Source organism: Rana temporaria, chromosome 2 (genome assembly GCF_905171775.1).
Source record: "Rana temporaria chromosome 2, aRanTem1.1, whole genome shotgun sequence".
NCBI classification, from domain to species: domain Eukaryota; kingdom Metazoa; phylum Chordata; class Amphibia; order Anura; family Ranidae; genus Rana; species Rana temporaria.
The window spans coordinates 4762780-4834868 of NC_053490.1; the positions used below are offsets into that span (position 1 = coordinate 4762780).

The 72089-nt window shown below is 49.4% G+C and overlaps 1 protein-coding gene and 1 pseudogene across 1 annotated transcript; both read right to left on the reverse strand.

Annotated features, from left to right (window-relative positions):
• Positions 1–5382: 5382 nt before the first annotated feature.
• LOC120928779 lies at positions 5383–33982 on the reverse strand (annotated as a pseudogene).
• A 4675-nt stretch (positions 33983–38657) lies between these two features.
• On the reverse strand, positions 38658–52125 carry LOC120928456 (NACHT, LRR and PYD domains-containing protein 1a-like). The gene is made up of 3 exons (XM_040339555.1): positions 52067–52125; positions 45606–45878; positions 38658–38923 (listed from the first exon to the last, which is right to left on the reverse strand). The coding sequence occupies exons 1-3, from the start codon at positions 52086–52088 to the stop codon at positions 38877–38879; spliced, it is 342 nt and encodes a 113-aa protein (XP_040195489.1). The 5' UTR covers positions 52089–52125; the 3' UTR covers positions 38658–38876.
• Positions 52126–72089: the final 19964 nt, after the last annotated feature.

Sequence of the window (72089 nt, forward strand, 5' to 3'; positions counted from 1 at the left end):
CTCCACGTTGGAACGCGGAAGTGCGTTCCAACGTGCGGCGCTCAGCTCAGCCACTGCCCGGGCTATTTAAACTCCCGGGAATGGCGGCAGGGTGTTCGGATATTCCTGTTGGACCCTGCCGCCACCTGGGAACCCAGAACGAGCTACAGAGTCCCTGTAGCACCTCTCTTCACAGCGCACCTGTTCAGAGACCCAAGACATCACTACCTTCTGCTGGAGATTCACCACCATTGCTCACTACAGGCTAGATACCACCACCACCTGTGCGGACTTTCCTGGTACAAACCACCTCCTAAACCGCAAGTATATCTAAACCACATTACTGCTGTATAAGGTACCATCAACACCTGTGCGGACTTTCCTGGTACAGACCACCTCCTAAACCGCAAGTATATGTAATACCAGCTTGTTGCTAATAGTGATTGCTAGTATATGCCTGAACTATATCCTAGACTCTATACTTATTACTATATACTAGCACCACATACAGCAGAGTACTTCATACTATTCATATGTGTGTGGTGAGATACTACAATACCAGTAATTTCTACTACCTTTATTTGATGCAAATACCTAAATTAGATTTACGCTTATAGTATCTGGGTTGTGTCTATCTATTAAGCTTAAGAGGAATTAAGCTACTACTTTTATGTGTTACCTTCATTAGAGGATATGATGATAATACCCCAAACTCTTATTGTTCTGTGAGAGTGAAGTGGTGGTTGATTTCTGAAAAGCCTCTACACCTGCGGTCTAAACATTAAGTAGAGTCTTATCATTTTCAGGATCATAACACAAATATTGCGCTGTGCCCGCGATTCACAGAGCAGTTGCTCCGTAAATTGCGCGGGCAATATGCTAAACAGCCGGGCGCAAGGCTGCCTAATGTAAATGATCCCGCCGGGGGCGGGAATCATTTAAATTAGGCGCGCTCCCGCGCCGAGCGAACAGCGCATGCTCCGTCGGGAAACTTTCCCGAAGTGCATTGCGGCAAATGACGTCGCAAGGACGTCATTTGCTTCTAAGTGAACGTGAATGGCGTCCAGCGCCATTCACGGTTCACTTACGTAAACGACGTGAAATTTAAATTTCACGGGCGGGAGGCGCAGCTATACTTTAGCATTGGCTGCGCCTGCTATTAGCAGGAGCAGCCTTATGCTAAAGGCGCCGTACGGAAACTCCGTACCTTGCGTACGCAGGGCCCGCGCAACTTTTGTGAATCGGTGGTAGTATGCAATTTGCATACTACACGCCGATCACAAAGGCCGCGCCCCCTAGCGGCCAACGCAAGAATGCAGCCTGGGATGTGAAGGCATAAGGAGGCTTATGTTTGTCATATCCTAGGCTGCAGTCGGTGTAACGAGGTTCCTGAATCAGGAGCACTCGTTACACCGGAGCAAGTAAGCCCTTGCGCCGCGCAACCTATGGTTGCGCGGGCGCAAGTGCTTCTTGAATCTGGGCCAATGTGTGAATCCTGTCCTTCCTTCTTTTCCTCCTTTTTCTGTCTGGTTAGCAGGTATCAGGCCAGCATTCGGGCTTGAATGCTTTAGGACGCTGGGGACAGTGTCATTTCAAGTGGGGGGAGTATGTAGCGCCCCCTTACTTTCAGTATGGGCACTATGCTAAAGTTAGTGGGGAATGGGAGAGTTATTTTGCTCCCATTCACAGATTGCTAAATTTGGACTTCTGTCGCTCCAGAAATGTCCACTGGGTCAGTCTGTGCTCCAGGGATGCGGTACCATCCCTGGCCAGCAGTTGGCACCAGAGGGGTTCTGGCAGAGCAAGTTTTCCCCAGCAGCCAATCAGAGGAGTTTTCCCTCGCGGGGCATGCTGGGGGAGAGTATATCTGTGACAGGTGTCATGTGCTCAAAAATCTTCACGGGGTCCCGGTTCCAGGTGCGGCATCCACCTTCAGGGTGCGCGCATCCATGGACCCCGCCGGCGCGGCCCACCTGGCCAAATTTGCAGGCTACACAGAACCTCATCCAGAGGTGAAGAGGGGCTCCAGTGACTTGCTGGGTCCCCAGTTCTATTGAGAGAATCCCAGGCTGGGTGCCGTTCGATTGGGGGGTCGGCTTGAGGAGAACCCGGAGGCAGGTTGTCCAACAGGGCTTGAACGAACCAATCGGGGATCTGGTGACTGGAATGCTGACAGGTACGCTTTGCTGTCATCCGGTGACCTGTGCTAAAACTTACTGGGAGGATTCGCTCAGATCATCCATTTAGCTCGCTTAAAGTAATAGGCCTGTGGCAGAGGCGCTAGAGCCAGGTCTGTGAGAGAGGCCTGTTCCTCCCAGCAAATCTAAAGTGACACTTCGGCTGCCAGACTAAAGAGAGGGGTCTGTCCGGGGGCACTTCACCCACTCTGGCTAGAGTGGCAACGAATCGCAAATTGACATTACTGAGAGCAGGACTGCTCGGTTCATATCCAGGCCTGATATCGCAAAGTTCTCCCTTTCTCTCCATCAACCCTGTCTTCCTATTTGATGTTGGCGTTGGCCAGGAAATAAAGCATTGGAAAACCTTTATTCACTGGGGTAGATTCAAAGAGCAATTGCGCCTGCGTAACCATAGTTACGTAGCGCAATTGCTTACTTGCGCCGGCGTTACGAATGCTCCTGATTCAGGAACCTCGTTACGCAGACGGCAGCCTAAGATATGACTGGCATAAGGCTCTTATGCCAGTCATATCGTAGGCTGCATTCTTACGATGGCCGCTAGGTGGCGTTCCCGTTGTGGTCAGCGTATAGTATGCAAATTGCATACTAACGCCGATTCACAACCCTACGCGAGCCCTGCGTACGCAGTGTACGTCGTTTGCGTACGTCGGGTTTCGCGTAAGGCTGCTCCTGCTAATAGCAGGGGCAGCCAATGTTACGTATACCCGTCGTTCCCGCGTCGCGAAGTTTAAATTTTACGTCGTTTGCGTAAGTGAATCGTGAATGGCGCTGGACGCCGTTCACATTCACTTTGAAGCAAATGACGTCCTTGCGACGTCATTTGCCGCAATGCACGTCGGGAAAGTTTCACGACGGAGCATGCGCACTACGTTCGGCGCGGGAACGCGCCTAATTTAAATGATCCACGCCCCCTACGGGATCATTTAAATTACGCGCCCTTACGCCGGGCAGTTTTCCGGAGCGCACACGCAATTTGCGGAGCTACTGCTCCGTGAATCGCGCGTAGCGCCGGAAATTTACGGAGGCGCAGCGGCAAAACGGTGCGCTGCGCCTCCGTAAAAAAAGGGCAAAGCTACCTGAATCTACACCACTGTCTGGACCTTCGCTCACTGCTCTGTTCTCCAACTGCACCCCTAGACCACATCAAGGTAACTTAATATGCCGATCCCAACAACAAATCAGCGGTTCTTTCGGGGGTAGCGCTACAATTATTTTCTAGATACACCCAATAACCCCCGTCATGTCCGCCCTCTTCCTCTACAGTCAATGGCCCGGATTCAGGTAGATTTGCCCCTTTCTTGCGGAGGCGCAGGGCAACGTTTTTGCCCTGCGCCCCCGCAAATTTACTGCGCTACCCGCGATTCACGGAGCAGTAGCTCCGTAAATTGCGTGTGCGCTGTGTAAACTTGCCCTGCGTAAGGGCGCCTAATGTAAATGATCCCGTAGGGGGCGGGAATCATTTAAATTAGGCGCGCTCCCGCGCCGAGCGTAGAGCGCATGCTCCGTCGGGAAACTTTCCCGACGTGCATTGCGGCAAATGACGTCGCAAGGACTTCATTTGCTTCAAAGTGAACGTGAATGGCGTCCAGCGCCATTCACGAATCACTTACGTAAAATTTGAACGTCGCGACGCGGGAACGATGGGTATACTTTAGCATTGGCTGCCCCTGCTATTAGAAGGGGCAGCCTTACGCTAAACACGCCGTACGGAAACGACGTAAATTGCGTACGCAGGGCTCGCGCAACATTGTGAATCGGTGTTAGTATGCAATTTGCATACTATACGCTGAGCACAATGGGAGCGCCCCCTAGCGGCCATCGCAAGAATGCAGCCTAAGATATGCGGGCATAAGAGCCTTATGCCACGCAGATTTTAGGCTGCAGTCGGCGTTACGATGTTCCTGAATCAGGAGCACTCGTAACGCCGGGGCAAGTAAGCAATTTCGCTGTGTAACCTATGGTTACACAGGCGCAATTGCTTCTTGAATCTGGGCCATTGTGACGTCTTTTATCTCCAGCAGATGACGGCACACACATATATAGTGTGGAAATCTAGAATAACCCCTTAATGGTCAGAACATTTCTGCTTATAACTTTCAGATACGATTGTGTCCCAGCCGGCGCTGCGTGTTCATCCACTTCTATGGGCGGCGTGCGCACAGCTCCGAGGTGGACGCACACATATCTACCAGAGGCTCTGCATAGAGGACGGCACTAATCTGCCATCTGAATGAGCCCTAAAAGGTAAAATATGACAGAAAATCTCTTCTAACCCCTCCGAATCCCCCACACCGTCCTCAATTCCTCCAATATGATTCCAGCTGTAGCCCTCAGGTGTGGTTGGGTAGAGACTCGTGACCCTGATAATAGGGGCGGGTAAGGGGGAGGAGCAGGGAGTGAAATATGAAGCACCATGCCGAATGATGGGCATGGCCAAATTTGCTATTTAACCACTTCAGGTCCCGCCCATAGTCAAATGACGTCCACAGATGGGATCTCCCGGCCGGGAAGCCCAGGACGTCATATGACGTTCACCCAGGATGGGAGATCACACACACATCGGTCTCCTCCCCTTGTGAGTCCCCGCCCCCGTTAGAATCACTCCCTAGGGAACATATTAAAACCCTGTGATCGCCCCCTAATGTTAACCCCTTCCCTGCCAGTCACATTTACACAGTAATCAGTGCAGTTGTATAACACTAATTGCTGTATAAATGTGAATGGTCCCAAAAGTGTCCGATGTGTCCGCCGTAATGTCGCAGTCACGATAAAAATCGCAGATCGCCGCCATTACTAGTAAAAAAAATATATTAATAAAAATGCAATAAAACTATCCACTATTTTGTAAACGCTATAAATTTTGCGCAAACCAATCAATAAACGCTTATTGTGATTTTTTTTTTACCAAAAATATGTAGACGAATACGTATCGGCCTAAACTGAGGAAAAAATTAGCTTTTTTTTAAAAAAAAATGGATATTTATTATTTATTTTGTAAGCAAAAAGCACAAAATATTGTTTTTTTTTTCAAAATTGACGCTCTATTTTTGTTTATAGCGCAAAAAATAAAAACTGCAGAGGTGATCAAATACCACCAAAAGAAAGCTCTATTTGTGGAAAAAAAAGGACGCCAATTTTGTTCGGGAGCCATTTTGCACGACCGCGCAATTGTCAGGTAAAGCGAGGCAGTGCCGAATCGCAAAAAAGTGCTCTTGCCTTTGGCCAGCCAAATGGTCCAGGGCTGAAGTGGTTAAGGGAAAGGGTGGTCAGATAGGGCCCTGACCCTGTCAGGTAGGGGGCTCAGTGGTGTAGGCTGTACGGGGCTCCATGATTTCTAATGCTGGCCCTGGGTTCAGTCTTCATTTCAGGTTTTTGATACAACGGTAATTACATGAAGCCAGGAGGGGGTGCTTTGAGTGTACGTAGATCGATGAAGATCCAAATCCAAATAATGTCGGGAGAGCTGCAGCACCCAAACAAGGCATGACGCCACCTGAAAAAGGAAAAACGGAATTAGGTCTTTTATCAAAGAGCTCTTACAGGCTTTCATCAATGTGGCGTCCCCCCTGCTCCTCCTCCTGCTTTTTTGTTCCCCCCAGGTGAGCGCTGCGGGGAGAGAGAGACAGAGGAGCAGAGGGGGGCGGTAGACCGCTGTCACTGAAGCCGGCCCACTGAGCCATCGGCCCACCGGGAAGCTCCCTGTAGTCCCAATGGCCAGTCCATCCCTGCATATGGATTTACAATGGTCCAAACTAGACCAATGCAATTATGAAAAAATGTGCCATACCTAAACTTTAGCTTTTAAAGCCTAACTCCAGGAAATCTAAAATTGGGCTCAACCCTACTGAAAGGGATTATTATTATTAAAAAAATGCTTATAAACGCAGTCTTACCCATGGGCCCCGATGTGTATGACTATAATGAGCAGGGAGATTCTGATCTTCTTAATCTAGATCCCTTACTGGTTGGCATGCAGTGACCTATAAGCCCCCATAACACTTCTGGAAGAGCAAGGTCTTCAAACTCTTCCTGAAGCTTAGCAAGTTGGTGGTGTTTTTCTAGGACCAACGGTAAATCGTTTCATACCTTACCCCCCTGCACCGAGAAGGCACGTCCTCCTCATCTAGGTTTCCTCACCCTAGGGACAACGACATTTGTTTGTCCTGCTGAACGTAGTGCTCCACTAGGAGCATATCGTGTGAATCTGGAGGTACTCTGGTCCACCTCCATGGACTATCCTATGCATAAAACAGCCAATCCTAAACAGAACCCGCTCGCGGACAGGCAACAAATGCAAGGTATTCAAAATTGGGGTGATATGTTCTCTCCTACCAGCACCCGTACGTAAGTAACCTTGCTGCAGTGTTCTGAATTAGTTGGAGTCTATGCATGATCTTTTTAGGTAGGCCAAGGTACAAAGCATTACAATAGTCCAACCGACTGGTAATTGTTGCATGGATCAGAGCGATCTTATCCGAGTCATCATCCAGATAGCAGAAAAGGGCCCACAGGAGCTTTAGGTGGAGGTGGCGGCATGAACTCACTACTCCACTCACCTGAGGGTGCAGAGTCAATCTGGAATCCAAGATGACCTCCAAGTCCCTCACCTGGTTGGCTACCTCAGGCGGAGCACCGAACGAGGAAGGCCATGCGGGAATAGAAGTGTCTTCCTCCATGTCACTGAAGATGATAATATTAGTTTTTGTGCCATTTAACTTAGGAAAGTTGGCACAGATTGATCTCTTCTAAACCGGCTGCTAGTAGGGTTGTGCCCTCACTGCAAGGGTTAATTGGTCATCTATGTTTAGGGGACATAGAAAAGAAGATATACCTGCCCGATCCAGTAACTCTAAACTGGTAACCTGTAAAAAAAATGTAAAGCGTTGCCAATGGAGATTTTTAAGTACCAAAGTTTGGCGCCATTCCATGAGTGTGCGCAATTTTAAGGCGTGACAACTTAGGTATCTATTTACTCGGCGTAACATCATCTTTCACATTATACAAAAAAAATGGGCTAACTTTACCGTTTTGTTATTTTTTAATTCATGAAACAGTTTTTTCCCCAAAAAAAGCGTTTGAAAAAGGATTGCTCAAATACCGCGAGAGATAAAAAGTTGCAATGACCGTCATTTTATTCCCTAAGGTATCTACTAAAAAAAACATATATAATGTTTGGGGATCCTGAGTAATTTTCTAGAAAAAAACTATGGGCCAGATTCACCAAAGAGATACTACAGCGTATCTCCTGATACGCCGTCGTATCTCTGTGTTACGGCCGTCCTAACTATGCGGCTGATTCATAGAATCAGTTACGCATAGCTAGCCCTAAGATCCGACAGGTGTAATTGACTTACACTGTCGGATCTTAAGGATGCAATTCTAGGCTGGCCGCTAGGTGGCGAGGCCATTGCGGCCGGCGTAGAATAAGCAAATGAATACTTACGGCGATCCACGAACGTCTTAACGGCCCGTCAATCTAACTGTACGTCGTTTCCGTCGAGTTACGTCGCGTAAAATTAGGGCTGAGCCCTAGTTGTCCTAAGCCATGTTAAGTATGGCCGTCGTTCCCACGTCGAAATTTAAAAATCAAAGTCGTTTGCGTAAGACGTCCATGAATGGCGCTGGACGCCATTTACGTTAACGTCTAAGCAAATGACGTCGGTGCAACGTCATTTAGCGCAATGCACGTCGGGTAATTTACCCGACGGAGCATGCGCAGTACGCTCGGCGCGGGAACGCGCCTAATTTAAATGGTGCCCGCCCCATTTGAGTTGGGCGGGCTTGCGCCGAGCGCTTTTACGATACACTGCCGCAAGTTTACAGGTAAGTGTTCTGAGAATCAGGCACTTACGCTGTAAACCTGCGGCGGTGTAACGTAAATCACATGCGTTACGCTGCCCTGGAGCAACGTAATTATATGTTAGTCTGGCCCTATGTTTTTTACATGAAAGAGAGAAGTGCCAGAATAGGCGGTATGGAAGTGGTTAAGCCAATGTGCAGTAAGGCACCTTAACGTGCCCTTATGGCCTTCATAGGTGCGCCATTACACCAAACACAGCTTCTGATAGGCCAGAAGCATAGAGCCCGAGCAGTAAGGGACACAGTTCAAATCTAGACATGGTTAGGGATGAGCTTGGGTTCAATTGGAACTTGGAAGTTAGCTGTCGTTGTTGGCCATTTGATCGTTGTTGGCCATTTGGTCGTTGTTGGCCATTTGGTCGTTGTTGGCCATTTGGTCGTCGTTGGCCATTAGGTCGTCGTTGGCCATTTATAAGATTCCAAATCCCACATCTACACATATACAAAGGGGGTGGGGATGACATCATTCACCTAATATGGCCACATCCACATTGACCTCCTAAGGCCATGTGTCCATGTTGGGTCCATGATGTCACAGTCATTGCCATCCCTTTGGGTACCTCATCTCAACAGGCCCAATTTCGGAGCTCATTGTCTCAGCAACAACACCTAACTTCCGAGTTCAGATGAACTTGGGTGAGGACCAAGCTCATTGTGAGCCATCATTTAAAAAAAAAAAATCTGAGATAGAGGTTTACACATAACCCAACTTTCTGAGAAAGGACGAGATGCTATTTTACCCCAGCAGGAAAATAATTCCTCCTGGCACCTGCTAGCCATTTCCTATTACAGTTGAACCTCGGATTACGAGTATAATCCGTTCCAGGAGAATGCTCGTTGTGACGGTATTGGTATGATATCCCCGTCAAACAGTCCCTTCTTCCCATAACGAAAATCACCCAATATTCCACAAGTAGGAGTCCATGGAATCGCCCCAATAAGCCACACATGAGTCCAGGCTTACTGCTAGAACAAGACACTTTAATGACACAACTCTCAGCTTATATGTGGTTACAACCTGTTAGGAACAATGAAATCTCCGCCCCCCCCTCACACAGTGGGGTTTCCCATACAGATTATAGGAGACACGTCGGAGCCGACCATGCAGACACATTTCTTTAGATAATGACATCAGTGGAGGTAATTACTACACTGAAGCAATCAGAATAATTAACATACCACTTATCTAATCATTTAGCCTGATGATACAATACACATCTTTTAAGGGTAAACACAGATCTTCTTCACACAACACAATAGATCAATTAACCTTTAGAATAGTGAGGGGACATTAGCACTTCAATAACCGGTTAGCAGAGAAATGAATCACACATGAAATCCCTTTCTACCTCTAACACACACACATGGCTAGCAGGGAGAATTAAACTGAGACATATAGGCAAATGCATCACAATGGCCCTCCTTTTTCTCCCTGCTCCGGCAAACCCGGTTGGACCTTCCCTGGTCCAGTAGGGTTGACGGGTTCAGAGCTTTTAGTCCGAGGTTAACTCCGTTTGGTGTGACTGACCTCCCTTGGCAACTGCTTCAGACTCAGGTATGTCACTGGGTCGTCACATCACACGCCGGTCAGTCCCCATGTCTTTGTGTGATCTGCAGAGTCACCAGAAGTCAGTGTGAAGACGGCGAATGGGTCTGTGCGCCGCCGTCTAGGTGTCCCGCTATGGGAGGGGCAGGTTATGGCTCTGAAGTGACAATCACAGGAGATTCATAAAAAGAAAAAGTTTTATATTCGTTGAAATGCTGTAGCACTGGTGCTCAGAGTCCGGGGGGGGGGGGGGGATCAGTGCCCCATAGGGTCAGCCACCCTCTGCTCCCTCCGCAGCCGCCGGTTCTCCTCTTTGAGCTTCTCCAGCTCCATCTCCAGTTCATGGAGCCTGGGGGGGTCAGCCTGCTGTGACCTCAGGTGGTTGTTCTCCTCCTCCATGCGGCTAATGCACTCCTCCAGCTCTATGTACTCACGGATCAGATCCTGCTTGCTCATGTCCTGCAGGCTCTCCACGTGGTCCTTCATCATCAGGAACTGGGTGGTGGTGTAAGGGGCCACCTGTGGGCCCTTGGCGAACATCTCGGCCCGCATCTGGGACGCCCGCTGCGACTCCCTCTCCTCCAGTCGCTTCTTCTCCTCCCAGGTCAGCTTGTTATACGGCTTCCAGGACCTCTACTTCTTGGGGGGTAGCCGGCGGTGCCTCTTTCTGCCCAGCTCCCTCCAGGGCCCCTCCGGCTCATGGCTGTCACCCATGACCAGCTGACAATGGTGTTCCCTGTTGTCCGTAATAACCGATTGTACCGTGAGGACTTCGTAAAGGGTGTCCAATGGTTCAACCGGACCCAGCTCCTGGAGATCCCAAGCCGAGTCTACACAATGAGCTTCTGCTGGTGGGCGGTACCCAGGTTGAGACCAATTTGACCTGGTGTTGTCGTTCATGGGGCAATTCTGCTTGAAGTGACCCAGCTGTTTGCACCGGAAGCAGCGTTGTTCGTTGTCCTCCTGGCGTGGATAGCAAGGGCTAGATGTCATCTGTCTGTTAGGAGGTTGGAATCTAGCGACTGGTGGGTGTGAGGGCGCCGTTGGTTGTGGAGGTTGTACCTGTGGTGTGACCTGGTTCGTCTTGCGAGTATCCGCATATTCATCCGCAAACTTCGCGGCCTCTGGTAGAGTCATGGGCCTGCGATCTCTCACCCAATCTTTGACATCCGTCTGGATGTGATTGTAAAATTGCTCCAGGAGCATTAGTTGCAAAATGTCCTCTGCGGTGGTGGCCTGGCTGCTGTTAACCCAGTTAGAGGCCGACAGGGATAACTGGCATGCCCATTCCGCGTAAGAGTCTTCCGTGGTTTTGCGTGAGTCCCTGAACTTCTGTCGGTGGGACTCTGGGGTTACTGCATAACGAGCCAGGAGCACTTCTTTAACCTGGGCGTAGCTATGGATATCCTGATCTGGCACGGTCCGGAAAGCATCAGAAGCTTTGCCTGACAGTTTGCCTGACAATATTGCAACCCACTCTCTTCTAGCTATTCGGTGCAGGTTACATTGTCGCTCAAAATCTGCCAGGTAGTTATCAATTTCACAGTCCTTTTCATCAAAAGCTTTAAAAGCGCTAAACGGAATCTTCCTAGCGTCTGCTGTGCTGTACTCACTGTTTGGAGAATGTGCGGCTGCTTGTTGGACTGCTGCCAGTTTTAACTGTAGTTTTGCGTCTCTTATTTGTTTATCCTTCTGTAGTTCTGCATCTCTTATTTCTTTAGCCTTCTGTAGCTCTGCGTTTACTAACAGGTCCATCACTTTCAGCACCACATCCGCCGTTGGGTTCGGACCGAACCATGCTAGCTTCTCTCTCATTAGCTTGTGGGCTGGCGATTCCTCTTCCTGAATCACTGGTGTCTCCATCTCTTGTACTGCTGGCGTTGCTGCAACCAAGTTCTCCTGGTCTAGCTCCATTAATTCTGCTATGATGACCCGCTTGGTTTTGTTGCTAGCAATCCTTCCACGAACTTCCAGTAGTTCTTCCAGTGTCTGCTTGGAATCCGGGTGTAAAGGAGAGTAGAAGGGAAAATCCCGCTGCTGCCAACCAATTGTGACGGTATTGGTATGATATCCCCGTCAAACAGTCCCTTCTTCCCATAACGAAAATCACCCAATATTCCACAAGTAGGAGTCTATGGAATCGCCCCAATAAGCCACACATGAGTCCAGGCTTACTGCTAGAACAAGACACTTTAATGACACAACTCTCAGCTTATATGTGGTTACAACCTGTTAGGAACAATGAAATCTCCGCCCCCCCCCCTCACACAGTGGGGGTTCCCATACAGATTATAGGAGACACCTCGGAGCCGACCATGCAGACACATTTCTTTAGATAATGACATCAGTGGAGGTAATTACTACACTGAAGCAATCAGAATAATTAACATACCACTTATCTAATCATTTAGCCTGATGATACAATACACATCTTTTAAGGGTAAACACAGATCTTCTTCACACAACACAATAGATCAATTAACCTTTAGAATAGTGAGGGGACATTAGCACTTCAATAACCGGTTAGCAGAGAAATGAATCACACATGAAATCCCTTTCTACCTCTAACACACACACATGGCTAGCAGGGAGAATTAAACTGAGACATATAGGCAAATGCATCACACTCGTAATCCAAAGTACTCGCATTTTAAAGCGAGTTTTCCCATTGAAGTCAATGGAAACAAAAATAATTAGTTCTGCATTAACTTCAATGGGATGCAATACCGAATGCGGCCAGATGTGGGGGTGGGGCGCCAGAGAGCGCCAAAAATGGCTGAAAAGGCCTGAGGACACTTTGGCTTGTTTCCTGCGCCCCCCATACATCAGGCCAAATGAGGTACTGCAGGCCAATGTTCGGCTTTTCTCGGCTCCTGCGCCCCTGTACCTCGGGCCAAATGAGGTACTGCAGGTCAATGTTCGGCTTTTCTCGGCTCCTGCGCCCCTGTACCTCAGGCCAAATGAGGTATTGCAGGCCAATGTTTGGCTTTTCTCGGCTCCTTCACCCCTGTACCTCAGGCCAAATGAGGTACTGCAGGCCAATGTTTGGCTTTTCTCAGCTCCTGCGCCCCTGTACCTCAGGCCAAATGAGGTACTGCAGGCCAATGTTTGGCTTTTCTCGGCTCCTGCACCCCTGTACCTCAGGCCAAATGAGGTACTGCAGGCCAATGTTTGGCTTTTCTCAGCTCCTGCGCCCCTGTACCTCAGGCCAAATGAGGTACTGCAGGCCAATGTTCGGCTTTTCTCGGCTCCTGCGCCCCTGTACCTCAGGCCAAATGAGGTACTGCAGGCCAACGTTCGGCTTTTCTCAGCTCCTGCACCCCTGTACCTCAGGCCAAATGAGGTTCTGCTGGCCAACGTTCGGCTTTTCTCAGCTCCTGCACCCCTGTACCTCAGGCCAAATGAGGTACTGCAGGCCAATGTTTGGCTTTTCTCGGCTCCTGCACCCCTGTACCTCAGGCCAAATGAGGTACTGCAGGCCAATGTTTGGCTTTTCTCGGCTCCTGCACCCCTGTACCTCAGGCCAAATGAGGTACTGCAGGCCAATGTTCGGCTTTTCTCGGCTCCTGCGCCCCTGTACCTCAGGCCAAATGAGGTACTGCAGGCCAATGTTCGGCTTTTCTCGGCTCCTGCGCCCCTGTACCTCAGGCCAAATGAGGTACTGCAGGCCAATTTAGCTTGAATTCTGCTCGTCTTGTGAGTCAACACTCGCAAACCGAGTCAGAATTTAAAAAGAAAAAGCTTGCAAGTCAAAACGCTCTCAAACCAAGTTACTCTTAAACTGAGGTTCCATTGTACTTCAAAAGAGCAATCAACAGGCAATTATCAGTTCTTGGCAATTTAAACATCATCAATAAATTCAAAGTTAAATGTTGTGTTACCTCTTCTATAGGTGGGGCCCATTTGTCTCTGCCAGGATATTTTGCACCCAAAAAAAAGTATTTGATGAAACAGCCTAAAATAAAGAAAGGACACCAATCAGGTTTAGGTCACAATTGTTATTAGGTGGAGAGGAATTAGAACCCCTGTCAGGTTTTTTATTGCTGTCTGTGCCCCCATTAAAGATAATTACCCTCTCTATTTGTCCTTTATCACGTGAAAGTAAAAGAAAATCCCACATTTGTAGTTGACACTAGAACAGTATTTGTCAGGAAGCTGCTGTGACACGTCTGGCACACAGACATGGGCAGGGTATTGCCCATGGCATGTTATCCAGGTGCGAAGGAATGCACGCAAATGCGTGAGCACAGCCACAGTGTCCATTGGCCCCAGATGGCCTTTTTTTTAAAGGAGGCTCAGATTCATGCTCAGTGCTGACTGATCTTCAGCTGTTCCCTCATGCCCTGCTTGTATCCTGCATGATAGCCATTGCTGACCTGGCTTGTTATTTACCTGACCTTGGATCCTGTTTATGCTTCTGCTCATCGGTTCCCGACCATGTTCCTGTCTGGTGCTTTGGTACCTCATCGCTTGCTCGTTGCTGACCCTGGCTACCCTTCTAACTACGCTTCTGTTTCCGGTTTGGCGTCACATTATTCCCGGGGGGGGGTTGCTCTGGCTGCCCCTCGTTCCAGCTCCAGTTGCCCCGGTGTGCTCCTGCCTCAAGCTTGCTGGGAGCTGTGACAAGCCACGCATCCAGAACCTGCGATTCCAGCGGGGTGCCCCTTTAACCTTCACTGGTATACGCTGCATCACCTCTGTTCCAGATCTGATGTTCTACCTCAGGGTTTGACAAATTTGCTTGGAATCTAGGAGCCAGCTAAAAAAGTTAGGAGCCAGAAAACGCGCCCCGTCCCGACGAGCTCGCGCGCAGAAGCGAACGCATATGTGAGCAGCGCCCGCATATGTAAACGGTGTTCAAACCACACATGTGAGGTATCGCCGCGATTGGTAGAGCGAGAGCAATAATTCTAGCCCTAGACTTCCTCTGTAACTCAAAACATGCAACCTGTAGATTTTTTTAAACATCGCCTATGGAGATTTTATAGGGTAAAAGTTTGTCGGCATTCCACGAGCGGGCGCAATTTTGAAGCGTGACATGTTTGGTATGAATTTACTTGGTGTAACATTATCTTTCATAATATTAAAAAAAATGGGGATAACTTTACTGTTGTCTTATTTTTTAATTAAAAAAAGTGTAATTTTTTCCCAAAAAAGTGCGATTGTAAGACCGCTGCGCAAATACGGTGTGAGAAAGTATTGCAACGATCACCATTTTATTCTCTAGGGTGTTGGGATAAAAAATATATATAATGTTTGGGGGTTCTAATTAGAGGGAAGAAGATGGCAGTGAAAATAGTGAAAAATGACATTAGAATTGCTGTTTAACTTGTAATGCTTAACTTGTAATACCAACGGCCACCACCAGATGGCACCAGCCCACCTTCCAAGCCAAGTCGCCAGGACACTATTTCTAGTCGGCATGGCGACCTGGCGACCCCTGTATGAAATTATGTGATCCCCTGGCACTGATCGACATCTTATCTATCGGAACTGGAAGGAACGACCTTACAAAAAAGAAAAAACAACAACAACCAACATTATGTCCTCACCTGGGCGATTGATCGTGTAATATGGAATCGTTGAGAAAGGCGTAATGTGGATGTCGGAGGATTTGGCACAACCTCTCGGCTTCTGACACGGCCATTGTGGAGCTCACATGAAAGATCACATAGAGTTGAAGACGAGGCTTGAACGTCGTGATGAGATGGAGATCGTGACAGTTGAAGATGTTCAGATCACAAAGCAAACTAAAAACAAAAGATGGTAGAAGAGTCACCAAGAGAAATGGATCATCACGCCCAAGGTCTCCTACGCAGAAGTATTCAAGTTTTATTTCAGAGTAGAGACTAGGGTTGTCCCGATACCACTTTTTTAGGACCGAGTACGAGTACCGATACTTTTTTTTATGTACTCGCCGATACCGAATACCGATACTTTTTTTTAAATGTGTCCCCAAATGCAGCCATGTCCCCCCCACATATGCAGCCATGTCCCCCCACATATGCAGCCATGTCCCCCCCACATATGCAGCCATGTCCCCCCACATATGCAGCCATGTCCCCCACATATGCAGCCATGTCCCCCACATATGCAGCCATGTCCCCCCACATATGCAGCCATGTCCCCCACATATGCAGCCATGTCCCCCCACATATGCAGCCATGTCCCCCCACATATGCAGCCATGTCCCCCACATATGCAGCCATGTCCCCCCACATATGCAGCCATGTCCCCCCCCATATGCAGCCATGTCCCCCCCACATATGCAGCCATGTCCCCCCACATATGCAGCCATGTCCCCCCACATATGCAGCTATGTCCCCCCCATATGCAGCCATGTCCCCCCACATATGCAGCCATGTCCCCCCACATATGCAGCCATGTCCCCCCCCATATGCAGCTATGTCCCCCCCCATATGCAGCCATGTCCCCCCCCATATGCAGCCATGTCCCCCCACATATGCAGCCATGTCCCCCCACATATGCAGCCATGTCCCCAAACATATGCAGCCATGTCCCCAAACATATCCAGCCATGTCCCCAAACATATCCAGCAATGTTCCCCACATATGCAGCCATGTCCCCAAACATATTGCAGCCATGTCCCCAAACATATTGCAGCCATGTCCCCAAACATATTGCAGCCATGTCCCCCCACATATGCAGCCATGTCCCCCACATATGCAGCCATGTCCCCCCACATATGCAGCCCGGTCCCCAAACATATCCAGCCATGTCCCCAAACATATCCAGCCATGTCCCCCACATATGCAGCCATGTCCCCCCCACATATCCAGCCATGTCCCCAAACATATTGCAGCCATGTCCCCCCACATGCAGCCATGTACCTCGTACCTAAATGATGCCGGCGCCGAGTTAATCACCGCGCGGGGAACATTACAGTCAGCTTTCGTTTGAATAGCTGTTTCCCCCCCCCCGCGCTGTGTATAGAGACACTCCCCCTTGCTCGCGATTGGACAGATCCGTTCAATCCCGAGCAAGGGGGAGTGTCTATGCGCGGCGGGGAAAACAGCTATTCAAACGAAAGCTGACTCTAATGTTCACCGCGCAGTGATTAACGCAGCAGCGGCGGCGGCTTTGCGATATACGACGGCGGCGGCGGAGGGGGGGGGGGTGCCAAGTATTCTATTTAGGCATCGGGGGTATTTGCGGGAGTACAAGTACTCCTGCAAATACTCGGTATCGGTCCCGATACCGATACTGGTATCGGTATCGGGACAACCCTAGTAGAGACCAACTTGTGTTCACGCCAAACCTTGACTGTTTAGGCATCGGTCATGGAAAATAGCAGCGTCACTTCTGCTTTTAAAAACAGAACTTTATTAGACACGCCCACACTGAAATATTTCATTTCGAAATTTCCTTTTCGTCCGAAAAATACATTTATTTAGTTACTCCCTAAATTTGTTTTTATTTACAGTTGAACCCCGGATTACGAGCATAATCAGGCCCCCTGCCTCAAATCACCCCCTGCCTCCAATCTCCCCCAGGCCCCCTGCCTCCAATCACCCCCTGCCTCCAATCTCCCCCAGGCCCCCTGCCTCCAATCTCCCCTGCCTCCATCCCCCTCTGCGGTGCCACAATCTCCTCCTGCCTCCAATCTCCCCCTGCCACTAACACCCCCTGCCTCCATTACCCTCTGCCACCAACACCGCCTGCCTTCATCCCCCCTCTGCGGTGCCACAATCTCCCCCTGCCTCCAATCTCCCCCAGGCCCCCTGCCTCCAATCACCCCCTGCCTCCATTGTCCCCTGCCTCCACCCCCCCTCTGCTGTGCCACAATCTCCCCCTGCCTCCATCGTCCCCTGCTAGTTGCACCCCTGGCCTCCAATCTCCCTCTGCCTCCAATCACCCCCAGGCCCCCTGCCTCCATCGTCCCCTGCCTCCATCCCCCTCTGTGGTGCCACAATCTCCCTCTGCCTCCAATCTCCCCCTGCCTCCATCGTCCCCTGCCACCAGTGCTGGGACAAGGTCATCCAGCGCCCAGGGCGAAGATGGCAAAGTGCGCCCCCCCCCCCCCCCCCCCGGTTCGAACTTGAGCCCCTTTCACACGGGCTTTCCGATCAGGTCTGTCTGTCAGTTTTTCAGGCGGACCTGATCGGAACCTCCATTCACTCCTATGAAGCGGCACAATTTTGTGCATGATCCTGACTGCGCGTGAACCTGGCCTTAGAGCGATTTCACACTGGTGCGCTGTGGTTTGACCACGGTGCGATTGTACGTGTGATTGACTTGCAGTTTTAGGTGTGCTCCTGATGAATTCTAGTGGACTGTGTGTTTTCCGATTGCACATCAAAGATGCAGCGTGCAAGTCTGTGATTTTCTTTCATGAAAACAGTCTAATAGAATTGAATGAAAGCGCACCTAAAACTGGGGGGAAAACTGCATATACAATCGCACCGCGGCCAGACCACAGCACACCAGTGTGAATCTACTATTGGCCCCCCATTCACATTGACTGTGGCTTTGAAATTGTGCGACCTAACCTAAAAATGGCACAATTTTAGAGCCGCGTCTCAGTGTGACTTTGGGTTGCGACTTTGAAGACATCTGTGTGTCGCACCCTAAATCGCATGTACTACTTTTTCAAAGTGATGCAGCGACTCAAAGTTGGCGTTGCATTGATTTGAACACTGCCTCGCTGGCAATAGGATGTGAAAAATCCAGTGTGGGACATCTTGTTGAGCGGGGGGGGGGGGGGGGGTCAAAGTTGTTGAGCGGGGGGGGGTCAAAGTTGTTGAGCGCTCTGTCCCGACTCCCCGTCTGCTTCATCCGCCTGCTGCAGCCCGCTCCATGGTGTACCGTCGCACTGTGATTGGGCATGTAGCGGTCATGTGCGGAGGCGGGACTTCTAGACGATCACTGACAGGCCAGCCCCACGCCGCACATGACCACCATACGCCCAATCACAGGGCACCGGACTCAAACATGGCGGCGGGAAACGAAAAGAAACATGGAGGCACGGAATGTCGCCCCACCAAATGTCGCGCCCTGGTGGCCCTGTTTTCCGGGACTCTAGTCTAGTCCGCAGGACCCCGGGACACACTTTAAATTGCGGGAGGATACCGCGAAATACGGGACGGTTGGGGGGTATGAAAGGGTGTAAGATCTCTGTCTGGAATGCTGAGCTGAGACGGCAGCATGGTGAAGATTTATGGAGAGGACAGCAGATAAGAGACCACAGAGAAGGGCAAAGAATGAACTAAGCAGGGAAGCGAGGAGGAAGGGTGCCGAGTGACTTACTGGGTGATCGCGCAGGAAAGGCAGAGAGACGTGTAGACGGGGAGGAGCGGAGATGAGCTGCTGACCACAGTGAAAGTGACAGGGAAGAAGGTGAAGTGACCCGGGAAGGAGAGCAAGTTGAGGGTAGAAGTGCAGCTTGCTTGAGGAGAGAGCATTTAGCAGCAGTAAACAGAGAATAGTGGAGTTGAATGAGCAGAGGAGTCTGGTAATGCAGTGAATACACAGTCACACCTGTCAGTGAGGCAGGAGCAGCTACCGAAGCTCCCTGTGCGCCCCCCCCCCCCAGATTAAGACACGCCCTGGGCATTCGAACCTCCCGCCCACCCCTTGTACCGGCTCTGCCTGCCACTAATGCCCCCGGCCTCCAATCTCCCTCTACCCCCAATCGCCCTCTGCCTCCAACCCCCTCTGCTGTGCCACCAACACCCCCTGCCTCCAATCACCCCCTGCCACTAACACCCCCTGCCTTCAATCTTTTCAATCTTCCCCCCCATGCCCCCTGCCTCCAATCACCCCTTGCCTCCATCGTCCCCTGCCTTCATCCCCCTCTGCGGTGCCACCAACACCCCCAATCCAATCTCCCTCTGTCACTAACACCCCTCTGGCATCAATATTCGCCTTCCTCCATTGCCCCCTGCCTCCATCCCCCTCTGCGGTGCCACCATCACCCCCTGCCTCCAATCACCCCCTGCCACTAACACCCCCTGCCTCCAATCTTCCCCCCCCATGCCCCCTGCCTCCAATCACCCCTTGCCTCCATTGTCCCCTGCCTCCATCCCCCTCTGCGGTGCCACCAACACCCCCAATCCAATCTCCCTCTGTCACTAACACCCCTCTGCCATCAATATTCACCTTCCTCCATTGCCCCCTGCCTCCATCCCCCTCTGCGGTGCCACCATCACCCCCTGCCTCCAATCTACATGCACAGTTCCAAGCCGAAACGATCTCGGCTATTTTTACTGGCACATTCCCGCAACCACGGACATTTATGAACGGGGGGAAAAAGGTGCCAGTTTTTACGAACTATCCATAAAAATACGGACGGACGTCAACGCTGCTCGTAATCCAAAGCATTCGCATATCAAAGCAAGTTTTCCCATTGAAGTTAATGGAAACAAAAATAATTTGTTCCGCATTGACTTCAATGGGATAAAATACTGAATGCAGCCAAAGGGTTGGTGGGGGGGTTAGGGGGGAGAGCTGAAAACGGCCAAAAAGGCCCAAGGATACTTCGGCTCGTTTCCTGCGCCACCGTACCTCAGGCCAAATGAGGTACTGCAAGCCAATGTTCGGCTTTGCTCGGCTCATGCGCCCCCGTACCTCAGGCCAAATGAGGTACTGCAGGCATATTTAGCTTGAATTCTGCTCGCCTTGCGAGTCAACACTTGCAAACAGAGTCAGAATTAGAAAAAAAAAGTTGCTCGCAAATCAAAACGCTCTCAAATCAAGTTACTCGTAAAGACTGTGTGCAGGCAGTCGGCAATGAGAAATGGCAGATTTCACAGAGAGGACGACTGCCAGTGTGGGACCCCGGGCACCCTGAAAGATAGCAAGAGATAGGGAGACAGGTGAACCAGTTGCCCACACTAGTGCACCCTGTTGGGCAAGCAACCAGAGCTAAGTGCTTCAGGGCTTCAGGGATTCAGCACAGAGTGCCTTATGTTAACGCCGGCTCTGGGCCTCCCCACAGTGGCAGAATGCCAGGGCCCGGTCCCAAGTGTGACCTTTGTGACCCTGGTAGTTCCGCCACTCCCTAAGAGTCATGTTCACCAAACCCAGTTGTGTTCGGCTCATCACTATTTCAGAGACCTGTATCCCTCTTTGATGGTATAATTTAGGGTTGTCCCGATACCACTTTTTTAGGACCGAGTACAAGTACCGATACTTTTTTTCAAGTAGTCGCCGATACCGAATACCGATACTTTTTTTTAATGTCATGTGACCATTTTCAAACCACAATACAGACCAAAGATATTTTCTTTAGAATTATGAAGAACTGGTACATCATGGTGTGGGGCTGTTTTTTAGCATACGGTACTGGAAAACTACATATCATTGAAGGAGTGATCACTGTCAGTGCAGCTCATCGGTGCCAGTGCCCAAAAGTGCAGCTAGCCAGTGCCACCTATCAGTGCAGATCAGTGCCCATTAGTGCATCAGTGCAGGGAGGCAGCTTATTAGTGCATCTCATCAGTGCCATTCAATCAATGCCAGTGCCACCTATCAGTGCCATCCAATTTGTGTTCGATGTCACAAAAAAAAAAAAAAAAGTATTCTATTTTGGTATCGGGAGTATTTGCGCGAGTACGAGTACTAGCACAAATACTCGGTATCGGTCCCGATACCGATACTGGTATCGGTATCTGGACAACCCTAGTATAATTCTTACCTCAACTCCTGCAGGGTGCAGTCTGGATGTCTAAGTCCCTGACACAGAATTTGGACATCTTGGATGCGCAGATGTATTTCTGATAGATCCAGTTGCTTCAGGTTCTGGCTTTTGATAAGAAGGTCCCGCAAAATGATACATGGCATTGATGAGAAATGTACATAATTTGCTATCCTGCAGAAAGGTACATAATGATTAAAAATACTGGTCCATTTTTAGGTTCCTTACTCCCTGTAAAATATGTTAAATAAGTTTTGAACTATGCACATTTCAAATGGAAGTCAACCTAAACTTTTAAAAGATTTGGAGTGAGGAAGGGTTTAGGGCAGGTGTCGGCAACCCGCGGCTCCGGAGCCGCATGTGGCTCTTTTGAACCTTTGCCGCGGCTCCGGGCAGTGTTGTAAGTCCCCTCTCGGCAACTTCGTTCCCATTACTTGTGTGGCGTTATCCGCCAGAGTACGTCCAACAATTGAATCCCTCTGGTTCAGCTTCCTTCCGTAGATAAGGTAGCGAAGGACCATCCCTGGATCAGTAGGCCCTAGAAACTCCTGGGTCTACTTTCAGTTGTGAGGCCTCGGGCCAGCCGGCCCAGAGGCTACGAGACAGCTCACACATCCCTGAGGCCAGGAGGGCCCTCAGGTCCAGATCGGGAGACGAACCCCGCTAAACGGCATCTGTCCATTAAGTACCCCTCCCCACCATGCACAGTGGGTTGACCACACCCCCTGAGCCACTTCTGAGAGAGAGATACCCAATACATTCAGCCTGTTGCCTTTCCAACCGTGACCTGCGGTGACAGCGACACCCACCGTCAGGGGGAAATCCGTGCAACCCAGCTGAACTGAAAAAAGCCAACAATTTAAATAATCATTCTGAGCCAAAACTACTGCTCAGGCAACTATAATTTAACACATAGCGCCCACTCAATGGGAGCATGGCGCTACATAAAGAAGTGAGAACTGCACACAGTCACTAGGGCACAGAGGTCGATATTTACAATGCCACAGGATCATCGGTTGTCTCTTTCCGATATCCGCTGGCACTCTTGAAGGAAGTGAAGGAGACACAGACTCAATACCACATGACTGCTGGTCACCCCCTTCCACCAGGTGCTCTTCAGCGAGGGAGATACAGTCTCCCAATACCACAGGACAAATGGATACCCTCCTCCAACTTCCAGCGGGTGCTCTTTGGCAAGCTCTCCAGACCAGACTTCTTGCAAATAGGCCCCCCAGCTAAACTACAGCTAGGACCTTGATGACCCTCAAGCAGTGTTTCCAACAGACTGCCTTTGGGATCAAGGGGGCTCCACTTGCAGGACTTGACCCAGGACCCACAAACGCCTGCTCCAGGCCCCATACTATTTATGGGTTCTCCAGTCACCTACTGGACACACCTCCCCAGGGATTGGTTGGGTGCCCATAAATAGTCAAGCTGCCTCTGTGTCTTCCCTCCCAATAGGATTCTAGAGCCTTCTAGAATAATCAGACCAGCAGCCTGTGAAATATTGAGCAGACTAAACTAATAAACCACTGCTTCACTGGCTACAGAAGGGCTAAATGAATTTTGCCTAGCATCCCAAAACCTTAAAGCGGAGTTCCACCCAAAAGTGGAACTTTGGCTTTAAGCACTCGTTGCCCCCTTAAATGCCACATTTGGCATGTCATTTTTTTTGGGGGGGGGGTGGGGGCTTCGGTAGGAGTGGGACTTCCTGTCCCACCTTCTCCTTCCGCCCAGGGACCGCCTCTGCGACTTCTCTTTTCGCCTTAGGCGGCCCCTTCCCTTAGGCCAGTGGTTCTCAACCTGGGGGTCGGGACCCCCTCGGGGGTCAAATTATGATTTTCCAGGGGTCACCAAATCCTGGGTTGTTTCTGAAGCCCACACCGCTCTCCCAGCCTTTTTGCAGCTGCCCAGTGTGTGGCCGCCCAGCTGGGCTGTTCCCGGAGCCCACGGTCGCCCATTCGGACTCTTCCCAGCCACCCATTCAGATCACGGCATGGCTGGGGGGCAGAGACTATAGGTCTGCTGACTGGTGAGGAATGTGAAGTGGGAGGGGCTGGAGGAGACCCTATCTCCTGATTTCAGCATAGGTGTCACTGCTTCGAGACACCACAGAGCCGGAGACACAGTGAGTAACACTACCTGTGATTAGAGTTCCCATTAAAAGTCCCCACTACAGTCCCCAGATCAGCAGATGACCTTGATCAAGAGCACCTAAGCTGGTTGATCAGAACTCCCCCCCAGCATCACCACTCATCCCCTTCCCCCCACCAAGGAGTAAGAGAAGGAAAAAAATAGAGAATACATGGAAGGGAGAGGAAAAGAGGGGGAGGAAGAAAGAAAAAGGGTGAGAAAGAACAAGAAAGATGGCAAGAGAGAGGGATGGGGGGAAAAAAACAAGAACTTAGGATAGAGAGAGATAAAAGGGAAAGAAAGGAGAACAAAGAGAAAGAGTGGTACATCCTAAAATGTACCATATGAGGTTTTAATACTGAGTGGAGGGGACTCAGGGAGCGCTAAATGTCCATGGGTTAGGGGTGGGTTAGGGGTGCAAATTACTTGTCTTGCCTTGGATGCTCACAACCCATGCTATGAAAATAATTTTACTAAGGCGCATGCGCGCGGCTGATCATGGTGGACGCGGCTTGATTCGGCTCCGCCGCGACCCGACCTAATCCGGCCGCCTACTGCCGATCAAGACACCCAGGAGCCCCGTTGGTAGCCTCCGCTCCATCCTCGGCAGTCTGCCCAGCAGTTTATGGCCAAGAAGAAAGTTAAAAGGCCTCCAAAACAGCCGCACGGAACTCTCTGCCTCCCGGTCAGTTCAGGCAAGATGGCGGCGTCACAGACGCACGCGGCTCCCCTCCGGACGGGACATGCTGAAATGGATCGGCTCTCCTCTTCTATAGAAGGCAGTAACGCCACCCCAGCAGCCCTCCATCCTCCCCAGGACGGTGAATTCTCAGGGGGTGAGTCTCCCTTCTCCACGGGATCCTCCCTGGACAGAGCCATGGGTGACATTCTCACCAGTCAAAATAGCCTGCAGGCCTCTCAGGAGTTTGTCAGCCCACAGATCATAGCCCCGCAGCCAGTATATTCGAGTGACCCTATCTTTTAGCTAGATTCTCTGCCATGCTAGAACAGGGACTGGAGAAGACTGGGAGGAAAATCACAGCAGATTTGAAACAAGAATTTTATGATCTGGGCTCTAGGATCAACACTATAGAGAATAAACTGGAAGTCACTGTGTCCAGAACCAATCAAAACACAGATCGCATTTGCGATTTGGAAGCACGCTTGGAAGAGGCTTTAGCAAAAATTGATGATCTCGAAAATAGATCTCGCAGATATAATTTTCGCATCAGGGGGTTGCCCGAATCATTTACGGACTCTCAAGAAGCTACTGCTACTCTGCTGAGATCGTTGCTGCCTGACACTCCAGCCCACAAACTAGAGCTGGATCGTGTCCATAGAGCTCTTACTGCTGTACGCTCAGAGGGCCCTCCCAGGGACATTATCGTACGGCCGCACCACTATTCAGTCAAAGAAAGCATTATGCAGAAAGCCCGTGAACTACCGTCAATCCAACTTTTTGATCACGAAGTGCAAATATTTGCTGACATTTCCCCGGCTACCGTACAGAAACGTAGATCCTTCAAGCCTTTATTATTGCCGCTACAACAAAAGGGGATAAGGTACCGCTGGTCATTCCCTTTTCGCCTCTCCTTTCCCTATCAAGGCAAATCTTATTCATTCTCTACATTTTCGGACGGGGAAAGATTGCTGAAACGATTGGGCTTCATCTCCACTTCACCCCTAACATCACCTGATCGCCGGGATGTTCCATCGACAAACCATGGCAGAGGCAACAGAGAGCGTCCAGTTTCGCCAATATGGCACTCCCCAAGAGCTACTAGAAGCAGATCCCGCCGCCAAAACAGACCGCCTTGATGGTGTGAAGAGAGGATTAGAAGAATTGGAATTGGAGGAAAGGCTCCCTGGCTCTCATCCTGGGTCTCTCATTGATAGTTGGTGAACTTACCCCAAGAGATGGTTTAATTGTCTGTTTGATACTTCAGGGTTTAGTTTCCTCTTTTTGTTATTGTTTTTTTTTTTTATTTGTTTTTTATCTTTAAGCTTGGGACATGTTCAGAAAATTAAGGTCCTCTTGCCTCATATACGTGTTATTACGCAGTTCACATTTCTTTCCACAAGAGGACAGAGAAGCAGAAGGTATGTTGGGGTCTTAACCCTGCAGGCCTTCTCACCAAGACCATTAGCTCACCAGCTTCAGGGTTTTTTTTTTGCTGGCCGTTCAGGGTCGGGTCGTTGTGTCTTGCGCCTCGCGCTTACTCCAACCTCCTTCCCCCCGCTGGATTAGCGGGGGGCAGGGACCTTGGACATTTTGGGCCCCATAGGTGGCCTGCTTCGCTGATTGACCGCCAGGTCGGTCGGCTAAGTTGTTGTTCCTACCATTCCCCTTTTTTTTTGTATGTGTTTTTTTTTTTTTTTTTTTATATATTTTGTTTGTTTCCCGGCTACTGTGTTATTTCCCTGTTTTATTTATTTGAAATGCACTCACATGTGAGATTCTCATCTCTCTCTAATGATGTTTCCCTTGAATCCTCTCTTCAGGCTGCTACCCTCACGAGGGCGTCTAATCTCCTTCTTCTTTGTCTTTTTTCTTCATCTTTTGTGTTCCATCCGGGAATCACGGTTGTCCAGCCTTCGGGGGACCGATCGATCACTGTATCCCAGTCGGACAAGGTAAGCGACTTCAACCCCACCACACACCATGACTGATCACCATACTCCCAAACCCGTGAAATTTTTACGCACAATGTGCAAGGCCTTAATTCACCAGTGAAAAGGCGGAAGGCCTTTAATTATTTCCAATCGGTAGGGGCTGAAATAGTGTTTCTTCAGGAAACCCATTTCCCCACTTCCTACAAACCCACTTTTATACATAAACATTACCCCACCTTGTTTCTTGCAAGTGCTCCAGATAAGACAAGAGGAGTTGCGATTTGTCTTGCCAAAAGCCTATCCTTCACTCCCTCACGGGTAATCTCAGATCCGGATGGGCGCTATATATTTGTCAAGGGGAACCTAGAGGGATCCCTGGTAACATTCCTATCCTACTATGCTCCTAACAAGGACCAATTCCCTTTTTTTCAAAACTTACTTCAGCAATTGACAGGCCTGATTGAAGGAACACTGATAATGGGTGGGGACTCAAACATTGCCCTAGACTCAATACTCGATAAGACACGCCCACCAGGATCCCAAATTTTGAGGCCCTCGAAACTCGGTTCCAAATTTGCGAAACTACTACACAACAATGATTTGATTGACATATGGCGAGAGTTCAATGGTTCCAACCGCGACTATACTTTTTATTCGCATGTACATTTGTCTTATTCGCGAATTGACCATGTCTTCACGTCTGCTAGGTCCTTACCAGCTTGCACCTCCTCCAAAATATTAGAAGTTTCCTGGTCAGATCATTCCCCCGTAGTGGTCACTCTTACTTCTCTACGTTGTCCCACAGCTTCCTATACCTGGCGTCTAAATGAGTCCCACCTCAGCAATCCGGCTACATGCTTGGATATTGAAATTGCGTTAAAGGAATTTTTTGCTTTAAATGACCCCTCGCATACTTCTTCAATGTGTACCTGGGCTGCACACAAAGCTACGATCAGAGGCATCTTGATCCAGATAGCAGCCAGGTATAGGAGACATTACAAAGCCTTGTTGAAACAAAAGAGGATGAGTTAGCTGCCCTACTCAAAGAGCACAAACGTAATCCCCATCGTGACTTAAGGGATAGAATTGAGACCGCCCGTTTGGAACTAAACATATGCCTTACTACGACAGCAGAAAAACAACTACGTTGGACTCAGGCAAGATTTTATTCCCAGTCGGATAAACCAGGTAAATTGTTATCAACAAGGTTGGCCCCTAGACGACCTCCTCCCCACATTCCTAAAATCCGAAGATCCGACGGTTCCTTTACTCAGAATCCCAAAGTGGTACTGCAGGAATTCCATTCCTATTATAATAAAATATATAATGGTGGCAAGGACACAGGGCAACAGGAGTTCGATGCATTTGTCGAACATCTGCCCATTCCATCCTTATTAGAGGAACACAAAGCCTTCTTGGATAGGGATATCGCTGTTGAAGAGGTTCTGGCTGCTATTAAGCAGGCCCCCAAGGGTAAAGCACCGGGACCGGACGGGTTCACGACCCTTTATTATAAAAAAAATTCCACCCTACTGGCTCCCTCCCTAACGCGCGTCTTTAGAGATATACAGAAAGGTGGTCCCATAGACTCTGATTCTAACAGAGCCTTTATAACTCTTATTCCCAAACCCCACAAGGACCATAGTGATGTAGCCAATTACCGACCCATATCCTTAATTAATACGGACCTAAAACTACTTACAAAAATTTTGGCAAATAGGATGTTGACATTTTTGGCCGACTATATTCACCCTGACCAGGTGGGTTTTCTGCCCCATAGACAGGCAGCTGACCAGATCAGGAGGGCGATTGATCTTATATCCATATTACGCTCGTCGTGGGATGGGGGACTACACCGAAAAGGGATGTTGCTATCCCTAGATATCTGCAAAGCATTTGATTCCTTGTCATGGCCCTTTCTATTTCGAGTATTGGACAAATGGAATTTTGGCCCAGCCTTTTTGGCCTCTTCGCAGTCTCTATATAGCTCCCCTTCTGCGCAAATACTGTTGAGAGGTCACAAATCCGACTTGATACCGATCTCCTCGGGCACTAGGCAGGGATGCCCATTATCCCCCATTCTATTTGTCATAGCCTTTGAAACCTTAGCTATAGCAATCCGCCATCATCCGGATGTTCTGGGTATAGAAAGTGGGGGGAAGTATCATAAATGCGCATTATTTGCGGACGACCTCCTATTGTTTATTACATCTCCCCATACCACCATACCGAATCTCCTGTCCCTATTAGACCGTTTCGGTAAAATTTCGGGCCTATTGATTAATCGGGACAAGTCGGAGGCACTGAATGTAAACTTGCCAACCTCAACGTTAGAAAGTATTAAAGCTCAATTCCCTTTTAAGTGGCAACAATCGTCCCTTTCTTATTTGGGCATTAAATTGACTTCCGATGTGTCCACATTATTCAAGACTAACTACCCGCCCCTATTTGCCCGCTTGATTGAAGACGTGAAGACATGGTCCGATATAAGCTTGTCCTGGGTGGGCAGAATCGCCTCAGTTAAGATGATTGTTCTTCCACGGTTATTGTATTTCTTTCGGGTTCTGCCGATCCCAGTACCTGCCGCTGATATACGCCGCTTTCAATCCCAAATTTTTCACTATATCTGGGGTCCGAAAGGCCCTAGAATAGCTCGAACAACATTATACACATCCAAAGAGGAGGGGGGCTTGGGAGTGCCCGAGTTTCGCAAGTATTATTTAGCAGCACAGTTGACTCAATTAACCCAAATACACAGCCGTCACTATTGTCCTGAGTGGGTCTCCCTGGAGGTTCAGGCGTGTTCTCCATTAGCTATGGACCTTGTCCTGTGGACATCCCCTAAATACCGCAAAGCGATTTTGAGTCCAACACTCTCTCATTCCCTTAATGTTTGGGAAATGGGATGTAGAAGATGGGCTCTAAGGTCAGCACATACCCCAGTGGCCCCCCTGTTTGGCAATCCTCGGTTTCCTCCGGGCAGGCGTTCCGACGGATTTAGATGGTGGGTCAACAAGGGATTATTACGGATAGGAGATTATTTTGACCACAGGGGAATACGCCCGTCATCATATTACATAGACAGCTTGGAGATGCCTTCCTCGGAGAGTTACCGCTTACAGCAAATTCAGCATTTTCTCCGTTCGTTAGAGAACAATGGGTCCGACTTGACAACGCGCACTGCCTTCGAGAGTAGGTGTGTGCAGGACTCGGCTCTCCGGGGGGGCATCTCTATGCTCTATAAACAGCTGACCACACCTCTCACTAGGCTCCCGTATCAAGTGGCATGGGAGAGGGACTTGAACATTAGCCCTGAGGCGGGGGATTGGCGTAGTTGGAGTACAAGAATTCATAAAGGCATCCTCAATGTGGCTTTGATAGAGGCGGGTTACAAGGTACAAGCCAGATGGTACTTGGTGCCGGAGCGACTCTCCAGAATGTATCCTGGTGTCTCATCCTCCTGTTTCAGGGGTTGTGGGCAGGTGGGCACACCACTTCATGTGTGGTGGACATGCCCTAGGGTGCGTCGCTTTTGGATCAGGGTCCACGCGCTTATTCTTTCGGTCACAATGGTGAATATCATTAAAGACGCCTCAGTCGCCCTCCTAAACAAACCAGTGGATAATATTCCCAGACATGCCCAGACTTTGATATTTTTTATTTTTTTAGCTGCTAAGATAGCTATTGCGACAGCTTGGAAAAGCCCCATTGTAGACTTAACATTGCTAAAACGGAAATTAAACTGGATCATGTTAAATGAGAAAATAGTGAGCGTTTTAAATGACAAACAACCCCTTTTTGAAAAGACGTGGTCTCCCTGGCTCACTTACTTACAGGCCCCTGCGACATAGAGATGCCTCTTCAGTCGATCGATCAAAGATTCCCGGATGGACACACCCTTCTCTCTTCTTTCTTCTCCTGTTTCTTCTTTCTTCTATCTCTAGTGCCTTGCCCTTGTGGATTCTCTGAATTACCCCCCCCCCATCCCCCCTCCCCTTTTATTTATTTATTTATTTATTTATTTTTTTTAAAACCTAGACCTTTTCTGTAGTGTTGGGGACTAAGGGCTCCCCTACCGGGGTCATTTAGGTTTAATATATGCTGAAGGTATCTTACTTGTTATGATTTTGAGCTGCCCAGATCCTCTAGTTGTGAGTTTACTCGACCCTGAATCCTACGAAGTGACTCAGCTATCTTAACTATCTGTAAAATGTGTTGTCTGATGGAGAATTTGGGCTCAGAGGGACTTCAATATCTAAATAGTGGTCATTGATTGGCCTTCAGTATTAGTTATGTTATGTAGAGGGGCCGCAATTTAGGATCCATCCCTCAATTTGGGTCAATAATGGTTCTATATTTAGTATAGCAAGCATTTGTAGTAATGTGATATTGTCTATATGCTTGGATGCCTGCTCATATGTTACCCAGTATCATTTTCCCTCTTACTTTTGTTTGTTATGATTGAAATTATTTTTTTTTATTTTTATTTTTTCTCTGATTGTTTTCCCCCCCCTTTTTTTTTTGTTTTACTTTCCTTTCCCCCCTTTTTTTTTTTCTTTTTATTACGACTTACTATGTGCAGAGCATGCGAGGATTGTTCGCTGCTCTCTGTGTTGACGCATATAATCTTTACTTGAAAAACAAATAAAAATCATTGAAACAGAAAATAATTTTACTGTTAGGGGTCCCCACAACTTGGGAAATTTTATCAAGGGGTCACGGCACTAGTAAGGTTGAGAACCACTGCATTAGGCGATCTCCAGGGACACGAGACAGGTCCCTTGAGATCGCCTGTCCACTCATGCGCAGTGAGTGCCCGGCCGTGAAGCCGAAAGCTGTCACGGCCGGGTGCCCACACTATGAATGGAGGCGGGGGGAGAGGAGCAGACGGCCGCGTCGCTGGAGCAGGTAAGTGTCTGTTTATTAAAAGTCAGCAGCTACACTATTTGTAGCTGCTGACTTTCAATAAACATAAAGAGGATGGAACCCCGCTTTAACTAGGAGGGTGATACAGAAGCACTTAGGAGCTCAAGTTCAATATGGGTGAAAAATCATCAGCTATAATTTGATAGTGATTTGCGTATTTACATAAACACTAGACATGTGCACAGAAAAAAAATTCGTATTATTTTGTTCCGTTTCATATCGTTCCGTAGGTTAGTTTCCGTTCGTTTTTCGTAAGACGCCCGTTTTCCTGTTTCTTTCCTGTTCGTTTTTCGTACGACGCGATTTTTTCGTATTCCGATCGTTTCGTATTTTGGTTACCGTTTTATCTTCGTACATGCGGGATGGTTCGTTATTCTGTTTAATTCATGTTCGTTACTTGTTAGACAATAATTTTCGTCATTTTGTACTTTCGCAAATATATCGTGGGATTCGCGGCACTTTCAACACGCGGCTCATCCATATTAACTATTGTTAAGCACCATACACTTGGTCAGACTTTTTTAACAACAAACATAAAAACGAACGGTTTTTAAACTCCATCAGAAAACCATTTTTGGGTTCCAGGTTCAAAAGTCTGGCCAACTGATCTCTCCCTTCAGAAGAAAATCCACAGAAAAGTTTATTTGGCTTTACTGTACTACTGTACTCAGCACAAAAGAGAAGCTGCTTCACTAACTAACTACACTCACTGCCCATTCAAAAAAACGAAAATGACATCTATAACAAAAGATTTGCATTCTGTATTTTGTTTGAATCCTTTTTCTGTTCGTATGTTCATATGACATCTATAACAAAAGATTTGCATTCCGTATTTTGTTTGAATCCTTTTTCTGTTCGTATGTTCATATGACATCTATAACAAAAGATTTGCATTCTGTATTTTGAAACCAAATTACGAACAGAAAAAAGGAATTCAAAATACAGAATGCAAATCTTTTGTTATAGACGTCATATGAACATACGAACAGAAAAAGGATTCAAACAAAATACAGAATGCAAATCTTTTGTTATAGATGTCATTTTCGTTCTTTTGCCGTTTTCGTTTTGTCGTATTTTCGTCGGATCGTTCGTTCGTATTTGCGGTTGTTCGTTCGTTTTGGTGCTTTAATTTTTTCGTATGTACACATTATTCCGCGGGTACGAAAATGAACATTTTCGTACGAAAATGACATTCGTACGAACGGGAATGCACATATCTAGTAAACACTTACCTTAGATAAGAACACTTGTGCAGGAAGGGAGAGAGTACTTCCAGGTCCTTCTGTACCGTTATATAGCATTCAAAGGTTAGAGCACTAAAATCTGCAGAGAACCTCAAACAGTAGGCCAGCTGTCTGGTGAAGATTTTGCTCTCCATCATGTCGAATTCCAAGTGTGTGCTTCGGCCCATCACTGTCCGTATAAAATCCTCATCCTGGGTCTCATACAAGCAGGAAATTTGGATGGGTCTGTATTCGATTGGGTCTTCTGCAGCAAGCCAATTTCTGATAGCGGGTGCTGCTCGGAAAGAAATGCTACGTCTTGTGATCTTTGACAGCTCCTTTAGCTGTTTTCCATTTGTGAGGCCGAAGAGGAAACGTAAAACGAATGACAAGTGCGGACTAGAAGAACACAAGCCCAAGAGGCTTTTTCCCTCACAGATCTCTGGAAGGAAAGTCTCCTGGCCTCTTATGGCCTCCTCCTCCTCCTCCTTCATTATATAATACAGAGCAGCCAAAAACTCCTGCATGCTTAGATGAATGAAGCCGTAGCAAGTGCTACTGTCAATATCCTGGTGAAAGATGTTCTCATTGAGGAATACAGACTCAACCTCAGACAGAGAGAGGCCATGCCTTTCTAGATCTTCCTCCTCAAATAAGATTTGCCGATTCAATATGCCCTCATTGGCCAGAGCACACAACTTCTTCAGGCAACTGTGCACTGGCTGGTTTCTCCCATGGTACTTTGTAAGACCCTTGAGGTAGAGAAGGTAGAGAGAGGTGGCTGTTCTACACTCCATTAAATCCACATCTTCTTTTAATTGTTGTTTCAATACAGTACACACAATCCAGCAAGTGATGGGGACGGCACACATGGTGTACAGAACTATATTGTCTTTTATCATCTTCAGAGCCTTGACTGCATCATCTTCAGTGTTAAAATGAGTTGTAGAAATATTTCTCACAGTTTTCCGCTGTAAATCCCAGAATTTCCACATGACGTGAAGACACGTCTCCAATAAATTCATCCAACTTCTCTAAGGCAAATGGCCTTGTGGTGATAATCAGAGAAGCTTCAGAGAGACTGTGTTTAGTGACCAAACTTCGCAACAAAACTTCTTGGTGAGTTTCCTGAAATGGGTCACCGCAACCTTCAAAATCATCCTTCAGAGTCCATCTCCCCTCATCAAAACCATCGATGATAAAGAGTAATTTACTAGGATTACTCAGAATGGACCGAATCACATTCTCTGGAAAATGAAATTTGCTGCTTCTCGATAAAAGTCTGGCAAGGCTTATTTTATTGGTGATGGTCTTGAGTTCTCTACAGCCAAGGTAAAACACAAAGCTGAAGTCATCTTGGTAGAAATTTCCCGAGGCCCAGTCCAGCATGATCTTCTTGGAGGTCATCGTTTTTCCAATCCCGGCAGGTCCTTTTAAAACTACGATTTTGGGAATAACTCCCCATTGATTGGGATTGAACAGGGTTTGGAGTGGAATGTGGGTCCATCCATCAGAAGATCCTTCATCCATTGTTTGTTGAAGTCTTATGCCTAAAGCCGTTATTTCATGTTCTTTCTCTTTTCTACTCCGATGACCCTCTACCATTAGGAGACTGGTGTATGTTCTGTCCAGACTAATTGCCTCTCCTATACGGGAGTTGTGCTCTTTGACGCACTGGAAATTCTGTTTCATCACTGCCATATATTGTACTCTACAATCTGCGTTGGAGAAAAAAACAAATTTAGATATTTTAGGAGCAACACAACATTATGTGTTCATTGTCTAATTTTCCACTTTTATGAATACGTGGTTAATCTTTTGCAGCAACGAATAACACATTTGTCCACTGGGGAGTAACTGTTTGTGAAGGACTTTTTGCCTATATGCTTCAGTTTAATTCTCCCTGCTAGTAATGCTGTGTGTGTTAGAGGTAAAAGGTGATTTCATGTGTGACTCATTCCTCTGTGTAACAGACTGTTGAAATGTTAATGTCCCTTCCCCAGCCAGCTCGCTATTTTAAAGGGTAATTGATCTATTGTGTGTGTGAAGAAGACCTGTGTTTACCCCTAAGAAATGTGTCTACAGGGTCGGCTCCGAAGTGTCTGCCTATAATCTGTATGGGAGCCCCCACTGTGTGAGGGGGGGCGGAGATTGTCATTGTAACAGTTTTGTAACTACATATAAGCTAGGTGTTGTACCATTAAAGTCTCTCTTGTTCCAGCAGTAAGCTTGGCTCATGTGTGGATTATTGGGCGATCCCAGGAATATTCCTCCTCGTGGAATATTGGGTGATTTTCTTTATGGGAAGAAGGGAATGTTTGACGGGGATATCATTCTACTACCGTCACAACTGGTTGGCAGCAGCGGGATTTTCCCTTCTACTCTCCTTTACACCCGGATTCCAAGCAGACACTGGAAGAACTACTGGAAGTTCGTGGAAGGATTGCTAGTAACAAAACCAAGCGGGTCATCATAGCAGAATTAATGGAGCTAGATCAGGAGAACTTGGTTGCAGCAACGCCAGCAGTACAAGAGATGGAGACACCAGTGATTCAGGAGGAGGAATCGCCAGCCAACAAAGTAATGAGAGAGAAGCTAGCATGGTTCGGTCCGAACCCAACGGCGGATGTGGTGCTGAAAGTGATGAGGCTAAACAAATAAGAGACGCAGAGCTACAGGAGGCTAAACAAATAAGAGACGCAGAGCTACAGAAGGATAAACAAATAAGAGACGCAGAACTACAGTTAAAACTGGCAGCAGTCCAACAAGCAGCCGCACATTCTCCGCAGACACAAGGAAGATTCCGTTTAGCGCTTTTAAAGCTTTTGATGAAAAGGACTGTGAAATTGATAACTACCTGGCAGATTTTGAGCGACAATGTAACCTCCACCGAATAGCTAGAGGAGAGTGGGTTGCAATATTGTCAGGCAAACTGTCAGGCAAAGCTTCTGATGCTTTCCGGACCGTGCCAGATCAGGATATCCATAGCTACGCCCGGGTTAAAGAAGTGCTCCTGGCTCGTTATGCAGTAACCCCAGAGTCCCACCGACAGAAGTTCAGGGACTCACGCAAAACCACGAAAGACTCTTACGTGGAATGGGCATGCCAGTTATCTCTGTCGGCCTCTAACTGGGTTAACAGCAGCCAGGCCACCACCGCAGAGGACATTTTGCAACTAATGCTCCTGGAGCAATTTTACAATCACATCCAGACGGATGTCAAAGACTGGGTGAGAGATCGCAGGCCCATGACTCTACCAGAGGCCACTAAGTTGGCGGATGAATATGCGGATACTCGCAAGACAAACCAGGTCACACCACAGGTACAACCTCCACGACCAACGGCGCCCTCACACCCACCAGCCGCTAGATACCAACCTCCTAACAGACCGGTGACATCTAGCCCTCGCTATCCACGCCAGGAGGACAACGAACAACGCTGCTTCCGGTGCTGACCCTATGGGGCACTGATTCAACCCCCCCCTCCCCCCAGACTCTGAGCGCCAGTGCTACAGCATTTCAACAAATATCAATTTTTCTTTTTATGAATCTCCTGTGATTGTCACTTCAGAGCCATAACCTGCCCCCTCCCATAGCGGGACACCTAGACGGCGGTGCACAGACCCATCCGCCGTCTTTACACTGACTTCTGGTGACTCTGCAGATCGCACAAAGACTTGGGGACTGACCGGCGTGTGATCTGACGACCCGGTGGCATACCCGAGTCGGAAGCTGTTGCCAAGGGAGGTCAGTTACGCCACCATTGAAAAAGTGTGTTTGGCCTTGGTATGGGCACTCAAAAAGCTCACACCTTACCTTTATGGCTGGGCTTTCACTCTCATTACCGATCACAACCCCTTGGTGTGGCTTAACCGGGTTTCAGGGGACAACGCCCGTTTGCTACGCTGGAGCTTGGCCTCACAGCCCTATGACTTTACGATTCATTATCGCCCAGGCAAGCAAAACGGGAATGCCGATGGATTTTCACGCCAAACGGAGTTAACCTCGGACTAAAAGCTCTGAACCCGTCAACCCTACTGGACCAGGAAAGGTCCAACCGGGTTGCCGGAGCAGGGAGAAAAAGGGGGGCCACTGTGAAGGACTTTTTGCCTATATGCTTCAGTTTAATTCTCCCTGCTAGTAATGCTGTGTGTGCTAGAGGTAAAAGGTGATTTCATGTGTGACTCATTCCTCTGTGTAACAGACTGTTGAAATGTTAATGTCCCTTCCCTAGCCAGCTCCCTATTTTAAAGGGTAATTGATCTATTGTGTGTGTGAAGAAGACCTGTGTTTACCCTTAAGAAATGTGTCTACAGGGTCGGCTCCGAAGTGTCTGCCTATAATCTGTATGGGGGCCCCCACTGTGTGAGGGGGGGCGGAGATTGTCATTGTAACAGTTTATAACTACATATAAGCTAGGTGTTGTACCAGCAGTAAGCTTGGCTCATGTGTGGATTATTGGGCGATTCCAGGAATATTCCTCCTCGTGGAATATTGGGTGATTTTCTTTATGGGAAGAAGGGAATGTTTGACGGGGATATCATTCTACTACCGTCACACTGTTGATCGACTTAGCTTTTTGAGAATTAAGCCTTGTACACACGGCGGGCAATCCCATCGGGAAAAAAACTCAGACGGGATTCCCGGTAAGCTAGCCTTGCCAAGCCCTGTGTACACACGGCCATTCAAAATAACCACCATTCTTTTGAATGGCCAGAACGCGGTGAAGTCATCGACTACGATGAGCCGGCGCCCGTCACATTCGATGCCGTCGCCGCCATCTTGCTACACCCTACACTAAACTTGTATGCTACCGTGAATGCGTCAAACTCTTATCAAGCATGCGCAGGATTACCTGGTTTTCTCGTCAGGAAACACTCTGCCGAGAAAATAGAGAGCAGGTTCTCTATTTTTCTCGTCAAGATTCCCAACAGTTTTCCCGACGAGAAACCATACACACGACCGGTTTTCTCGGCAAAAAGCTCTCCCAGCAGCTTTCTTGCCGAGAAAACCGGTCATGTGTACAAGGCTTTATATGTAAAAAATGTCAATGCATTTTTTTCCCACTGTCTCAACCATACGGAACCATGTACAGTATCTCACAAAAGTAAGTACACTCCTCAGTCACATTTGTGTAACTATTTTCTTGTATCTTTTCATGTGACAACACTGAAGAATTTACACTTTGTATCTACAATGTTGTGTAGTGAGTGTACAGCTTGTATAACGGTGTAAATTTGCCGTCCCCTCAAAATAACTCAACACACAGCCATTAATGTCTAAACCGCTGGCAACAAAAGTGAGTACACCCCTAAGTGAAAATGTCCAAATAGGGCCTAAAGTGTCAATATTTTGTGCGGCCGCCATTATTTCCCAACACTGCCTTAACAAGTTACGCCGACGTAAGTGCAAATGTGCGCCGTCGTATCTGTGCGCCAGACCCATGAACAGATATGCGCTTAAAAACAGGCTACACCCTGCCGACGTAACTTGCTTACGCCGGCGTAGGGTGGGCGTACATTTAGGCTGGGTGCATGGTGCCGCTCCCATTGATTAGCCATTCAAACATGCAAATGAGGGAAATACGGCGATTCACGAACCTGCGTTTGCCCGGCGCATGCTACGAGAGGTGCGCGTAAGTTGTACGTCCGGCGTAAAGTTATTCCCCATAAAGGAGGTGCAACCCGGCAACAGACATGCTCAGGTCTGCACCAGGGAACACAAGCCGGCGTATTTTACGTTGGACGTTTGTCTGGCTGGGCGTAGGTTACGTTCACGATGTACTCAGTGAAATCCGGCGTAGCTTAGGCAGTCGTGCCGGCATGGTTGTGAGCAGGCGCGGGGGGCAGGCACGGGGGGGGGGGGTGAGCATGCGCAGTTCGTGATACGTACATGTCTGGTGCTCGACCCATCATTTGCATGGGGTCACACCCAGGGCAGGACTTAGGGTGGTGGGGGCCCCTGGGCTTGAGTGTTGATTGAGGGGCCCCCTGGAGCCGAGAAGCGGGGGGGGTCGAAGTTGTTGAGCGGGGGGGGGGGGTATGCCGCCGAGATCAAAGCTGATCGAAGTTGTTGAGCGGGGGGGCTGCCACCGATTTGAGTTGTTCAGCGGGGGGGGGGGTCGCTGTTTGATCAAAGTTGTTGAGGGGGGCACCGATCATAGTTGTTGAGCAGGGGGGTGAAGGGGACTTCTTACCTCTTCATCAGCAGCGGCATGGCTCTTCCTGCTTCCTCCTCCCGTAGCCCCCTATTGGGCGGGGCCCATGGGCATGAGCCCAGTCAAGCCCAATGGTAAGTCCGGCCCTGGTCACACCCACTTCCACCTACGCCGGCGTACGCCTTCGAAACCCACGCCACGCTGGCGCAACGTTGGGAGCACTGGCTTGCTGAATTCAATGCTTGCCTCTCTGCGCTGCGTTGGCGTAGCGTACATGGGTTACTCTACGGCGGCGTAATGTGCGCCGTGCTCTCTGTGGATCTGGGCCTCAGTGTCTTAGTACGTTTTCCCGATGAAGTGGCCCGTGTAAGCAAAGAAACGCGTTGAAAGTGTTATATTTTATCATATAATCAAATGAAGACCTATAACTTTACAAAGAAAACCTCCATCATCTCTTACTTTTCGGGGCGCCGTCTCCCACAACCCCCCTTTTTGGGATAAGCTCCTTCATCTCAAGGCTAACTTTGATTAGATGGTCTAAAATAGGGAGTATCGTGTTTTTTTTTTTATAATATATTTATATTTTACACACCTTCCATGGGGTCACCAGGCGAGGCCTTTTCTGTGATCTCTGAAGAAGAAAAAGTTTGCAGTTAGAAGAGCAAGGACAGAAGGTTATCATTTTTGCGCATCACGGCTATGCTACGGTTTTAGATGAGCAAACTGTATGATGGAGGACTATTGTGGTAGGGTCAGAGGCAGCTCTTAAATTAGGCAAATTGGGCGGTCGCATAAGGCCTCGCACCCACAGGGGCCTCGTGGTCGCCTAATTTGCCTCTGCTCAATCACTGGCCCGGATTCAAGTAGATTTGCGCATTTTTTACGGAGGCGCAGGGCAACGTTTTTGCCCTGCGCCCCCGCAAATTTACCCTTGATTCACGGAGCAGTAGCTCTGTAAATTGCGTGGGCGCGCCGGCAAAATGCCGGGCGTAAGCGCGCGCAATTTAAATGATCCCGTAGGGGGCGTGGATCATTTAAATTAGGCGCGTTCCCGCGCCGAGCGTAGTGCGCATGCTCCGTCGGGAAACTTTCCCGACGTGCATTGCGGTAAATGACGTCGCAAGGACGTCATTTGCTTCAAAGTGAACGTGAATGGCGTCCAGCGCCATTCACGATTCACTTACGCAAACTACGTAAATTTCAAATTTCGCGACGCGGGAACGACAGGTATACGTAGCATTGGCTGCCCCTGCTAATAGCAGGGGCAGCCTTACGCGAAAAACGACGTACGCAAACGACGTGAACTGCGTACGCAGGGCTCACGTAACGGTGTGAATCGGCGTTAGTATGCAATTTGCATACTATACGCTGAGCACAACGGAAACGCCACCTAGCGGCCATCGCAAGAATGCAGCCTAAGATATGCGGGCATAAGAGCCTGATGCCGCGCATATCTTAGGCTGCAGTCGGCGTAACGAGGTTCCTGAATCAGGAGCATTCGTTACGCCGGTGCAAGTAAGCAATTGCGCTGTGTAACTATGGTTACACAGGCGCAATTGCTTCTTGAATCCGGGCCACTGTCCATGGCAACTTGGCTTGGAAGGTGGGCAAAAAAAAAAAAAAAGTTTTTTTTTTTTTTGTGAACTGGTGCCATCTGGTGGTGGCCGTTGGTATTACAAGTTAAGCATTACAAGTTAAACAGCAATTCTAATGTAATTTTTCACTATTTTCACTGCCATCTTCTTCCCTCTAATTAGAACCCCCAAACATTATATATATTTTTTATCCCAACACCCTAGAGAATAAAATGGCGATCGTTGCAATACTTTCTGTCACGCCGTATTTGCGCAGCACGCTTCAAAATTGCGTCCACTCGTGGAATGGCAACAAACTTTTACCCTTTAAAATCTCCATAGGTGACGTTTAAAAAAATCTACAGGTTGCGTGTTTTGAGTTACAGAGGAGGTCTAGGGCTAGAATTATTGCTCTCACTCTACCGATCGCGGCGATACCTCACATGTGTGGTTTGAACACCGTTAACATATGCGGGCGCTGCTCACGTATGTGTTCGCTTCTGCGCGCAAGCTCGTCGGGACGGGGCGCGTTTTCTGGCTCCTAACTTTTTTAGCTGGCTCCTAGATTCCAAGCAAATTTGTCAAACCCTGACACATGTGAGGTATCGCCGCGATCGTCAGAGCGAGAGCAATAATTCTAGCACCAGACCTCCTCTGTAACTCAAAACATGCAACCTGTAGAATTTTTTAAACGTCGCCTATGGAGATTTTAAAGGGTAAAAGTTTGTCGCCATGCCACGAGCGGACGCAATTTTAAAGCGTGGCATGTTGGGTATCAATTTACTCGGCATAACATTATCTTTCACAATATAAAAAAAATTGGTCCGACTTTACTGTTGTCTTATTTTTTAATTACTGTAAAAAAAGTGTATTTTTCCCCAAAAAAAGTGCGCTTGTAAGACCACTGCGTAAATATGGTGTGACAGAAAGTATTGCAACGATCGCCATTTTATTCTCTAGGGTGTTTGAATAAAAAATATATAGAATGTTTGGGGGTTCTAATTAGAGGGAAGGAGATGGCAGTGAAAAAACACATATAGAACTGCTGGGGCAGATCCACATAGATCTAAACCCGCGCAGCATATCAGAGATACGCTACGCCGCCGTACCTTACCTGGCGTTCTTTCAAATCCTCAAAGAATTTGCGCCGTATGTTACGGCGGCGTAGTGTATTTCTGGCGGCGGAATTCAAATCGGCGATTAGGGGGCGTGTTTCATTTAAATGAAGCGTGTCCCTGCGCCGAATGAACTGCGCATGCTCTGTTTCGAAATTTCCCGCCGTGCATTGCACTTAGACGAGACTTACGTCCATCCCGATTCACGGACGACTTACGCAAAAAAGAAAAAAAATAATTCAAATTTCGACGCGGGAACGACGGCCATACTTAACATGGCAAGTCTATCTATATGCCGCAAAATACCAGCTTTAACTATACGCCGGAAAAAGCCGACTAGAGACGGCGTAAGAGAATGCGACGTTCGTGGATCGTCAGAAAAAGCTAATTTGCATACCCGACGTGGAAAACGACGCAAACTCCACCCAGCGGATGCCGAAGTATTGCACCTACGATCCAAAGCCGTACGAAGCCGTACGCCTGTCGGATCTAACCCAGATGCCGTTGTATCTTGGTTTGAGGATTCAAACTAAAGATAGGACGCAGGAAATTTGAAAGTACGCCGGCGTATCAGTAGATACGCCGGCGTACTCTCACTGTGGATCTGGCCCGCTGTTTTTTGCTACTTGTAATGTAATGCCAACGGCCACCACAAGATGGCCACTACTAGATTCCTTCTGCAGGCCTCAGCTTCCTTCTGTGCAGGCTGTAAAGCCGCGGCCTCAATTACCGGCGGGAGCAAGGGGCCTCCGCGATCCCGCGCCGGCCGGTCATTGAGGCTGCAGCTTTGTGTTATGGACACGAATGGGGCCCCCCCGTGTCTGCGTTTTGCTTAAGGCCTCACGAAGCCTAGAGCCGCCTCTGGGAAGGGTTGCCACCTGTCCAGGGTTCACCTGAACAGTCCAGGTTTTGAATCATGTGTCCAGGCTCCAGAAACCCAGACACATTTTTCAGACCAGGCTGTGGCTCTCCAAGTAACGGAAGAACCACAGCCACCGAGTCCATGTGCACAGGCTGGGCTTAATCACCAGGGTCGCCAACCATACCCGGAGGGCTAGCTGCAGTTGGCTGATGCACACTCTCTCTCACACCGCCCAGAGCCAGCACAGTCCTCCCACAGACGGGGGCGAGGAGAGAGGGCTCAATCTGCTCCTCCTGCCCCTACCCCTCTATGGTCTTCCCGCCTACTCTCCAATCTCCGGTGGGCTGTGGGATGCGTGGGCAGGAATTCGAAGCCCAGCAGCCAACAGATATATTGTGGTGCCTGGGCCTCCGTCCTCGGTGGAGTGAGTTTACCATCCACTGTCTGTGACTGTAGTCTTCCCTCTCCCTCCCTTCTCTCCCCTGCCTCCAAGTGAGTGAGTACACTATGGTGAAGTAGACTCAGATGTAAGGAGTGCTCTGTGGACTCTGATGTAAGGAGAACTTTGGGAACCCTGATTAACCGCTTGACAATCGAGGACGTCATATGACGTCCTCGACTTTGTGCGGTGATATCTGAATGATGCCTTCAGCCTGCGATTCTCTGCACGATAACAACGATCAAAGCGGCAGTTCCGCTGCTTGATTGTTCTTATAGGCAGCGGGAGGGGACGCCCCCCCCTCCTGCCGCCATCCGGTGCTTCTCTGGGCTCTCCCGTGCCATTGGGGGCCCGGAGAACGAATCGGCCAGCACTGGCTGGGAAGCATAGAGACGACTGGTGACCAGATGGTCACCATTCATCTCTATGACCGTCGGAGGCCCGGGCGTGACGTTATGACCACCACATCTCTCCATAAAGAGGACCTGTCACACTGATTCCTATTACAAGGGATGTTTACATTCCTTGGAATAGGAATAAAAGTGATAAAAAAAAAACGTGTAAAAATAACAAAAATAAAGTAAAAATAAAATAAAATAAATATTTTTTTTAAAACTCCCCTGTCCCCGGTAGCTCACGCTCAGAAGCGAACACGCATGTAAGTCCCGCCCACATATGTAAACTCCGTTCAAACCCCACACGTGAGGTGTCGCCGCGTGCGTTAGAGCGAGAGCAACAATTCTAGCACTAGACCTCCTCTGTAACTCGAAAATAGTAACCTGTAAAAAAAATTTAAGCGTTGCCTATGGAGATTTTTAAGTACCGAAGTTTGGCGCCATTCCATGAATGTGCGCAATTATTAAGCGTGACATGTTAGGTATCTATTTACTCGGCGTAACATCATCTTTCATATTTTACAAAAAAATTGGGCTTTACTGTTTTGTTATTTTTTTAATTCGTGAAACTGTTTTTTTTCCCCCCAAAAATCAGCGTTTGAAAAATTATTGCACAAATACCGTGCGAGGAAAAAAAATTGCAATGACCGCCATTTTATTCCCTAGGGTGTCTGCTGATAAAAAATATATAGGGCCAGATCTACATACATTGCGCTCGGCGCAGCGTATCAGACATACACTACGCCGCCGTACCTCACCTGGCGTATATTCGAATCCTCAGCGAGTTCGCGCCGTAAGTTACGGCGACGTAGTGTATTTCTGGCGGCGGAATTCAAATCGGCGTTCAGGGGGCGGGTTTCATTTAAATGAAGCGCGTCCCCGCGCCGATTGAACTGCGCATGCGTCGTCCATAAATTTCCCGGCGTGCTTTGCGCGAAATGACGTTGCAACAACGTGATTTTTTGAACTTAGACGTGAGTTACGTCCATCCCGATTCACGAACGACTTACGCAAAAAAAAAAGAAAAAATTTAAATTTCGACGCGGGAACGACGGCCATACTCAACATGGCAAGTCTATCTATAGGCCGAAAAATACCAGCTTTAACTATACGCCAGAAAAAGCCGACTACAGACGACGTTAGAAAATGCGACGGCCCGCGCGTACGTTCGTCGATCGTCGTAAATCGCTAATTTGCATACCGGACGCGGAAAACGACGCGAACTCCACCCAGCGGGTGCCGAAGTATTGCACCTACGATCCGAAGGCGTACGAAGCCGTACGCCTGTCGGATCGAAGCCAGAAGCCGTCGTATCTTGGTTTGAGGATTCAAACTAAAGATACGACACGGGAAATTTGAAAGTACGCCGGCGTATCAGTAGATACGCCAGCGTACTCGCTCTGTGGATCCCGGCCATGTATATGCTCAATCGGCACTGCCTCGCAGTCTTTCCCATAGGTAAGTAGTAGATCTGGCCGGGGGGAAAAAACGCCGGGAATCCCGACGGGGCAAAATAGAGAGCATGGGCCATATTCTGAGTAAGGATACGATGAAGTATCTCAGGATACTCCATCGTATCTCTCTTTTTTGGCCCCGGGTATCTATGCGACTGATTCTTAGAATCATTTTCGCATAGATACGCTGAAGATCCGACATGTGTAAGTCACTTACACTGTCAGATCTTAAATGTAATTACTCCGCCGGCCGCTAGGTGGCGTTTACGTTCAGGTCTCATTTGTTTATGCAAATGAGCCTGATACGCCGATTCACAAAAGGAATTCGCGTTGCGTAACCGTCGCTAACGTCGTTTGCGTAAGCGTAAACTTACCCCTGCTATATGAGGGGTAAGTTTACGCAAGTCCCACGTAGGCCATGTTAAGTATGGCGTCGGGTCCGCGTCGTGTTTTTCCTTCGGCTACGTCGTTTCCCTAAGGCCCCGTACACACGACCAAACATGTATGCTGAAACTGGTCCGCGGGCCAGTTTCAGCATACATGTTCGGTCGTGTGTAGGCGCGAGCGGGCCGAATTCCAGCAAACATTTGCCCGCCGGGCCAGCAGACAAATATTCCTGGACGTGTTTTAAAACCGTCCGCTGGAATCCTGCCCGCTCGGACATGTATGGTCGTCAGTACAGACCTACCGTACATGTCCGAGTGCCCGCCGTCCCTCGCATGCGTCGAATGACTTCGACGCATGCGTGGAAGCCTTTAAATGGCAGGCCCGCCTACGTCGCCGCGTCATCATCGCGGCGACGACGCCGACACGCCCCGCGTAATGTTTACGCGCGGACTTCTGTACGATGGTTAGTGCAACCATCGTACAGAAGCCCTCTGGCAGGCATGTACGGTGAAAACGGTCCGACGGACCGGTTTCACCGTACATGTTTGCTCGTGGGTACCCGGCCTAAGTCGTTCTTGAATACGACTTTACGTCAATGACGCACACGTCGGCGTCATTGACGTTTTACGCCGAGAACTGGAGCATGCGCACTGGGCTATTTTAAGCCCGGCGCATGCGCAGTTCGTTAGAATCGGGGGCGCGCTTAATTTAAATAGAAGCCGCCCCCTTGGAGATACGCGTGGCTACGCCGGGCCATTTACACTCCGCCGCCCCAAACTACGGAGCAAGTGTTTGGGGAATAAAGCACTTGCTCCTGTAGGTTGGGGCGGCGGAGTGTAAATGGCTTACGCGCAGCCCGCGGGAAATCTAGGAGAATATGGCCCCAGGTTCTTTAGTTTCCCGCCGGGATTCCCGACTGTTTTTCTGACACATACACACGGCCGGCTTTCCCGGCCAAAGGCTCTCCTGGCGGTTTTCCTGCCGGGAAAAGCGGTCGTGTGTACGGGGCTTTGTTATAAACAACTCATTTCTGGTTGCGTCGGGACAGCTATGTCGAGCATAGAAAAGGTTCATTAGGCGCTAGTACCTGATTGGGAATTTCCTTCTAGGTTTTCAATGACCCCGGGATTGCTGGTCTTCAGAGCTCGGTAGAGCGTGTCCTTGTGAGAGAAGCTCCAACCACTGACGAACTTATAAAGAACTCTCATCTTCTCCTGGGTTATGACTTCTGATTCCTTCACAATGTCGTACTGTTCCTGAGTCAGGAGACCTCCTTCCAATAGACAGTCCAACACGGGATGTACCATCGTTATATGCTGGATAAGGTCATTACGATGTTTATCCAAAAAGTGCTCCTCACCTTTATAGTAATATTAAATAGACGGTTTTAGTTAGCATGGCAAGGCTTTGATTCATTTGTTTCATGAATAATTTCTGGAACTAAGTTGTCCTAAATGGAGTCAAGATTTTTTCATGATAGAATGGAATTGAAGTTCACGGTGGGGCATCATTTGTGCACACGGACAGGGCCGGTGCATGGATTTTTGCCAACTCAGGCGAAGGTGCATTTTGCCGCCCCTGCCCCCCCGGCGTGCATGCATGCACAGGGCACAACACATCAGGGTACAGTGCACATCAGGGCACAGCACATGAGGGCACAGTGAACATCAGGGCATAGCACATCAGGGTACAGCACACCAGGCCACATCAGGGTAAAGAGCACAGCACATCAGGGCACACAACATTAAGGCACAGCAGACTGGGGCACAGGACATCAGGGCACAGGACATCAGGACACATGGCACATCAGGGAACAGGGCATATTGACACACATCGGGGCATATTGGCACACATCGGGGCATATTGGAGCACATCGTGGCATATTGGCACACATCAGGGCATATTGCAGCACATCGGGATATATTGCAGCACATCGGGATATATTGCAGCACATCGGGGCATATTGGTGCACATTGTGGCATATTGCAGCACATCGTAGCATATTGGAGCACATCGGGGGATATTGGCGCACATTGAGGCATATTGGAGCACATCGGGGCATATTGCAGCACATCGTGGCATATTGCAGCACATCGGGGCATATTGGCACACATTGGGGCATATTGGCGCCCATTGGGGCATATTGAAGCATATTGGCACACATCGTGGCATATTGCAGCACATCGGGGCATATTGGCACACATCGGGGCATATTGGCGCACATCGGGGCATATTGGAGCACATCGGGGCATGTTGGAGCACATCGGGGCATATTGGCACACATCGTGGTATATTGCAGTACATCGGGGCATGTTGCAGTACATCGGGGCATATTGGAACACATCGGGGCATATTGGCGCACATCGGGGCATATTGCAGCACATCGGGGCATATTGGCACACATCGGGGCATATTGGCACACATCGGGGCATATTGGCGCACATCGGGGCATATTGGTGCACATTGGGGCATATTGGTGCACATTGGGGCTGTGACGGTATCGGTATGATATCCCCGTCAAGCATTCCCTCCTCTCCATACAAGAACATCACAGGATCATCCACACATGAGTCAAGACTGAATGCTGGAACCAAGACTGATTTATTGGCAGCTTGCTGCTGGTTATAAATACAGTTTTATAAGCTAAATCCTTAATCAAGGAACAATGGGAGCTCCACCCCCTTTTCACCCACTCTGGAGTTTCTCATACAGAATATAGCCAGACAATTCGGAGCCGACCTGAGACACATTTTCTTTAAATAATGACATCAGGGAAGTTAATTACAAGGTGTACAGAACACATTAGCTGGGCAGCCTGGCACCGCATAATGAAGCAATCAGAATACATAACATGAGTCACCTCTAATCACAGTAAACAGGATTAACATCCCTTTGAAATAAGGAGCTAGCTGCAGACGGGTCATTAACATGTCAATAGCTTGTAACACATGAATCCATTTTACCTCTAACCCACAATTTAACCAAGCAGGGAGAATTACACTGACATATCCTTCACAATGGCCCCCCTTTTTCTCCCTGCTACGGCAAACCCGGTTGGACCTTCCCTGGTCCAGTAGGGTTGACGGGTTCAGAGCTTTTAGTCCGAGGTTAACTCCGTTTGGCGTGACTGACCTCCATTGGTAACTGCTTCCAACTCAGGTATGCCACCGGGTCGTCAGATCACACGCCGGTCAGTCCCCAAGTCTTTGTGCGATCTGCAGAGTCACCACAAGTCAGTGTGAAGACGGCGAATGGGTCTGTGCGCCGCCGTCTAGGTGTCCCGCTATGGGAGGGGCAGGTTATGGCTCTGAAGTGACAATCACAGGAGATTCATAAAAAGGAAAAGTTATATTTGTTGAAATGCTGTAGCACTGGTGCTCAGGGTCCGGGGGGGGAGGGGACTCAGAGCCCCATAAGGTCAGCCACCCCCTGCTCCCTCCGCAGCCGCCGGTTCTCCTCTTGGAGCTTCTCCAGCTCCATCTCCAGTTCATGGAGCCTGGGGGGGTCGGCCTGCTGTGACCTCAGGCGGTTGTTCTCCTCCTCCATGCGGCTTATGCACTCCTCCAGCTCCATGTATTCACGGATCAACTCCTGCTTGCTCATGTCCTGCAGGCTCTCCACGTGGTCCTTCATCATCAGGAACTGGGTGGTGGTGTAAGGGGCCACCGGTGGGCCCTTGGCGAACATCTCGGCCCGCATCTGGGGCTCCCGCTGCGATTCCATCTCCTCCAGTCGCTTCTTCTCCTCCCAGGTCCGCTGGTTATATGACTTCCAGGACCTCTTCTTCTTGGAGGGTAGCTGGCGGTGCCTCTTTCTGCCCAGCTCCCTCCAAGGCCCCTCCGGCTCATGGCTGTCGCCCATGACCAGCTGACAATGGTGTTCCCTGTTGTCCGTAATAACAGATTGTACCATGAGGGCTTCGTAAGGGGTGCCCAAAGGTTCTTCCTGACCCAGCTCCTGGGGATCCCAAGCCGAGTCTACACAATGGGCTGCTGCTGGTGGGCGGTACCCAGGTTGAGACCAATTTGATCTGGTGTTGTCATTCAGGGGGCAATTCTGCTTGAAGTGACCCAACTGTTTGCACCGGAAGCAGCGTTGTTCGTTGTCCTCCTGGCATGGATAGCGAGGGCTCGATGTCATCGGTCTGTTAGGAGGTTGGTATCTAGCGGCTGGTGGGTGTGAGGGCGCCGTTGGTCGTGGAGGTTGTACCCGTGGTGTGACCTGGTTTGTCTTGCGAGTATCCGCATATTCATCCGCCAACTTCGCGGCCTCTGGTAGAGTCATGGGCCTGCGATCTCTCACCCAATCTTTGACATCCGTCTGGATGTGATTGTAAAATTGCTCCAGGAGCATTAGTTGCAAAATGTCCTCTGCGGTGGTGGCCTGGCTGCTGTTAACCCAGTTAGAGGCCGACAGGGACAACTGGCATGCCCATTCCGCGTAAGAGTCTTTCGTGGTTTTGCGTGAGTCCCTGAACTTCTGTCGGTGGGACTCTGGGGTTACTGCATAACGAGCCAAGAGCACTTCTTTAACCCGGGCGTAGCTATGGATATCCTGATTTGGCACGGTCCGGAAAGCATCAGAAGCTTTGCCTGACAGTTTGCCTGACAATATTGCGACCCACTCTCTTCTAGCTATTCGGTGCAGGTTACATTGTCGCTCAAAATCCGCCAGGTAGTTATCAATTTCACAGTCCTTTTCATCAAAAGCTTTAAAAGCGCTAAACGGGATCTTCCTTGTGTCTGCTGTGCTGTACTCACTGTTTGGAGAATGTGCGGCTGCTTGTTGGACTGCTGCCAGTTTTAACTGTAGTTCTGCGTCCCTTATTTGTATATCCTTCTGTAGCTCTGAGTCTCTTATTTGTTTAGCCTCCTGTAGTTCTGCGTCTCTTATTTGTTTAGCCTCCTGTAGTTCTGCGTTTACTAACAGGTCCATCACTTTCAGCACCACATCCGGCATTGGGTTCGGGCCGAACCATGCTAGCGTCTCTCTCATTAGCTTGTTGGCTGGTGATTCCTCTTCCTGAATCACTGGTGTCTCCATCTCTTGTACTGCTGGCGTTGCTGCAATCACGTTCTCCTGGTCTAGCTCCATTACTTCTGCTATGATGACCCGCTTGGTTTTGTTGCTAGCAATCCTTCCACGAACTTCCAGTAGTTCTTTCAGTGTATTTCTTTTAAGCAGGGTGTAGCAGCCTTCCATTCACTGTTCCCAGTGTCTGCTTGGAATCCTGGTGTAAGGGAGAGTAGAAGGGAAAATCCCTCTGCTGCCAACCAATTGTGACGGTATCGGTATGATATCCCCGTCAAGCATTCCCTCCTCTCCATACAAGAACATCACAGGATCATCCACACATGAGTCAAGACTGAATGCTGGAACCAAGACTGATTTATTGGCAGCTTGCTGCTGGTTATAAATACAGTTTTACAAGCTAAATCCTTAATCAAGGAACAATGGGAGCTCCACCCCCTTTTCACACACTCTGGAGTTTCTCATACAGAATATAGCCAGACAATTCAGAGCCGACCTGAGACACATTTTCTTTAAATAATGACATCAGGGAAGTTAATTACAAGGTGTACAGAACACATTAGCTGGGCAGCCTGGCACCGCATAATGAAGCAATCAGAATACATAACATGAGTCACCTCTAATCACAGTAAACAGGATTAACATCCCTTTGAAATAAGGAGCTAGCTGCAGACGGGTCATTAACATGTCAATAGCTTGTAACACATGAATCCATTTTACCTCTAACCCACAATTTAACCAAGCAGGGAGAATTACACTGACATATCCTTCACAGGGGCATATTGGCGCACATTGTGGCATATTGCAGCAAATCGTAGCATATTGGAGCACATCGGGGGATATTGGCGCACATTGAGGCATATTGGAGCACATCGGGGCATGTTGGAGCACATCGGGGCATATTGGCACACATCGTGGCATATTGCAGCACATCGGGGCATATTGGCACACATCGGGGCAAATTGGCGCACATCGGGGCATATTGGAGCACATCGGGCATGTTGGAGCACATCGGGGCATATTGGCACACATCGTGGCATATTGCAGCACATCGTGGCATATTGGCGCACATCGGGGCATATTGGCGCACATCGGGGCATATTGGAGCACATTGGGGCACAGCGTTTACTTGGCAGCCAGTATGCAGGAAGCCTCTGTGATAAGTTCTCTCTCATGTCACGCTGCACCGGCGGCCCCTCCTCTCTTCTCGTCCATCCCAGATGATGTCACAAGCAAATGGGGATGGACAAGAAGAGAGGAGGGACCGCCGGGGCAGCGTGACATGAGAGAGAGCTTATCACGCACACTGCCAGTGTGGCTGCAGGCTCTCTATAATGCATCATTTGTTATATTTTCCAATTTACTATTCTGTGACGATTCTTCTTTAAAGGGTTGATTTACTCGTATTATTGTACTGTCTATTTCTTTCAATAAAAATATATTAAACAAAAAAACTATCCCCTATTCTGTAAACGCTATAAATTTTGCGCAAATCAAAACGATAAACACTTATTGCGATTTTTTTTATATATTTTTGGGGGATATTTAATTATAGCAAAAAGTAAAAAATATAGATTTTTTTTTTCAAAATTGTCGCTCTATTTTTATTTAAAGCGCAAAAAAATAAAAACCGCAGAGGTGATCAAATACCACCAAAAGAAAGCTCTATTTGTGAGAAAAAGAGGACGCCAATTTTGTTTAAAAGCCACGTCGCACGACCGCGCAATTGTCAGTTGAAGCGACGCAGTGCCGAATCGCAAAAAAGGGGCCAGGTCCTTAAAGCGGATCTCCCGCGGCTCAATCGTTTTTTTTTTTTGTTGGCAAATTTAAATGTGTATTAGCACTGCTGTGCTAAACTCACGTATCCCGTTTTCGTCCGCCCCTCCGCTGTTATTTCTGCCCTAATAAACACTTATATTATCCTCCACGTCCCGTGGCCATCTTGGCTTTGGGCGCTCGAATCCAACAAGGAGGTAGTTCCTGTTTGCGGTGGATGCTGTCCCAGCATCCACCGCTCGATCTCGTGCATGCGCACTGGCGTGAGCGTCTCTGTTGTCATCGCAACGGCAGGCGTATGAATGAAAAGTTCCCGCCCCGTTGTGATGATAACAGAGCCTCGTGAAACACAGCCACAGTCTCAAAGACCCACAGCCTGAAAGAAAACGCCCGCCCCTTCCTTTGTTTACATCGGCGTCACTTCCTCCAAAATGAAGTCGCGCGATGTCTCATTACAGCCGAATCTTACGAGCTCTGAGAATAGCTCCCGGCAGGCACAGCGCGGCGCCGGAAACTCCAAAAAACCTGTCTAAAACCCGAGGGGGGGCAGACCGGAACCACTGCTCGAAAATAAGGTACAGATTTAACAATTAAAATGTAAATAGCCGATTCAGGCTTAGATTGCAGCGGTTGTAATATGGACGTCTAGTGTAAATGAGGGTGGAGATCCGCTTTAACCTGCATAATGGTCCGGGTCTTAAGTGGTTAAAGTGTCTTCATACATGTCTAAATATGGCTTACCTGTTGAGTCGGAGGCGGCCATTGCCTACAGGAATTGCAAATCGAGGAGCCCTGTAAGGAGATCACAAAAGCAAGTTAATACATTATATTGTATTCTGAATGATGAGACTTGTTAGACTGGAGCCATTCTCATCCAACATGCATATCGAAAAGTTCGTAAAACCAACAAGTAATGCCGCGTACACACCACCGTTTTTCATCTGGTCACCAGTCATCTCTATGCCTCCCAACCGGCGCCGGCAGATCGTTTCTCCGGGTCTCCGATGGCACGGGAGAGCCCGGAGAAGCACCGGATGGTGGCGGGAGGGGGGGGGACGTCCCCTCCTATCGCCTATAACAACAATCATCTCTATGCTTTCCAGGCAGCACCGACCGATTCGCTCTCCGGGCCCCCGATGGCACGAGAGAGCCCGGAGAAGCACCGGATGTTGGCGGGAGGGGGGGGGGGGCCCCTCCCGCTGCCTATAAGAACGATCACGCGGCGGAACCGCCGCTTTGATCGTTCTTATCGTGCACAGAATCGGCGGCTGAAGACGGGGATATCTGAATGACGCCTGTAGCTGCCCCCATCATTCAGATATCGCCGCACAAAGCCGAGGACGTCATATGACGCCCTTCCCGTGGACAAGTGGTTAACCACATGCCGCACGCAGATATACGTCAGCAGAATGTCGAGTGCAGGCAAAAGGACCTACATACACGTCCCGTTTAAGAAGCGGCATTGTGGGACGCGCGTGCGCCCGCCACGAGCTCCGTGACTCCGACCGCGTGTCACGATGAGGAAGAACGGGGAAATGCTGATATAAACAAGGCATTTCCCCAGTCTTCCTAGTGACAGGACAGTGCCCATCCCCCCCCTACAGTTAGAACACATCCCTAGGCACACTTAACCACTTCAGCGCCACATAGTGGTTAATCCCTTCACTGCCAGTGTCATTTACACAGTAATCAGTGCATTTTTATAGCACTGATCGATGTAAAAAACGACAGTGGGGTAGATTCAGGTAGGGACACGCACTGATACGGCAGCGTATCGTCTTTACGCTACGCCACCGTAACTTACAGGAGCAAGTGCTGTATTCACGAAGCACTTGCTCCGTAAGTTGCGGCGGCGTAGCGTAAAAGGGGCCGGCGTAAGCGCACGTAATTCAAATGATCCGGTAGGGGGCGTGGATCATTTAAATTAGGCGCGTTCCCGCGCCGAACGTACAGTTCATGCGCCGTCCCTAAAATTTCCCGACGTGCACTGCGGTAAATGACGACGCAAGGACGTCATTGGTATCGACGTGAACGTAAATGGCGTCCAGTGCCATTCACGGACGACTTACGCAAACAACGTAAAATTTTCAAATCGAGACGCAGGAACGACGTCCATACTTAACATTGGCTGCGCCTCCTAATAGCAGGAGCAGCCTTACGCCGAAACGCAAACAACGTAAAAAACTAACGCCGGGCGCACGTACGTTTGTGAATCGGCGTATCTAAGAAATTTGCATATTCTACACCGACAACAACGGAAGCGCCCCTAGCGGCCATAGTTATATTGCACACAATTCTACGCCGCCGCAATCAAGTTACGTCGGTGGAGGAAGCCTATTTTTTCAGCGTAACTGCCTTTGTGAATTGGCGTAACGCTACGCGGGCGCGGAATTCAAATTACGGCGGCGTATCTGGAGATACGCCGCCGCAAAAGGTACCTGAATCTACCCCACTGGTCCCAAAAATGTGTCAAATGTGTCCAATGATGGGTCCGCCATAATGTCGCAGTCACGATAAAAAAATAAATTGCTGATCGCCGCCATTTCAAGTAAAACAAATTATTAATAAAAATGCCATAAAACTATCCCCTATTTTGTAGACGCTATAACTTTTGCGCACACCGATCAATAAACGCTAATTGCGTTTTTTTTTGTTTTTTTTTAGCAAAAATATGTAGAAGAATACGTATCGGCCTAAACTGAGTAAAACATTTTTTTTTTTTATTATATATTTTTTGGGGATATTTATTATAGGAGAAAGTAAAAAATATTGGCCCAGATTCAAAGAGCAAATGCGCCTGCGTAACCATAGTTACACAGCGCAATTGCTTACTTGCCCCGGCGTAACGACTTCTCCTGATTCAGGAACCTCGTTACGCCGACTGCAGCCTAAGATATGCGCGGCATAAGGCTCTTATGCCCTCATATCTTAGGCTGCATTCTTACGCTGGCCGCTAGGTGGCGTTCCCGTTGTGGTCAGCGTATAGTATGCAAATTGCATACTAACGCCGATTCACTACCCTACGCGAGCCCTGCGTACGCAGTTTACGTCGTTTGCATACGTCTGTTTTTTGCGTGAGGCTGCCCCTTCTATAGCAGGGGCAGCCAATGCTAAAGTATACCCGTCGTTCCCGCGTCGCGAAATTTGAAATTTACGTTGTTTGCGTAAGTGAATGGTGAATGGCGCTCGACGCCATTCACGTTCACTTTGAAGCAAATGACGTCCTTGCGACGTCATTTACCGCAATGCACGTCGGGAAAGTTTCCCGACGGAGCATGCGCACTACGCTCGGCGCGGGAACGCGCCTAATTTAAATGATTCCCGCCCCCTATGGGATCATTTAAATTGCGCGCGCTTACGCCGTGCATTTTGCCGGAGTGCCCACGCAATTTACGGAGCTACTGCTCCGTGAATCTAGGGTAGCGCAGAAAATTTGCGGGGGCGCAGGGAAAAAACGGTGCCCTGCGCCTACGTAAAAACTGTGCAAATGTTACTGAATCGCTCTATTTTTGTTTAAAGCGCAAAAAATAAAAACCGCAGAGGTGATCAAATACCACCAAAAGAAAGCTCTAATTGTGGGGGAAAAAGGACGCCAATTTTGTTTGGAAGCCGTGTCGCACGACCGCGCTAATGTCAGTTAAAGCGACGCAGTGCCGAATCAGTGGGCCGGTCTTTGGCCAGCCAAATGGTTCGGGGCCGAAGTGTTATGTTACATGTTAATAAGGTCCAATCGTAAGGTCTCTCTCTTTTATGTCAGAATTTTATGTCCTCGGTAATGTTCCCCAATAACTTGTTACATCACATAAGATAGGGGTGATTATTTTTTACTTCCTTCTAGGGTAGAGTAGACATGTTCATGTAAAAATATCCGAATCATAGTTGGAGGTATAAAAATTAGAGAGATGCCCCATTTTCATGCGCATGTCCTTAAACCCGCCCGTTTTCAGACATGGAAGCCTAACCAAGCGTGTAGGCAGGTTGCACCATATGTGTTAGCAGCCGGCCCCAGGCTGGGGGAAGGGCTTAGACATTTTTTGGCTCCCGGGCTTTTGGCAGACCCACCTGTGATATAAATAGGGGGGGCAGCCAAGATCAGGTGCGGACTGGCCGCTGCAGAATGGAACGTGGTATATAGGGTACGGAGATCCATCTGTGTGTGAAGGCCCGTCGCTACAGGACAGGCAAAACAAACAATTGCTTGGGGCCCCGAGCTGGCCTGGGGCCCTCCAACTTCCCCTCCCCAGGCTGTAGCGTGGCCGAGCTACTCTTCCTTCCTCCTGGAGTCCTGTCAGTCCGGCCGGGAACCGCGCGTGGTACAGGAGATTCAGTTTCCTGTTCCCGGCCGGACTGACAGGAAGTGCACACTGAGTGAGTGAGTGAGAGACTTGTAAAGCGCAACACATGCGAACTGAATCGCCTCTGGGCGCTGTATCCATTTCATGGGTAAGGAACCCCTTGACCTCAGAAGAGATGGGTTTTAATCTTTCTCCTGAAGGCCAAGTTGTCCGACTCCAGTCGGATGGTGGTTGGTAGTGCATTCCACAGGCGAGGTCCCTGGACTGCAAATCTTCGATGTCCTTTGGACTTGTATCTGGCTTTGGGTATCTGGAGTGCTCACTTCCTTTCAGTCCAGCTGGGAACACAGGAAACTGAATCTTCGGTACCGCGCGGTACCCGGCCCGGGTACTGTCTGATAGGGGACTGGGGACTAGGGTGACCACGTGTCCCAGATTGCCCGGGACAGTCCCGCATTTTGTGGGTCTGTCCTGGGCACCTTCATTCCAGGACAATACAGTGTCTCAGAATGAAACTGACACAGCCACCCCCCCCCCCCCCTGAGCCGATCTGAATTTAGGGTGACCACGTGTCCAGGATTGCCCGGGACAGTCCCACATTTTGCAGGTCTGTCCCAGGTCCCGGGCACCTTCATTCCAGGACAATACAGTGTCCCAAAATGAAGCTGACACGGCCACTCCCCTCTATCTGCATAGTTGCCAACATTTGAAAAAAAAATTCCAGGGACACTTTGCAGCACAGCTATTGTGATACCTTGTGTTCAGCCTGCCAGGGACATGAAGTACATTGTGAAGGTGTCCACCTCCTGAACACACAGGTGCCCCCCCTCAGAACATGAAGAGTGGGAGGTGAGGAGAGCTGGGAGCGCACACTAGGCCGGTCACAGCTCCCCCCACATACAGGAGCAACAGGCGGCCCCTCAGCCAATCACAGGTCAGTATCCAAGGCTCCTCAGAGACTCCAGACCCCAAATAAGAGCGCCAAGAGGTCGTACGCCGAGGGCCAGCCAATCAGCAGCGCCCACACAAACCGAACCTCCGTGCGCACACTGTACATGTATACAACACAAGCCCTCCTTCTTACCGGTTCCAGTAGAAGCGTCAGACATTCGGGCCTGAAGCAGACGAAGACACCTGAGGCTCCAGTTAGAAAAGGCGGCCGAGACGCAGCTCATACACTTATTAGGCAGCTGTGTGATGGGGAGCCTCAGGATCCGCTATTCAGCGCATGCGCCACAGCCTTTTTCTCTCTATCTTGCCTGCCAGCCTAGTGCTGTGTGCCTTGGGAAGACGGACAAGTGTGAACGTCATTGAATCCCTGCATTCTCAGCCTATCTCCATAGGATGGGTGGGAGCGCCACCCACGTGACGTCATAGCCGGGACTAGGTCCTATTTGACGGGACTGTCCCGTTAAAAACTGGACAGTTGGCAAGTAAGTATCTGTTGCCCCCAAACAAGGCCACCACATCGCCGCTTTACTCACTGACAGCACTTGTCCTGGCCAGGAATGTCGGGAGAGGCACAATCCCCGCCCCCTGCTTGTGATTGGAGAAATCATAAATCCCACCTCTTGTGTCTAATCACAGCAGGGCAGTGTAAACCAAGCGGTGGAAGAAGGTAAAATGGGTCATGGCCAGTGAGAACAAGTGCTGTCAATGGGTAAAGTGGCGATGCGGGGGCGTTCTTCTGGGTAGAGCGCTTATCCGCTGCCCCAGCTGTGCTTCATTACAGCACAATCTGATTTTTGGAAAGGGGGTCCCTGAATGGCCATTTGGGAATGTGGTCACCCTAGATCTGATGCCCCAAAAAAAAGGCCTCCACGGGTCTCAGCCGGCCAGGACAAGTACTGTCAGTGAGTGAAGTGGTGATGCGGCGCCCTTTTTCGGGGCGTGATCTGTGCTTCTGGGTAGAGCGCGTACTGGCTGTGCTGTGATTTGGTACATCACAAGCTAATTTTTGGAAAGGGGGTCCCTGAATGGCCGTTTGGGAATGTGGTCACCCTAGATCTGATGCCCCAAAAAAAGGCCTCCACGGGTCTCAGCCGGCCAAGTACTGTCAGTGAGTGAAGTGGTGATGCGGCGCCCTTTTTCGGGGCGTGATCAGTGCTTCTGGGTAGAGCGCGCACTGGCTGTGCTGTGATTTGGTACATCACAAGCTGATTTTTGGGAGGGGGGGGTCCCTGAATAACAGTTTGGAAATGTGGTCACCCTACTGGGGACCCATAATGTTAGGACACCGGACTGACAGGAGAAAGAGGAGCTCGGCCACGCTACAGCGGAAGCCTACAGGGAAGAAGGGGAGGTGAGAATAGAAAAACATAGGGACTAGGGGGGGGGGAGTAAAAACATGGGAGTAAAAAATTAGTGTATGTTTTTCGTGGGGCGGGGGGGGGGGGTGCTTTGGGGGGCCCCCATTTTGCTTGGGGCCCCCAAATCTCTTCTAACGGCCCTGTGTGTGTGTGTGTGCAATGGTGGCACTAAAGTTACTAGGAGTCATGGACAGCATCTAAGTTATGGATAATGTCTTACAATCAGCGACTCTGCCAATCGCCGCCTCCTCACAGCTTGTCAAGTCTTACTCTCCAGCCCCGGCTACTACTGGGTGGGGTGCGGAAGAAGATCACTCCACCAGGGAAGGCAAGCAGTCGGCTGGCCGGGACTTGAGCCAAGACAGAAGAACATGCGGAAAAAATATTCCCTCCACTCCGACCAGCACTTGATCATCAAAAAGGGGTACAGATAATGGAAAAATACACCCCCCTAAGCTAGTAGGAGCGGCAGAGTGGGGGTGTGTAATTCAGATTATTTGTTTTATTCTGCACTGACTGTCTTTGAAATTGCCCCAGCCCCTGTTCAAATCCAATCCGAGGACAAAACCAGGGACAGACTTGGTCCGGGGACAGTGTCCTCAGTCCGGGGACTGTCCCCTGAAACCGGGGATGTCTGGTCACCCTAGTATAAATGTCACTGGCAGGGAAGGGGTTAACACTAGGGAGCGATCAAGGGGTTAAATGTGTGTTCCCTCAGGGCGTTCTAACTGTATGGGAATGTGACTTACTAGGGGAGGAGACATATCGTTGTTCCTTCCTAGTAGGCACAAACGATATGTCTCCTCTGCCCTGACAGAACAGGGATTTGTATGTTTACACTAGGGATGAGCCGAACACCCCCGTTTTCGGTTCGCACCAAAACCTTCAAACGGACCTAACGTTCGCGCGAACGTATCGAACCCCATTGACGTCTATGGGACTCGAACGTTCGAATTCAAAAGTGCTCATTTTAAAGCCCAATATACAAGTTATTGTCGGAAAACGGGTTTGGGGACCCGGGTCTTGCCCCAGGGAACATGTATCAATGCAAAAAAAAAGTTTTAAAAACTATTGTTTTTTCTGAAGCAGCGATTTTAATGATGCTTAAAGTGAGAAAAAGAAAAAGAAAAATTCCTTTAAATATCGTACCTGCTGGGTGTCTATAGTAGTGGCACGTGTTTAGAACTGTCCCTGCACAAAACTGCTTGCGACTTTAATGTAATGTTTGGTCTCTGCAATATGGATGAAAATCATTGAGAAAAATAGCATGGGTTTCCCCTGCCCCCTCCCCCCCAGGTCATTACAAGCCCCTTTGGCCCTATATACTCTGAACAGCAGTATACAGGCGGTGCAAACAAGACAGGGACTGTAGGTTTGTTGTTAAGTAGAATCTGTTTGTAATTTTGAACTGGTACTTCTTTAAAGTGTAGCTTCAGCCAAAAAAATCATTTTTTAAGCTTTTCTGAAAACATAGGGAAGGGTTATCACCCCTGTAACATTTGTTTTGCTGTCTGTGTGCATCTGTTCAGAAGATTGCACCTCACTTTCTGTCCCAATGACAAATGATTTTTTGAAAAAAACATTTTTTTTGGTGAAACAAGGATTGTGATTTGTGATAAAGCATCAGTGGACAGGAGACACCTTTTACAGAAGAGAATTTCCCTTCCTAGGGGTAGATTTCCTCTCACTTCCTGTTGTCTTCCTCTGTTTGCAAGTAGGAGTCGTTTGTAATTTGGATGTTTGAAAGTAGGGGCCTGCCGTATATACTCTGCTGAAATTTGGGCCCTAGGTGTTGGTGTTGCCACAACTCTGTAAGCCATCACAGTTAGTCTTGGTGGGCGCTGGAACGCCCTGCTGTGAAATGTTAGATCAAGAATTGTAATTACACACCCCTGTTGAACAGGGGCAGAAAAATTGGGCCCTAGGCACTGATTGCTGGTGCCACAACACTGCAACCCCTCACAGATACTCTAGTTGGAGCGCAGGAATGAGCCCGCTGCAAAGTATTGCATCAAAAATTGTAATTACACGCCCCTGTTAAACAGGGGCAGAAAAATTGGGCCTTAGCCACTGGTGGCGGTGCCCAGAACCAGAATGTTTTTACTAGCTATCAGCAAGATCATTGAGGAGGAAAAGGATATTCAGTCAGCATAACAAGACAGTCACTCAGCATCAGCATACGCAGTCTCCAAGGGATCTGACACTTCCAAAAAATTATTCAGTTACATCAGCATCAGGTGCTGGTGGTGATCTAAGCCTGATTCATTTTTATGAAGGTCAGTCGATCGACGGAGTCAGTGGAGAGGCGCACCCTGTGATCGGTCACAAAGCCTCCAGCAGCACTGAATGTGCGTTCTGAAAGAACGCTGGATGCAGGACAAGCCAGTAGCTCAATTGCGTACTGTGCAAGCTCTGGCCAGTGATCCATCCTCAGGACCCAGTAAGCCAGAGGATTTTCAGTGGGAAAGGTGTCCAAGTCTAATCTTGCCCCTAGGTATTCCCGCACCATGTAAAACAGACGCTGGCGATGGTTGCTGGAACCGGTGAGACCTTGGGGCTGCGGACTAAAAAATTGTCTGAATGCATTGGTCAGACGGCCACCTTCTCCACCGCTCCTTCTGTGACTCACCGAAGCCTCAGCAACACGTTGTCCAGGACCAGGATTTGGTAATCCCCCGGGTTCTTGGAACGCGTTGCACAGACCCTTCTGCAAGGCCTCCCAAAGATGTTTCATCTTCTGCTCCCTCTGCGACGGCAAGATAAGCTCCGCAACCTTACTCTTGTAACGTGGATCAAGGAGAGTTGCCAGCCAGTAATGATCCCTCTCCTTGATAGCACGAATACAAGGATCCTTACGCAGGCTTTGCAGGATCAGGGAGGCCATGCAGCGTAGGTTTGCAGAGGCATTCGGGGCACAGTCATCTGGGTCACTGAGGACGACAGGATCCGCAGCCACCTCATCCCAGCCACGTAAAAGTCCATGGGTTCCTTGGGACTGTAAATGATCCCTTGAAGACTGCTGCTGCTGATGCTGAGTGCTAGGCTCCACCTCCATGCTGATGATACAATCCTCCTCCTCCTCCTCTTCCTGTGTGCTATGCGGGCAAGCAGGACCACTGGCTGGATAAAGGGGGCCTTGAGAGGTAAGGAAGTCTTCCTCTTCCTCCCTCTGTTCTGCCTCAAGGGCCCTGTCCATTATTCCACGTAGGGTGTGCTCCAACATGTGAATAAGAGGGACAGTCTCACTGATGCATGCACTGTCACTGCTCACCATCCTTGTGGCCTCCTCAAATGGTGACAGGACAGTGCATGCATCCCTGATCAAGGCCCACTGGCATGGGGAAAAAAACCAAGCTCCCCTGACCCAGTTCTGCTGCCATATTGGCACAGGTACTCATTGTTGGCCCTCTGCTGCGTGTGCAGCCGCTGCAGCATGGCCAATGTAGAGTTCCATCTGGTGGGCATGTCACAGATTAGACGGTTCTTGGGCAGGTTGTATTCCCTTTGGAGGTCTGTCAGCCGAGCAGTGGCATTATATGACCTTCGGAAATGCACACAGACTTTCCTGGCCTGCTTCAGGACATCCTGTAAGCCGGGGTACCTGCCCAAGAACCGCTGCACCACCAAATTCAGGACATGAGCAAAACAGGGCACATGGGTCAGTTGTCCCTGTCGCAGGGCAGAGAGGAGGTTGGTGCCATTGTCGCTAACCACCATTCCTGGCTTAAGCTGGTGTGGCATCAACCATCTCTGAGCCTGCCCCTGCAGAGCTCACAGAACCTCTGCCCCAGTGTGGATCCTGTCTCCCAAGCACACCAGCTCTAGCACCGCATGGCATCTCTTTGCCTGCATTCCTGCGCAGCCCCTCATACGCCTACGGAACACGGCTGGTTCCGAGGACACATCAGCACAGGAATAGGCCACAGAGGAAGAAGAAGAAGAAGAGGAGGGGGTGGAGGAGAGAGGTGTGTCACAACCAGTAGTAGTGTCTTGGAGGCGTGGTGGCGGAACAACCTCCAACACTACTGTACCTTGCACTGCGTCCTTCCCAGCTGCCAGCAGAGTCACCCAATGCACCGTGAAAGAGAGGTAACGTCCCTGTCCATGCCTGCTGGACCATGAGTCAGCGGTAATATGCACCTTACCACTGACTGCCCTGTCCAGCGAGGCATGGACATTGCCTTCCACATGCCGGTAGAGAGCCGGAATCGCATTCCGTGAGAAAAAGTGGCGTTTGGGAACTTGCCACTGAGGTACCGCACATTCCACAAACTCACGGAAGGGGGCAGAATCTACCAACTGAAAAGGCAGCAGTTAAAGTGCAAGCAATTTCGCTAAGCTAGCATTCAACCGCTGGGCATGTGGATGGCTGGGAGAGTACTTCTTTCGGCGTTGCAGCAGCTGGGGCAGGGAAATTTGGCTGGTACAATCTGACATCCGTGTACCGATAGTAGATTGCCCGCATGTACTACTAGGTTGTGACACACCTAATTCTACACCTTCAGTCCTATCAGTGCAGGCTTTAGAGAGGACTGGGGGTCTAGTGGGGTTGGAGGTCCCAGCTGATGAGGGGCAAGGGGAGGTCCGCTTTGTTCTTTGATGTGGGTTTTTCTGGTATGCTTGCCAACGAACTGCATGGCAGGTCGACATATGTCTGGTCAAGCATGTGGTGCCCAAGCTGGTGATGTTTTGGCCACGCGAGATACGCTTGAGACATATGTTGCAAATAGCAACGGTGAGATCTGATGCACATGTCTCAAAAAAGGCCCACACCAAATAACTTTTGGAATAACGCTGAGACACAGCAGCGCCCTGCACATGCGTAGCTCTGCGATGTAATGCAGTTGGTGTGCTGCCCTTAAGCTGTGCCCTGGAGGGCATCCTGCCTCTTTGGAGATGTGCCTGTGCCTCCTCCTCCTCCTCCACCACCTCTCTCCTATCAGGCACCCATGTACAGTCAGTGACCTCATCATCCCCTCCCTCCTCATCACTGTCGAAAACCTGACAGCATGCTGCAGCTGGGGGAACATCACTGCCAGATTGCTGTCCCTCTCGGGCACGCGCTCTCTCTGGGCTCACATTACTGCCTTCCTCTATCTGTGTTCCGTCATCGGAGCCTTCAAAACACTGCGCATCTTCATGCAGCATGTACCCAACACTGTGTTGAAACAGTTCGGTTTCAGGTTCAGTATCAATATTGCTAAACCTCGTTGTGTTTTTACTGGAACATATTATGCAAGCTTTGTTCTTCGTAGTTGGCTAATGCACGGGGGATACTTCCCCTTTTTTCTAAGCACGCTTCTAGAGTTGTGTACAAAATATAGCCTTGTAGACGGCCTTCAGACAACTACAGTTCTGCCTATTAAAGCGGAGTTCCGTCCCAAGAATTTTTTTCAGCCACTTGCCGCCCGCCATATAGCAGAATGACGGCGGCAAGAGTGCGGGGGGCGCGCAGCGTGGCGATCAGAGGTGCTGTGTGTCAATCTGACGCACCGCAACTCCGAACGTGGTATGAAGCCGCTATCAAAGGCTTCATACCACGTGATCAGCTCTGACCAATCACAGCTGATTACCGCATGAACCAGGAAGTGCCGGTAAGCGGCTTTCCGCGGTTCATGCTGACAAGGAGAGCCGATCGGCGGCTCTCCCTGTCATAGAGGGGGGGGGGTCTGTGCTGATAATCGGCACATTGATTATCAGCACAGCCTAGGGTGACCACACTTCCAAACTACCATTCAGGGACACCCCCCCCCCCTTCCCAAAAAGCAGCTTGTGGTGTAACGAATCACAGCACAGTCATTAGACACAAGAGGCGGGATTTATGATTTCTCCAATCACAAGCAGGGGGCGGGGATTGTGCTCCTCCAGGCATTCCCGGCCAGGACAAGTACTGTCAGTGAGTAAAGTGGTGATGTGGTGGCCTTATTTGGGGGCATCAGACATAACTCCCAACCGTCCCGGATTTTGCGGGAATGTCCATACATTCGCAACTCTGATCCACGGAATTCCCCCCCGCTCAACAACTCTGATCCGCGGCCCCCCCCCCCCCCACCAACTCCGATCCACCGAATTCCCCCCCCCCCCCGCTCAACAACTTCGTTGGGAGGTATGCTCATTTGTCCCTCATTCTGAAGTTGAAAAGTTGGGAGGTATGCATCAGATTGGCCCGGGTGGGGGTGGCTGTGTCAGTTTCATTCTGGGACACTGGGCCAGATTCAGTAACATCTGCGCAGTTTTTACGTAGGCGCAGGGCACCGTTTTTGCCCCGCGCCCCCGCAAAATTGCGTGGGCGCTCCGGCAAAATGCCCGGCGTAAGCGCACGCAATTTAAATGATCCCGTAGGGGGCAGGAATCATTTAAATTAGGCGCGTTCCCGCGCCGATCGTAGAGCGCATGCTCCGTCGGGAAACTTTCCCGACGTGCATTGCGGTAAATGACGTAGCAAGGACGTCATTTGCTTCAAAGTGAACGTGAATGGCGTCCAGCGCCATTCACGATTCACTTACGCAAACTACGTAAATTTCAAATTTCGCAACGCGGGAACGACGGGTATACGTAACATTGGCTGCCCCTGCTAATAGCAGGGGCAGCCTTACGCGAAAACCGCCGTACGCAAACGACGTAAACTGCGTACGCAGGGCTCACGTAACGTTGTGAATCGGCGTTAGTATGCAATTTGCATACTATACGCTGAGCACAACGGGAACGCCACCTAGCGGCCATCGCAAGAATGCAGCCTAAGATATGCGGGCATAAGAGCCTTATGCCACACAGAACTTAGGCCGCAGTCGGCGTAACGAGGTTCCTGAATCAGGAGCATTCGTTACGCCGGGTCAAGTAAGCAATTGCGCTGCGTAACTATGGTTACGCAGGCGCAATTGCTCTTTGAATCTGGGCCATTGTATTGTCCTGGAATGAATGTGCCCGGGACAGACCTGCAAAATGCGGGACTGTCTCTGACAATCCAGGACATGTGGTCACCCTAGCACAGCCCCCATCAAAAGGTGCCAATCAGCTGCCAATCAATGCCCATCACATGCCAGCCTGTGCCCCTCTATAAAGCCTGTCAGTGTACATGAAAGTACAGATCAGTGTCCACAACAGTGCCCAAAAAAGTGCCAATTAGTACCCCATCAGTAATGCCTTTCAGTGTCCCTTCAAAGTGCCAATCAGTGCCACCCAGTAAAGCCTGTCAGTAGCTCCTCATGAGTGCTGCCTATCCAGTGCCACCTATCAGTGGCCCATCAGTTCCGCCTATCAATGCCGTCAGTGGTGCCTATCAGTGCCGACCATCAGTGCCCATCATTTATTTATTTTTTCAAAATTGTCGCTCTCTTTTCGTTTATATCGCAGAAAAATTAAAAACCGCAGAAGTGATCAAATACCAACAAAAGAAATCTCTATTTGTGGGAAGAAAATGATAAACACTGGGTACAGTGTTGCACGACCGCACAATTGTCATTCAAAATGCGACAGCGCTGAAAGACAAAAATTGTCTTGGGCAGGGAGGGGGGAAGTGCCCGGTATTGAAGTGGTTAAAGTCAGCAGCTACAAATACTGCGGCTGCTGACTGAGGACACTTACCTGTCCTGGGCGCCCGCCATGTCCTCACCCGAAGCCGACCCGTCCCTCGGCTCCTGGGTGCAGGAGTCGGCACCTTCAGTAAGGGAATCAGGAAGTGAAGCCTTGCCAAAATAAAAGGCCCAGTGGCTATGTACCCCACAAGATCATCCCTACCCTTAGGGCCCTTTCACACGGGCGGATCAGTAATGATCAGCAATGATCCACCTCCGTGTGTCCGCTTTGTTCAGCGGGGATCCTCTGTAAAATCCCTGCTGAGCCGTCGGCTGACAGGGCGGTCCCTGCACACTGTGCAGGGACCGCCCTGTCTTTCCTCCGCTCTCCCCTATGGGGGATCGGATGAACACGGACCGTATGTCCATGTTCACCCGATCCGATCCGCCAGACGGAAGAAAAATAGGATTTTCTTCCGTCCGAAAAATTGGAGCTTTGCGGAGGCGGGTGATTGGTCTAATGTTCCCTCCCCCCACAGTCACATCAGTCTCTGTACAGAGGAGCTTACACTCTAATGTCCCCTCCCCCCACAGTCACATCCGTCTCTGTACAGAGGAGCTTACACTCTAATGTCCCCTCCCCCCACAGTCACATCCGTCTCTGTACAGAGGAGCTTACACTCTAATGTCCCCTCCCCCCACAGTCACACACTATTATTATACATTTATATAGCTCTCACATATACCGCAGCGCTGTACAGAGATCACTGAGCCAGTCACATCAGTCTCTGTACAGAGGAGCTTACACTCTAATGTCCCCTCCCCCACAGTCACATCAGTCTCTGTACAGAGGAGCTTACACTCTAATGTCCCCTCCCCCACAGTCACATCAGTCTCTGTACAGAGGAGCTTACACTCTAATGTCCCCTCCCCCACAGTCACATCAGTCTCTGTACAGAGGAGCTTACACTCTAATGTCCCCTCTCCCCACAGTCACATCAGTCTCTGTACAGAGGAGCTTACACTCTAATGTCCCCTCCCCCACAGTCACATCAGTCTCTGTACAGAGGAGCTTACACTCTAATGTCCCCTCTCCCCACAGTCACATCAGTCTGTACCCAGTATAGTCACACACTAGCTGGTGCCAACAAATCTAGTTACTTACCAACCTTCAGAAGCCGGCACACGGCATCCACACCAAACTTGACCGCCAAGTGGAGGGATTAGCCGGCTGGAAGAAGGAACTTATGTTGTCCTCGCCTGGCCTTCCTGTTTTCTGCATTTTGGAGTTTCACTTCCCGTAGATTTCGGTGATACTTCTCTACGCCTTCTAAAAAGGATGAAGCCTCTCATATGTACAAGGAAGCCTATCCATGTCAACAATGGCATTTAACTAAAAGCAGAGAAGGTTTGTGGAAAAGTCTAGAACTTGGAATGGCGCAGGCTCTGGAGTCTTCTAGATACATGCTACCCATGCTTCTGCTACCCAGACCCGCCCCTCTGTCACACAACCAAGTTCTTAACCAAAGAGCTGGCAGCCAGTGGTGTCACTATGGGGGGGCGGGGGGGCGCGCCCAGTTGACACCCGGCCAGGAGTGACACCATCAAGTAGCATAGGGTGTGCCAGGTATGCCTAGGCACACCCTAATCACCCGGCCCGGATTCAGGAAGATTTGCCCCTTAGTTACGGAGGCGCAGGGCAGCGTTTTTGCCCTGCGCCCCCGCAAATTTCCTGCGCTACCTGCGATTCACGGAGCAGTAGCTCCGTAAATTGCGTGTGCGCTGTGTAAACTTGCCCTGCGTAAGGGCGCCTAATGTAAATGATCCCGTAGGGGGCGGGAATCATTTAAATAAGGCGTGCTCCCGCGCCGAGCGTAGAGCGCATGCTCCGTCGGGAAACTTTCCCGACGTGCATTGCGGCAAATGACGTCGCAAGGACGTCATTTGCTTCAAAGTGAACGTGAATGGCGTCCAGCGCCATTCACGAATCACTTACGCAAATTACGTAAAATTCAAACGTCGCGACGCGGGAACGACGGGTATACTTTAGCATTGGCTGCCCCTGCTATTAGAAGGGGCAGCCTTACGCTAAAGATGCCGTACAGAAACGACGTAAATTGTGTACGTAGGGCTCGCGCAACATTGTGAATTGGCGTAAGTATGCAATTTGCATACTATACACTGAGCACAATGGGAGCGCCCCCTAGCGGCCATCGCAAGAATGCAGCCTAAGATATGCGGGCATAAGAGCCTTATGCCACGCAGATTTTAGGCTGCAGTCGGCGTTACGATGTTCCTGAATCAGGAGCATTCGTAACGCCGGAGCAAGTAAGCAATTGCGCTGTGTAACCTATGGTTACACAGGCGCAATTGCTTCTTGAATCCGGGCCCCTGTGTGGTGCAGATTGCACCGAACTATACTGTGTCAAACGTGCACTAACGCACAGAAAAATACAGCATTAAATGGCACGTAACACACAGAAATATACTACGTTAAACATGCAGTAACGCACTGGAATATACTACGTTAAACATGCACTAATGCACAGAAATATACTGCGTTAAACGTGCAGTAACGAACAGAAATAGACCCCTGATATTTAACCAAAGCTCCCTAATGGAGCTCCTAAAATAAAAAAAATAAAAACTACTGACACTGTCCACGGCTCTGCTGACACCATCAGTATACTGTATATACACATGCAAATATGTTTGATCTTTGGGGTGCACACCCTAATGCAATAGGCTGCGCACACCTATGAGTGACACCATCAAGTAGCACAGGGACAAGGGAGGCAGAAGGACTAGAAGCCCTTTCTGGTAGGCAGGGCTGGACTGACCTACCAGGATATAGGGACATTTCCTGGCGGGCTGTCCGCTCTGGGTCTGCTTTGATCTGTGGTTGCAGCGCTCCCCTCCCTCCTCCTCCTCTTGTGTGTCACGGAGCTGGGTCTGTGTGTGTTCAGCGGCACTGTAACAAGGCCCTGCCTCCTACACCAGCTTGTGTGATAATCTAGATGGAACACTGATTGAATCATGATTCCGCCTATCACATGAGCCGGTGTAGAAGGTGGCACCTTGTTACGGTGCCACCGAACACACACAGACCCAGCTCCGTGACACACAGTGGGAAATGCCTGCTGTGTGTGTGATCAAGGCAATGGTGAGTGAAAATTGATGGGCAGTGAGGCTGCATTCACAGGCACAGTAAAGCTGCATTTGATGGAGACAGGGGCCTGGATTCAAGAAGCAATTGCGCCTGTGTAACCATAGTTACACAGCGCAATTGCTTACTTGCCCCGGCGTAACGAATGCTCCTGATTCAGGAACCTCGTTACGCCGACTGCAGCCTAAGATATGCGCGGCATAAGGCTCTTATGCCCGCATATCTTAGGCTGCATTCTTGCGATGGCCGCTAGGTGGCGTTCCCGTTGTGCTCAGCGTAGAGTATGCAAATTGCATACTAACGCCGATTCACAACGTTGCGCGAGCCCTGCGTACGCAGTTTACGTCGTTTCCGTACGGCGTCTTTCGCGTAAGGCTGCCCCTGCTATTAGCAGGGGCAGCCAATGTTACGTATACCCGTCGTTCCCGCATCGCGAAATTTCAAATTTACGTAGTTTGCGTAAGTGATTCGTGAATGGCGCTGGACGCGATTCACGTTCACTTTGAAGCAAATGACGTCCTTGCGACGTCATTTGCCGCAATGCACGTCGGGAAAGTTTCCCGACGGAGCATGCGCTCTACGATCGGCGCGGGAACGCGCCTAATTTAAATGATTCCCGCCCCCTACGGGATAATTTAAATTGCACGCGCTTACGCCGGGCATTTTGACGGCGCGCCCACGCAATTTACGGAGCTACTGCTCCGTGAATCAAGGGCAGCGCAGTAATTTTGTGGGGGCGCAGGGCAAAAACGTTGCCCTGCGCCTCCGTAAAAAATGCGCAATTGTACTTGAATCTAGCCCAGTGAGGCTGCATTGATGGGCACAGTGAGGCTGCATTGATGGGCACAGTGAGGCTGCATTGATGGGCACAGTGAGGCTACATTCATAGGCACAGTAAAGCTGCATTTCATGGGCACAGTAAGGCTGCATTCATGGGCACAGTGAGGCTGCATTCACAGGCACATTGAGGCTGCATTCACGGGCACGGTGAGGCTGCATTCACGGGCACAGTGAGGCTGCATTGATGGGCAGCAAGGCTGCATTCATGGACACAGTGAATATATAAACAAATAGTGAAGATATAGGCCTAATTCCACTATCTCGGCACTATGGGCCAGAGGTAATTGTAACAAGACAATAATGATTAAATGCAGTGGCGGCTGGTGCTCAAAATTTTTGGGGGGGGCGCAAACAAAAAAAAATAAAAAAATTGCGGCCTCACTGTACCCATCAAATGCAGCCACTGTGCCATAAATTGTCACCACTGTGCCATGCCATCAAACACAGCCACTGTGCCATCAAACGCAGCCACTGTGCCATGCCATCAATTGTCACCACTGTGCCATGCCATCAAACACAGCCACTGTGCCAATTGTCACCACTGTGCCCTTTAATTGTCGCCACTGTGTCCATTGTTGCCACTGTGTCCATTGTTGCCACTGTGCCCATTGTTGCCACTGTGCATGTCACTGTGCCCTTTAATTGTCGCCACTGTGCATGTCACAATGCCCGGGCGCCCCCTATGGATGGGCCGCCACTGATTAAATGTTACCCTTTATCATTCAAATAAAACTTGTCAGCAGCCGCTTAAAAAATAAAAAGACATCAAAATTTATAGTAAATTCTAATAAGCAAATAAATAAATAAATAAATACTTATTAATTACTAAAGCAGCGCTAGTTGTCACTAAAAACTGTGGGCCAGATCCACAGTGAGGTGAGAGTGATACGCCGGCGTACTTTCAAATTTCCCGCGTCGTATCTTTAGTTTGAATCCTCAAACCAAGATACGACGGCTTCTGGGTTCGATCCGACAGGCGTACGCCTTCGGATCGTAGATGCAATACTTCGGCGTCCGCTGGGTGGAGTTCTCGTTGTTTTTCGCGTCGGGTATGCAAATGAGCTTTTTCCGTCGATCCACGAACGTACGAGCGGCCGTCGCATTCTTTTACGTCGTCTCTAGTCGGCTTTTTCCGGCGTATAGTTAAAGCTGCTATTTTGCGGCGTATAGTTAGATTTGCCATGTTAAGTATGGCCGTCGTTCCCGCGTGGAAATTTTTATTTTTTTAAATTTTTGCGTAAGTCGTCCGTGAATCGGGATGGACGTAACTCACGTCTAAGTTAAAAAAATGACGTCCTAGCGACGTCATTTAGCGCAATGCACGGCAGGAAATTTCAAAACCGGAGCATGCGCAGTTCATTCGGTGCAGGGACGCGCTTCATTTAAATGAAACACGCCCCCTACCCCGCCCAATTTGAAATCCGCCGCCAGAAATACACTACGCCGCCGTAACTTAAGGCGCAAATTCTTTGAGGATTCGAAGATCCGCCAGGTAAGGTACGGCGGCGTAGCGTATCTCTGATACGCTGCGCCCATCTAATTCTCTCTGGATCTGGCCCTGTGGCCTCTCTTTTCTATGACCATGCATAGAAGAAAAAGTTCTCAAGATGTTAGAGTAAAAGCAAGAGTCCAGTGAAAGAAGTGTTCTTAAAAGAATGGTGAGCTGTCTGCTGCAGGTGACATCAAACGTGCACACTCCACCCTTCAGTCTTTTCTCATGTCAATCTCCCCTCAAGGGAATGTACTCACCAGATGGTAGAGTTCAACCGGCCCTGAATGTACTCACCAGAGGGTAGAGTTCAACCGGCTCTGAATGTACTCACCAGATGGTAGAGTTCAACCGGCCCTGAATGTACTCACCAGATGGTAGAGTTCAACCGGCCCTGAATGTACTCACCAGATGGTAGAGTTCAACCGGCCCTGAATGTACTCACCAGATGGTAGAGTTCAACTGGCCCTGAATGTTCTCACCAGATGGTAGAGTTCAACCAGCCCTGAATGTACTCACCAGATGGTAGAGTTCAACCGGCCCTGAATGTACTCACCAGATGGTAGAGTTCAACTGGCCCTGAATGTACTCACCAGATGGTAGAGTTCAACCGGCCCTGAATGTTCTCACCAGATGGTAGAGTTCAACCAGCCCTGAATGTACTCACCAGATGGTAGAGTTCAACCGGCTCTGAATGTACTCACCAGATGGTAGAGTTCAACCGGCTCTGAATGTACTCACCAGATGGTAAAGTTCAAACGGCTCTTAATGTACTCACCAGATGGTAGAGTTCAACCGGCCCTGAATGTACTCACCAGATGGTAGAGTTCAACCGGCCCTAAATGTACTCACCAGATAGTAGAGTTCAACCGGCTCTGAATGTACTCACCAGATGGTAGAGTTCAACCGGCCCTGAATGTACTCACCAGATGGTAAAGTTCAACCGGCTCTGAATCTCTGCTCCGTTCCAATTCCTCCAACTCCAGGACCAGCAGTTGATCAGTGTGCTCTGCTCCTAGCGATATTCCTGCCGCCACATTTATCTAAGGTGTGTTGGCCAATAAGGCGACTTCTAGACAAAGATGCAGTTTGGCACTGGCTTCCCAAGCATGAACAGGCAGTAGAGGATATAAAACACTCGGTCTCCTGTG

Bases quoted from the DNA above. Each gene is read 5' to 3' on its own strand.
- LOC120928456 (XM_040339555.1), bottom strand. From the start codon at position 52,088: ATGGCCGCCTCCGACTCAACAG. The intron at 45,879-52,066 runs GTAAGCCATATT...ATTACTATAAAG, and splicing joins GGCCGCCTCCGACTCAACAG to GTGAGGAGCACTTTTTGGAT. The intron at 38,924-45,605 runs GTACTAGCGCCT...TTTCTTCTTCAG, and splicing joins AGAAGGAAATTCCCAATCAG to AGATCACAGAAAAGGCCTCG.